General features: G+C 43.0%; 4 protein-coding genes across 4 annotated transcripts; 2 read left to right on the top strand and 2 right to left on the bottom strand.

Moving 5' to 3' along the window:
• Positions 1 to 430: 430 nt before the first annotated feature.
• LOC106600735 (uncharacterized) lies at positions 431 to 4957 on the bottom strand. The gene is made up of 3 exons (XM_014192320.1): positions 4661 to 4957; positions 1661 to 2139; positions 431 to 1153 (listed from the first exon to the last, which is right to left on the bottom strand). Exons 1-3 carry the CDS (start codon positions 4902 to 4904, stop codon positions 623 to 625), a joined length of 1254 nt encoding a protein of 417 aa, XP_014047795.1. The 5' UTR covers positions 4905 to 4957; the 3' UTR covers positions 431 to 622.
• A 651-nt stretch (positions 4958 to 5608) lies between these two features.
• Positions 5609 to 7122, top strand: LOC145850269 (heat shock 70 kDa protein-like). Its single transcript, XM_082973578.1, has 2 exons — positions 5609 to 6198; positions 6324 to 7122. Exon 2 carries the CDS (start codon positions 6388 to 6390, stop codon positions 6877 to 6879), a length of 492 nt encoding a protein of 163 aa, XP_082829704.1. The 5' UTR covers positions 5609 to 6198; positions 6324 to 6387; the 3' UTR covers positions 6880 to 7122.
• Positions 7123 to 9364: 2242 nt separating this feature from the next.
• rabep2 (rabaptin, RAB GTPase binding effector protein 2) lies at positions 9365 to 20617 on the top strand. The gene is given in 12 exon segments (NM_001173813.1): positions 9365 to 9522; positions 10247 to 10408; positions 10706 to 10788; positions 10877 to 11251; positions 13240 to 13335; positions 13446 to 13544; positions 13637 to 13756; positions 13879 to 13957; positions 14099 to 14110; positions 18914 to 19068; positions 19246 to 19362; positions 19585 to 20617. Coding segments are annotated over 12 exon segments (1440 nt in total). The 5' UTR covers positions 9365 to 9485; the 3' UTR covers positions 19690 to 20617.
• A 706-nt stretch (positions 20618 to 21323) lies between these two features.
• On the bottom strand, positions 21324 to 55601 carry atp2a1 (ATPase sarcoplasmic/endoplasmic reticulum Ca2+ transporting 1). Its single transcript, XM_014192319.3, has 25 exons — positions 55501 to 55601; positions 55145 to 55281; positions 53787 to 53804; positions 50430 to 50512; positions 47827 to 47931; positions 47271 to 47409; positions 44673 to 44753; positions 44085 to 44170; positions 43653 to 43808; positions 42468 to 42609; positions 42053 to 42219; positions 34190 to 34278; positions 33946 to 34048; positions 33278 to 33409; positions 32885 to 33010; positions 32489 to 32707; positions 32200 to 32311; positions 31767 to 31990; positions 31366 to 31586; positions 30884 to 31086; positions 27660 to 27745; positions 26640 to 26773; positions 25316 to 25433; positions 24572 to 24689; positions 21324 to 21677 (listed from the first exon to the last, which is right to left on the bottom strand). Exons 2-25 carry the CDS (start codon positions 55260 to 55262, stop codon positions 21640 to 21642), a joined length of 3018 nt encoding a protein of 1005 aa, XP_014047794.2. The 5' UTR covers positions 55263 to 55281; positions 55501 to 55601; the 3' UTR covers positions 21324 to 21639.
• Positions 55602 to 55848: the final 247 nt, after the last annotated feature.

The raw sequence follows: 55848 nt of genomic DNA, 5'->3' as shown, positions 1-55848 counted from the left end.
AAGGGCAAGGACAGATTTTCTGACCAGTAAGCCTTCCTACCATTGGGGCCCAGGATAGTGGAAGTGGCTTCTAGATTTATACCTGCCTCCATAAGGCTACTGAGTGAGTGCTGCACTGTCCTCCTAGTCACCCTGGCTGCCTATTTAGCAATTTATGGATACATTTATTAATAGGCTACACCTGCATGCACTGTGTTTTATTTGAATGTAATAATGCACTGTTGTGTGTTTTAAATTAGTGTGCTTGATGTATCTGACAGCACAAATTAAATTCCTTCTGGGAAAATAAAGTTAGCCACACATGTTTTGCTATGAAGTGAGAGAGTTTTGGCTAGCTATTGTCCAATTTAATGGCTCATCAAGGCGTGAACTGTGACCAGCCTCCATCACTACTGTAAGCCCAGTATTCTAATAAAAATATACTATATAGTACTTTTTCATCAACATCTTTGTTTTTATTAATAAAATATTTAAATCCATTTTTTATTTCAAAATGCAGATTTGTATTAAGATACTGTACAGTGTGACAACAGGACAATGAGTTACTGTAGGCAGCTGTTTGTAATCATCTCATCTAGGAAAGGAAGTGATTATGAGATCGGTCTGCAATATGCCTAATTCCTTAGATAAGCGAGAGCAGTCCATGTCCAGACTTCCTCGGTGACCTCAAGTACTCATTTACTCTGTCTTTTATGTTTTTTCGGGTTACATCACTCATGGAAGGAAACTTTTGAGACACAGTGGTCCTGATGAACATTCGGAGGTTCACTGGCAAGCCAAATTTTCCTCGTGATCCATCCCAGTTGGTATTCTGTTCCCACTCGCGGTATCTCTCTTCGCTTACGCATGCACGGAATAGCAGAACAGCATAGCGGTCCGGACGGCCCCCGCTGCGGTTGGTGAGCAGTTCGTCATATTCTGGCGTCAGATGAGGAATGGAAATGTCAGGATGTACCTTCGAGCGGTATACATTTGAGCGTTTTGGGTAAAGAGCGCCCTGCTGCTGGGCGTGTGCATATTCCTCCCCCTTCCTCTTTTGGCGCCATGCAATGGACCGGGGCACAGCTGGGCGGTGGAAAGGTGGTGAGGAAAGAGTGGGGTCCAGGGACTGGCTTGCTGTGGCCTGGCCTGTGGCAGCAGCGGGGCCTCGATCCTGCAGGGCAGACGCAGAATCAGAATACCTATAAGAATTCTACTTTAATCTATTCATATACCTTCTCACTGATGGCACTAAATACTCAAGTTACTTTCATGGGATTCCCTTTCATTTAACAGACCTGCTGCCATTTCATTGCTCCATTTTCCCTTATGTGAGTCTTCTGATGTTTTATGAGAGTACCCTTTACCTTACAGCAATCATCACAGACCTGGCACTGGAAAGATTTCTCATCATGAGTCTCCATGTGCAGGTTCAGATTATATTTGCAAGAGACATATGTGAAAAAAATATATACATTTCCATTTAATCAAATGTGTGTCAACGTTAGTTTCAAGATTATCTATTAAAAACTTTTTTTTAACTTAAAGCATTCTACGCACACACACCACAGACAGGTTCTCTCCCACTAGCATGCACTCTGATCATAACAGAAAACGTGGTGTGAACGGAATCCCCACATAACGTGCCACAATGAAGACCAGCAGTACCAATTTCACTGACCAGTGTGCTCTTTGATCCTGATGGAAGCTCTCCACTCGCCACACGATCTACACTGAGGTTTACTCTGTTTTCACGCTGAACAGCAGAATAGTGATTAAATGCAGAGAGGGGCTGAGGTTCCCTGGTTGGTTCTAATGACATGTAGCCCTCTCCATCGGGTTCTGTTTTGATCTGTTCCGTTGAAGTGCTTTGTATAGAGGCTCCCTGTTCATATTCCACACTTTGGGTTTGGTAAATATGTGAAGGCTCAGTTGAGACCTGATTCTGGCACAAGCTTTTGACACAAGCAATTGTGAATATAACATTAGGGTCTTTTGACTCCAGAGCATGAAGCTGCTCTCTCCCATGACTGGTCCTGAGCTCCTGCTCATTAATCTGTGTGGGCTCTGGGTCCTCCTGCCTCAGACTGGGGCTCAACTCCTGTTCACAGTGCTGCTGCTCAGGGGGAACCTTTTCAGAGACAGTGAGCTGCTGTAGGTCTGGAGGAAGGATGAGACGGATGACTAAGTGAATTCAGCTGACAACAATAATAAGCCAAGACAACATAATTGTGACCCCCCCCCCCCACACACCTGTGAAGCTATACATGTACTTGGTTATTTACTTAAAGGGTGTATATGAAACAAGTGGTCATGGAGAACAAAACCCTTCACCAGGCACCACAGCATTGTTTTTCTGTTTATTGATGAAAATGATATCCCTAAAAATGAATCAATAGGAATTTTAAACCAACGGTTTACAAAGTAGTTTTGAACGCTCGGGACGTTTGGCGTTCTGAAACAATGGACTTTGACGTTACTCGAGGAACCAGTCAAACAACTGCAGCATACTAACCAGAAAATGTATAAATATTTGGCATGAAATCTATAGCCCACTGCCTAGCACCAGAATTAAGATGGACCTGCCTATTCATTCATATAGGCATCTGATTCTAGAAATACAAATAAATCTATTTTGAGCATCCATATGCAACATGCCTATATGCTCAGTGGCTTGCGGTTCACATTTGCAGTGCTGATCATGCAATGCATGCTAGCAGCCCGGGAGCTACATTGGTGGACAACCTTACCTACTTCGGTGCATAATAATCACCGTAGAAAAATGCATCATGACCTCATTTAAGCCTACTGGAACATGACAGGCAGCCAAAAGTAGGCTACGTCTTTGAATTACTAGTTATTGATTCATTAAAATCACCGTAGCATTTCTGTTGTCAATACTGCGCCCACAATACAGTAGCCTAGTAACTACAGTAGCGTAGTTGAAAGGTGGCTGTAGCAGTGGAGACGAGGGAGCTCAAGTCTATTAGGTTCGTCCAGGTTTGGCCGGGGTAGGCCGTCATTGTGAATAAGAATTTGTTCTTAACTGACTTGCCTAGTTAAATAAAGGTAAAATAAAAAAATTATAAAAATATTACAAGCGGCACCTGGCCAATCAATCAGGCGGTTCATTTGAATTTAGAAAATGCTCCGTTAATAAAATGAGTAAGTCGTTTCGCTCCATGAAGTAACCCAATAATGTGTACACTGTCATCTTGTCTATTTCAAATCTTCTCTCATTGACAGATAGGTGGGTCCACCCAAAAGTGCCGCACGGCATGACGACACTCACCTGTCTCGATCAATGAGAGAAGATTTGAAATAGACAAAATGGCGGTGTACACATTGTTGGATTACTTCATGGCGTAAAACATTTATTTTAATAAATGGAGCATTTTCTAAATTCCAATGATCCAACTGCAACTGAACACAGACATTTTAGAAGATACACGTTTTGCCGAATCGAGAATGAAGAGTATCGCCGAGTTAAGGTTGGTCGAAAATTCTCTGTGCTAGCCAAACAGTACTATCCTGTAACGGGTCATGAGAATCACATTAGCCTGTTACAAATCTATTTACACTTAAAAATGATAAAATGCAACAAGTTAGTCCTGTGTTTCATGAGCTGAATTTTTTTTTCTCCTATAAATGTTCCATACACAAAATAATTTCTCTCAAATGTTGTGCACAAATTTGTTTACATCCCTCTTAGTGAGCATTTCTCCTTTGCCAAGATAATCCATCCAGTTGACGTGTGTGGCATATCAGAAACTGATTAAACAGCATGATCATTACACAGCTGCAACTTGTGCTGGGGACAGAAAACGTGCAGATTTGTCACACAACACAAATGCCACAGCTGTTTCAAGTTGAGGGAGCGTGCATAGACATGCTGACTGCAGGAATGTCCACCAGAACTGAACCAGAACTGTTCAACAAGAGAATGTAATGCTCATTTCTCTACCAACGTCTTTTTAGAGAATTTGGCAGCACATCTAACCTGGCTCACAACCGCAGAACACGTGTATGGCGTTGTGTGGACGAGCCGTTTGCTGATGTCAACGTTGTGAATAGAGTGCCCCATAATGGTGGTGCGGTTATGGTATGGGCAAACATAAGCGACGGACAACAAACCCAATTACATTTTATCTATGGCAATTTGAATGCACAAAAATACTGTCTACCATAAGGCGCATCAAACCTTGTTTTAGAAAATTTGGCAGGATGTCCAACTGGCCTCACAAACGCAGACCACGTGTAACCACACCCGCCCAGGACCTCCACATCCAGCTGAGGAGTATTTCTGTCTGTAATAAATCCCTTTTGTGGGTTAAACTCATTCTGATTGGATGGCCTGGCTCCCCAGTGGGTGGGTCTATGCCCTCCCATAGCTGCGCCCCTACCCAGTTGTGTGAAATTCATAGAGGGCCTGACTCAACTAAGTAAAATCGTTGAGTTTACCTTTTTTATTCATATGCCACCAGTTTAGCGACTGTTTTTCTGCAAATGCACGTAAAAAGTAGTTTGAAACAAAGTTTAACTTTTAAAATGAGGTGAAATTAGATTGCTATTGGTTGTGAATAGGCTACTGGATGGGTGGTTGCTGAGTTGTTTTCTAACCGTTGTTTTTCCTGCTAAAATGTTTCATATACACACATTTTAATCAATTAACGTTACTAACCCGATCTATGCAACTTTATATCTGGTTTAAGAACGATATCAAGCAGCCTCCGTAGCTTCTCGTTCTCCTCCTTTGAACGGTAGATTTCTTCCTGGTACTCTGCCACCGTTTTTTCAACAGCCCCAAATATCTCATCAGCAACTGCTGTTAATCGTTCATTGAGAAGCACTCTCAGCAACGATATTTGAGCCATTTTCGCAGAATGAAAGGCGTCGTTCTGTCCTATCCGAACAGAATTCCACATGTTCTCTCTTGCTACGGAACAGCACAAAACAATGAAGTGTGCGCATGCTCTGTTCCTCGTTTGTCCACTGAGCGGCTTGACAAAAGTTTCATTACCGCCACCTGCTGTGGAGTTTGTGTAATGGGTTATCTGATTCAACCGTGGTGTCCAAAAAGCGACTAGTAGCAAAGATTTGAAATGAATTGATCCATGAGTAATAATAATAATTGCCTTTAGATGTTATTCCACGTTGGACACTTAAGCAATAAGGCCCGTGGGGTTGTAGTATATGGCCAATATACGATGTATTATGGCTGTTCTTAAGTTACAACGCAACGCAGAGTGCCTGGATACAGCCCTAACTATGGTATATTGGCAATCTCCCACAAACTCCTGAGGTGCGTTATTGCTATTATTGCTATTATAAACTGTTTACCGATGCAATTAGGTATACAGTCTGATAGAACATGGCTTTCAGCCAATCAGCATTCAGGGCTCGAACCCCCCAGTTTATAATAGTAAATTATTAATTTGTCAAAGTTCATGGCACAAATATTCTTCCACAAGTACTTCTGGACAGGTCTCTGTGCTTCTGTAACCGAAAGACCACTGCACAGGAAGCTGCGCTCTCATTGGTCAGTATAGTAGAGCCCTGCAGTTGCATGAATTTTAAGCCAAGCCCTACCCATGTCTGCAACGTTCAGGTCTTACCCTACCCAGGCCCGATTGCTACTGCCAAATTTAAGGCCCGGCCCGGCCCTGCCCGAAACCCGATATCAGAAATAACTTACTCCATTAGTGAATCCATTAACTGCTCCTCTCTGTCTCACTCGCTCCCTGCAAGCTGCTTACTCTGCATACGCTCTGCTTATGGCAGCTCTGGGTCTGTGAGTATCCATAGCAACGTCGGCCCCCCGCTTGGGCTGCTTTGTTCCATAATGAGACGAGGGAGTAGTTAGCTGAGCTACTTTTCGTCACTCTAAACTCCGACAAAACTCAAGGAACATTATTATTTTCTGTGAAATAATCTCTCCTGTTTTTTATTTGATGATATTTAAGCACTTCTGACACCGTGTTATGGCCTTAGTCAGATATGACCGTACAGCGCTGTACAGGCTCGGGCCGGGTAGCAGAGCTCTACAGTGTAGTCAGAGAGTTGAGAAATGTCGAGAAATTAAAAGGGATGATATAAATTAATTCAGTTACAAACATCGACTCAATGAGAACACTAAAGAGAGAAGAAAGTAAGTAAAGAGAAGAGCGACCTTAAGCTACTGCCCTATACCTTTCAACGAGACTTCTACATTCACAAACTGTAAGTAACTTTCATTATTTTCATAAATGGCTGTAACAATTGTGCTATAGGCTTCATAGAAATAAAAAATGATGCAATTTTGATTGTGTAGACAAAGCCTTAGCTTTAACATTATGGTTTGTTAGAATATTTGGTTTGAGCTCTCTGGAATCCCCCCTGACCCACGAGGAATCCCTCAGCTTGAGGGGCATGACTTTTGACGTCGACGCCAATGGCATTCTGAACGTATCAGCGGTAGACAAGAGCAAGGGCAAAGAGAACAAGATCACCATCACCAACGACAAGGGGCGGCTCAGCAAAGAGGACATTGAGAGGATGTTGCATGATGCCGACGAAAACAAAGCTGAGGACGATGCACAGAGGGAGAAAATAGCAGCCAAGAACTCCCTGGAGTCGTACACCTTCAATATGAAGAGCAGCGTTGAGGACGACAATGTGAAAGGCAATATCAGCGAGGAGGACAAGAAGAAAGTGGTGGACAGGTGCATCCAGGCCATTTTCTGGTTGGAGGACGACAAAGAGGAGTACGAGCTTCAGCTGAAGGAGCTGGAGAAAGTGTGCCAGCCTATCATTATCAAGCTGTACCAGCAAGGAGGGATGCCTATAGGTAGCTGTGGAAATCAGGCACGGTCCAGTTCTGGTGCCAGCCCCCAAGGCCCAACCATTGAAGAGATTGACTGAAGTGAGGGACTTGTATAATGGACTTTTCAAAATACATTAGTACTGTAGCACTGAATATGTTTTGCTGTTCAGGAAATACTCATTTCTACTGTTTGACATTATAATGCCCTTTTATGGCTCAGAGCTATTCAGGAAGTGTTGATATGTATTAGTTGTACTGTAAAGAGACAGTGGATAAACCGGTTCTCTAAATGGGTGGAGAATAATCTTTTTTTAACATATTAAAAGAAGAAAGAAAACACACTGTTGATGTTATTATGTCATTTCATACCGTATCGCATTGCTGGACATTGAACATAAAATGTATTGAAATAAGTTTATTGGTATGTTGGCTGTTGCCTTCTCATCATAGCAGATTCAGTATTCACATATATTACTTTTTTTGGACACAATACCATGAAATATTGTAAACAAAACTTTGATCGACAGCTAAACCACCAGGAAGAGAAGAGCAGGTGAAGACACCTTAATAGCCACTGTTTATAAACTCTTTATTCTGCGCTAATATCTGATAGAATTACTATGGTCCTTCTTGGAAAAATAGGCACATTTCTGGTTATCCCAAAAGAAAAATCATTACATTTCTGGCACATATTGTGCCAATATAAAAACGAATACAGGTCACATTTTTCTTATTTTATGCTTAATGGTGTCAAGCTCAGAGAACCAAATATAATTGATTTGGAATATTTTAAATTCCTTGGGTCACTGAAGGAAAGTACCAGATGAAAACCGTAATTTTACTCTTAATGTACAGTACCAGTCAAAGGTTTGGACACACCTACTCATTCCAGGGGTTTTCTTTATTTTTACTATTTTCTGCATTGTAGAATAATAGTGAAGAAATCAAAACTATGAAATAACACATATGAAATCATGTAGTAACAAAGTGTTAAACAAATCTAAATATATTTTATATTTGAGATTCTTCAAAGTAGCCACCCTTTGCCTGATGACAGCTTTGCACACTCTTGGCGTTCTCTCAAGCAGCTTCCTGAGGTAGTCACCTGGAATGCATTTCAATTAACAGGTGTGCCTTGTTAAAAGTTAATTTGTGGAATTTCTTTCCTTCTTAATGCGTTTGAGCCAATCAGTTGTGTTGTGACAAGGTAGGGGTGGTATACAGAAGACAGCCCTTATGGTAAAAGACCAAGTCCATATTATGGCGAGAACAGCTCAAATAATCAAAGAGAAACGACAGTCCATCATTACTTTAAGACATGAAGGTCAGTCAATCCGGAAAATGTCAAGAACTTTTAAAGTTTCTTCAAGTGTAGTTGCAATATCCATCAAGCACTATGATGAAACTGGTTCTCATGAGGACCGCCACATGAAAGGAAGACTCAGAGCTACCTCTGCTGCAGAGGATAAGTTTATTACAGTTACCAGCCTCAGAAATTGCAGCCCAAATAAATGCTCCATAGAGTTCAAGTAACAGACACATCTCAACGTCAACTGTTCAGGGGAGACTGCGTGAATCAGGTCTTCATGGTCGAATTGCTGCAAAGAAACCACTACTAAAGGACACCAATAATAAGAAGAGACTTGCTTGTTCCAAGAAACATGAGCAATGGACATTAGACCGGTGGAAATCTGTCCTTTGGTCTGATGAGTCCAAATTTGAGATTTTTGGTTCCAACCGTTGTGTCTTTGTGAGATGCAGAGTAGGCAAACGGATGATCTCCGCATGTGTGGTTTCCACCGTGAATTATGGAGGAGGTGATTTATTTAGAATTCAAGGCACACTTAACCAACATGGCTAACATAACATTCTGCAGCGATAGATACGCCATCCCATCTGGTTTGCTCTTAGTGGGACTATAATTTTCTTTTCAACAGGACAATGACCCAACACACCTCCTGGCTGTGTAAGGGCTATTTAACCAAGAAGGAGAGTGATGGAGTGCTGCATCAGATGAGCTGCATCAGACTCAATTGAGATGGTTTGGGATGAGTTGGACCGCATAGCGAAGGAAAAGCAACCAACAGGTGCTCAGCATACGTGGGAACTTCTTCAGTACTGTTGGAAAAGCATTCCAGGTTAAGCTGATTGAGAGAATGCCAAGAGAGTGCAAAGCTGTCATCAAGGCAAATGGTGGCTACTTTGAATAATTTTTTTTTTTATTTTTTTTTTATTGAACCTTTATTTGTTGACCTTTTTTTTGGTTACTACATGATTCTATATGTGTTCTTTCATAGTGTTGATGTCTTCACTATTATTCAACAATGTAGAAAATAGTAAAAATAAAGAAAACCCCTTGAATGAGTAGGTGTGTCCAAACTTTTGACTGGTGTATGACTGTATGTCTGTATGTCTTTTCACATATTATTATTCGCTCATCCCATGACAATACGGTAGTTGGAACTGGGAAGAATAAGGAAAACATCTATGCAGTCGTCGGCATTAGGAAGGATGTTTACGTAATATCCGTAGGCTTAAACCGGGGAAAGTTATTTCCTGAAGTTGACCAGTAGTGAATAAGTCCTGCCTTGAGCTCTCACACCAACCCAACCCAACCCAACCCTAAACACACATACAGTAGATTATTTTCACGACTAAGACATTTGGTGCCATTACAGAACAGATCGGACACAAATGATTGATCATGGAACCGTCGGAGAAATATCAGAATGACGACACTGGTAAGAATGTCACTTAGCTAGTCATCAACAAGTGTTTTAGCTAGGCTAGCTTGATTGCTAGCTAACCAACCCTTCGTGATAACAAAATCTCACAAACGCGTGTGCATTTCGGAATGTAGCTACAGATCACTGAAAATGTACAAAAGGTTTCTATTGCTAGAGCTGCCACTTGCTAAGTGAACTCGTTTGACCTTTCTGTTACTGCCACAAAGTCAAAATTGGCTGTATCGTAAAAATGAATAAACGAAAATATATTTGTTGGTCTTAATTTAAGGTTAGTTAGGCATAAGTTTAGCAGTGTGGTTAGGTTTAAAATCTGATTTTAAATAGAGAAATTGTAGAAATAGGCGGGGGTTTAACCATAATAATAATGATTTTGTGGAGACGTCAGTCAACCTAATTAGAAGCTATGGCAGGTGTGTGCCAAGGATTGCCGTGTCTCCACTGATACACAGCCAAAACAATGTTATCTGTCACTTAGATTGTCAACAGGTGTTTTATTACATTCATGAATTGCTTTGCGTGTGGTGTTTTGTAATGTTATTGACATCGGAAGGAATAGCCTGTGTAGTAGGACTAAGTGCAATTGCTTGCATGATCATGCTTTTATGCAGCTCATAAGATACATTGAAGTCAGTGTTTAACTCTGTTCACAACCTTGTATTGTCCTATATTCACCATAAACAGATATCTTATGTTATCTCTCAATTTTCCTGCTTGTCAGATGCAATAGAAAGCTTGCAGGCCCAGCTAGCAGGTTGCCGAGCGCAGCTGGAGCACTGGCAGGGCGTGGCGACGATCTGCGAACAGAGCAAACAGGAGGAGCTGGGAGAGCTGCAGAAACAGTGTGACCAGGAGATGCAGTCTCTTCAGGAGGCCCTCAGAGGTCAGAGAGAGAGAGAGATATACACAGTGTGACCAGGAGATGCAGTCAGAGGTGGAAGACACCTTTTCTACATACCAGTGTTTCCCTACCATTGTATAGATGGGGCGGGCCCCCTCTCTCTTGTGAGAAAGGTCGCTCCATGCCTTCTATTCATCATGCGTTCCCAATGGGGGCTATGGTCAAAAGTATTGCACTAGATGGGGAATAGAGTCTCATTTGGGACGCAGATAATGTGTAGGACCCACCTAGATGACCTGTTATTGTCTGTCATCTCATTTCTCTCTCTTCTATTCTCAGAGACGGCTTCTCAGTATGAGGCTAGAATATCTACTCTGCAGTCTGAGCGTGCCCAGTGGAGGAGAGCCAGTGTGCAGTCTCAGGTGTGTGTGTGTTCACCTCAATGTTACTAAACCTATTTCCTTGTCTCTGACCTCTCTCTCTCTCTCTCTCTCTCTCTCTCTCTCTCAGGGCAGTGTAAAGAAGGACAGGTTGGAGGCAGGAGCTATGCAGTCCGAGAGACAGTCGACAGACTCTCCCACCAATACCCTCAGAGAACCAGGAACGGACGGATGGGATAGCCAACCAGCGGAGGCTGAGGGGCCGGGGGAGGGACCAGGGGAGGGTGAAGGGGCAGGGCTGGAGGGCTATTTCTCCCAGAACTGTGACTTCGCTTCTTTCTCCTCCTTCTCCTTGGACACGCCCTCACTGCCACGCCGCCCACCCCCCCAGGAAGACACTGCCTCCCTGGTCTCCACGGGAACCCTGGTGCCCGAGGCCATCTACCTGCCCCCGCCCGGCCACCGTCTGGTCACACACACCGAATGGGATTCGCTTAACACACAGGTGAACACACACACTTTGACATCAATTCACTAAGTAAACAAGTGAGCACTAGCCACAGAAACACACTCCAACTAGGACTTCTACTGAACAAAAATATAAACGCAACATGTAAAGTGTTGGTCCCATGTTTCATGAGCTGAAATAAAAGATCCCAGAAATGTTCCATACACACAAAAAGCTTATTTCTCTCGAATGTTGTGCACACATTTGTTTACATCCTTGTTAGTGAGCATTTCTCCTTTGCCAAGAGAATCCATCCACCTGACAGGTGTGGCATATTAAGAAGCTGATTAAACAGCATGATCATTTCACAGGTGCTGGGGACAATAAAAGGCCACTCTAAAATGTGCAGTTTTTTATTTATTTTACCAGGTAATTTGACTGAGAACACATTCTCATTTACAGCATCGACCTGGGGAATAATTTCAGGGGAGAGGGATGAATGAGCCAATTGTAAACTGGGGATGATTAGATGGCTGTGATGGTATGAGGGCCAGATTGGGAATTTAGCCAGGACACCGGGGTTAACACCCCTACACTTACGATTAGTGCCATGGGATCTTTAATGACCTCAGAGAGTCAGGACACCCGTTTAACATCCCGTCCGAAAGACTGCACCCTACACAGGGCAGTGGGATATTTTTTTTAGACCAGAGGAAAGAGTGCCTCCTACTGGCCCTCCAACACCACTTCCAGCAGCATCTGGTCTCCCATCCAGGGACTGACCAGGACCAATCCTGCTTAGCTTCAGAAGCAAGCCAGCAGTGGGATGCAGGGTGGTATGTCACAGATGTGCAATTGGCATACTGACTGCAAGAATGTCCACCAGAGCTGTTGCCAGAGAATTTAACGTTCATTTCTCTACCATAAGCCGCCTCCAACGTCGTTTTAGAGAATTTGGCAGTATGTCCAACCAGCCCCACAACCGCAGACCACGTGTAGCCACACCAGGCCAGGACCTCCACATCCGACTTCACCTGTGGGGTTGTCTGAGACAAGCCACCCAGACAGCTGATGAAACTGTAGGTTTGCACAAACTATGAATTTCAGCGCAAACTGTCTGAAACCGTCTTCGGGAAGCTCATCTGCTTGCTCGTCGTCCTCACCAAGGTCTTTGCCTGAATGCAGTTCGGCGTCGTAACCGACTTTAGTGGGCAAATGCTCACCTTCAATGACCACTGGCACGCTGGAGAAGTGTGCTTTTCACGGTTGAATCCCGGTTTCAACTGTACCGTGCAGATGGCAGACAGCGTTTATGGCGTTGTGTGGGCAAGCGGTTTGCTGATGTCAACATTGTGAACGGAGTGCCCCATGGTGGTGGTGGGGTTATGGTACTGCAGGCATAAGCTACGGACAATGAACACATTTGCATTTTATCGATGGTCATTTGAATGCACAGAGATACCGTGACGAGATCCCGAGGGCCGTTGTCGTGCCATTCATCCGCCAACATATATACGACAGAGTGTTCCAGTTCCCGCCAATATCCAGCAACTTTGCACAGCCATTGAAGAGTGGGACAACATTCCACAGGCTACAATCAACAGGCTGATAAACTCTACGAATGAGATGTGTCGCACTGCATGAGGCAAATGGTGGTCACACCAGATAGTGACTGGTTTTTAGAAGAAAAAAAATTAATACATTTTTTTTTAGGTTATCTCTGACCGACAGATGCACATCTGTATTCCCAGTCGTGTAAAATCCATAGGTTAGGGCCTAATGCATTTATTTAAATTGATTGATTTTGTTATTTGAGTTATTTTGCTATAACTCAGTAAAATGTTTGAAACAGTCAAACACCAGCGTTTCTATCAAACAGGTGAGCCAAACTGTACAGGTTTGGAGTGGACTCATGACGTCTGATGTGGTGTGGACTCATTATCTCTGATGTGGTCTGATGTGGACTCATGACGTCTGATGTGGTGTGGACTCATTATCTCTGATGTGGACTCATGGCGTCTGATGTGGTGTGGTCTGATGTGCAGGTTGAGGAGCTGAAGGGAGAGCTGAGTCGACTGAGGGACGAGAGGACAGAGCTGGAGAGCGAGCTGGACACACAGACTACTGAGACACACAAACACGTACTCCCACCTTTACACACATGGCATATATTGTATATTGAGAAGCGTCAGTTATCCACGGAATTGAATGTGAATGTTACTGTGTGTGTGTGTGTGTGTGTGTGTGTTAGGTCTCAGTTCTCCAGTCTCAGGTTCAGACCTCAGAGGCCCTCCTACAGGAGCTGCAGAAATCTTTCAACCAATCACAGAATGCCGTCCATAGCAGGCTGGTGAGTGACAGGCACCTGGTCCAACCAGGGAGGAGGGGGATGAGGTCCATGTAGTGTGTGTTTGAGGTGTTTTGTGTGTGTTGTGTTCCCAGGCGGAGCTTTCTCTCTCTCAGAGGAGGGTGTGTAGCGAGCTGTCCAGGCTAAAAGGGGAGGAGATCGAGGAGACTGATGGGGCAGGGGACGCCAACAGACCCCTTGGTCCTACACTACAGGTACGGTTTGTGTGTCTGTATATGCGTGCACGTTTGTGTGTGTGTATTCATACAGTCAAGAATCATTAAAATACATTGAAAACATACTATTACTGTATGCACTACTGTACTCCCACCTGTAGGGGGCACACAGTGAAGAGAGGCTGCTTATTGAGATCGTCAACCTAAAGGAACAACTGGAGACCCGCGTGGAGGAGAGCGGTCTGTTCATCTGCCTTTCGTTCGCTCTTTCTTTGTGTCTTTGTTTCTTTCTTTGTGTTGATAAGTGTAATAGAAACTGCCAGCTGTATGTTGGTTTTTAACCATTCTCTCTTTCTCTCTTCCCTGGTACTGCCTCAACAGAAGTTTTACAAGGTGAGTGGACATTGGTGTGTGTGTGCGCGAGAGCGAGCGAGAGAATTAGAAAATTGTGTGGTATAGAAGGCCATAGAAATGAATCCGTAATGCATTACACACAGGCAGTTGATAACAGGCGTTGACCGTAGTAAACTCATAGGGTGTGTTCGAGTAGTTAGGCTAATGAAGCCAACTTTAGACGAAGGTCGACGAATGAAGTCGGGGGAGGTCCATCTGCCACAGCCGAGTCGGACACTGTAGTGGTTTTCCAACCGCGAAGCTCAGATCAACATGGCGGTGTCAACATAGCTGCAAATGTTTATGAAAGGTCTAAATAAACTTTTCTTTACCCCTAATATCACACACTCAGAAACTGAAAACGTAACGTACTTTCTTTCTGAAGTGCCTTCAGAAAGTATTCACACCCCTTTACTTTTTCCACATATTGTTGTGTTACAGCCTAAATTTAAAATGTATACAATTTAGAATTATTTTCACTGGCCTATGCACAATACCCTGTAATGTCAAAGTGGAATTAGGTATTTAGAAATTTGTACAAATTAATACAAAATGTAAAGCTTAAATGTACCACCTGGATTCGGTCCTATGTAGCAACATTTACATTTTTTAAACATTTTTTTTTACGTTGGATAAGAGTAGAGACTCAGAGCAAGAACGTGGTGTATCATACACTGCAGTTCAGGAACAATGGGAAAGTAACCCCACGTTTGAGAAAATGGCACGTGAATGTTTTAGTACACCTGGAGAGCTCTTCTATGTCTACACCCATTCAGCATCGTTCACACCCGCTTAAGCCTTAGCCCCACCCATCTCTTTAAGGATTCACATGTGAGGCCATGTGCTAAAGCGAGTGAATATGGTAGTGTGGTAAACAACCCAAGCTTTCTAGATTAAAAGGGGTGAAAGTAGTAGCAAAAAGTAGTAGTAAAAATACACTATCTAGTCTTTGGTCTATATCCTAATCTGACTTTGGTGCAGGTCATGTTGTTCTTCACATTACCGTCTCTGGTAAACACACACTATATCAAATAAAATCTGTTTATTTGTCACTTGCACAGGATACAGAAGTTGTGAACGGTACAGTGAAATGGTTACTTGTATAGGAGAGTCTTTTGTTTAGACATGTAGCTAGCTAGGTAAACAAACGATGATCCCAACTCATACTACCATGCATGATTCTGCAAGTAGCTAAAGATAACCAACTAGGTTCAATGACATTGGGCTATAACTAACAATGCAAATGGCTTTCTGAGATACAAATATTATTACTACACAGATCATACATGTAACATTAGCTAGCCAGCCAGCCATCTATCTAGCTAACAGTACACTTTAACTTGCAATGAAAACAACTTTCTGACAAAATTAGAGACTTATAATATCTGAACATGTAGCTAGACTCTTACCCATATACATGGATGAACGCTTCTCCCTCTGTCATGAATGCCATGGTTGCCCTTAGTTTGAAGATGTAATCCGGAGACGGGTGTTTTATACAATAGCCTTTTCGACTCTCCGCATTTGGCAATCATCTCTCTGCTTCAACCGGGAATTCCACTGATTTCAAAGCTCGGTCAACGTGAGAACAACACTGTTGATCGCCGTTTCTTCCCCCATCATGGTCATCAGAAGACCACAATGTCTGGTTCAATGAAAAATGTTTTTACCTAAATCAGGGATTTTCTCAACCTCGGATCATTTTCAGCGTCAGAGAGAGTCGGAATGGCACGATCGTCCTCCGGAAAGTAGTCCATCACAACTTTTTCCCACTGATCTTAGTCGGTAGCGCTTTTAACTTCAGGGAAGCAATGCAACACTTTTTCAGTTCTTTCTGATATCTTAAAAAAAAGAAATCTGCTGTAGAAAGGATTATCCACACATTACTGAGCAGCTTATGTTATAGACAGAAGCATGCTACAATGGCAGACCAATCTGAACTCATCTCTTGGCATGTCCAGCCCATCTATCTCAGCAAATCATGGCTAGCGGGTAGGTTCCTGTATTTTTCTGTGGCTAAACCAACTAAGCTCGTAATTGAACAATTGTATTCTTATTTACAGATGGCATGCACGTTTGTATTAAGGCACATGAAAGTTCACATGTTCCAGAAGGTATTTCTGCCCCAAAATGCATTTTGATAAAAATTATTAAATGTTAATGCCTCTAATGTGAAGTAGTGACTTGCGACATGTGCCTAGCTTCTTGAAACGGGTCACAAAAGTCAATAAGTATTCAACCCCTTTGTTATGGCAAGCCTAAATAGTTCAGGAGTAAGAATTTGCTTAACAATAATAAGTTGCATGGACTCACTCTGTGCAATAATAGTGTTCAATAACCCCCTAGAGTCTATCTGCACCTCTGCGGAAATCTAGTTAGCATAAAAAACATCCCCAGCAAAATCCATCTGTTTAAGTTGGAGAGATGTTTTTTTTGTTGCATGGGCTGCATCTCAGTCCATCGCATCTGCCAATGGCGGCCTTCCGCATCTGGGGTGGAAGGTGGCCGAGCTACAGCGGTGTTTGTCAGACCATGAGACATCCCGAAAATGTGTCTTCTCACAAAAACATTTGTAGCGTCCGAACGGTTTGGCCTACATGAGACTTATGAACATGGTGTTCTCCGTTTTAGCTCTACTACCCCCCACAAGCGCCACAGGACACATATGAAGTCGGTACCGCTGATCTGCCAACTTCTGACTGTAGTGTCCTATCAGTTTGGTCGACACAGTAATATGACCCCTCCATGCAAAGGTGAGACTCACTCGAACACGTACAGTGCATTCAAAAAGTATTCAGACCCCTTGACTTTTTACACGTTTTGTTACATTACAGCCTTACAGCATCGCTGCACAGCTATTTTCAGGTCTCTCCAGTTATATTAGATCGGGTTCAAGTCCGGACTCTGGCTGGGCTACTCAAGGACATTTGTCAAGGACTTTCTCATTGTTTTATAGATTTATTATGAGGGGGAAAAAATCATTTTTTTAATCCATTTTAGAATAAGGCTGTAATGTAACAATGTGGAAAAAGTCAAGGGGTCTGAATACTTTCCGAATGCACCGTAGTTGTCGGTCGTTTTGATGCCCACAAGACTCGTCTGAAGCCCGGTACCAGTTAAAAATATTAATGGAAGTATATATGGAAGTAGTTAAGTGCCAAGTGTTTTGTTAAATTTGGGTCCCAATATTTTTTCTAAATTTCCTGATCTTTCATATCTTTCTCAGATATTGGACAGACACTTTAAAAAAAACGTCCTTTTTTCCCCCATGTATCAATCTGTTATTCAATGTGTTTTTATGGGCTAATAGCAGTAAGGCCATTAGCCCATTATTTTATCAAATAATATATATTCTTTATATCTAAAATTCTAAATCAAATAGCTAAATGGTGCTTGGTATGACCATCTTAAAACAATTCCACATGCTACCTATTTGACAGAGTTAAAAGAAGGAAGTGTAAAGAATAAAACAAATTAAAAACATGCATCCTGTTTGCATCAAGGCACAAAAGTAATACTGAAAAAAATGTGGAAAAGCAATTAACTTTTTGGCCTGAATACAAGGTCTTATGTTTGGGGCAAATCCAATAGAACACATTACTGAGTACCACTCTCCGTATTTTCAAGCATAGTGGTTGCTACATCATGTTATGTGTAGGCTTGTAATTGTTAAAGACTGGGACATTTTTCAGGATAAAAAATAAATGTAATGGAGCTAAGCACAGGCAAAATCTTAAAGGAAACCCTGGTTCAGTCTGCATTCCACCAGACATGTGGAGTGAATTCACCTTTCAGCAGGACAATAACCTAAAACACGAGGCCAAATCTACACTCGAGTTGCTTACCAAGAAGACAGTGAATGTTCCTGAATGGCTGAGTTACAGTTATGACGTAAATCTACTTGAAAATCTATGGCAAGACTTGAAAATTATTGGCTAACAATGATCAACAAACAATTTGACGTAATGGGCAAATATTGTACAATCTAGCTGTGCAAAGCGCTTAGAGCAGTGGTGTTTGTTTTATCCTTTCAATTAAGACCTAGACAACCAGATGAGGGAAGTTCCTTACTAATTAGTGACCTTAATTCATCAATCAAGTACAAGGGAGGAGCGAAAACACTAGGCCCCCCCCCCCCGCGGAATGAGTTAGACACGTGGCTTAGAGACTTACCCAGAAAGACTCACTGCTGTTATCGCTGCCAACATTGATTCTAACATGTATTGACTCGGGTGTGAATGCTTATGTAAATTAGATATTTCTGTATTTAATTTTCTATACATTTCCTAAATAAAATTTTAAAAAAGTTCACTTTTTCATTATGGGGTATTGTATGTAAATGGTTGAGAAAATTCATTTTGATTTCAGGCTGTAACAACAAGATGTGGAATAAATCAAGGGATATGAATACTTTCTGAAGCTATTGTATAAAGCATTTGTAGCTTCAGGCTGGTTCCTGTTTCAGTCACGTCTTTGGTCTTGTCCTCGTGGGTCAAACAAAAACACTGATTGGTTGACAAGTAGTGCCTACCAGTAGCCAGGCAATGGCTGTATGGTGCCATCGGTGAAAAGCAACTGCAGAAATTGAAAGAGACTATCAAAAACCGCATGACCTTAGATCACATGGTTTTTCATGCAGTTATCCACATCATGCATATTGAAAGGCGGTGACTTGACAAAACGTATCCGCTCCAACAAGCCCATTGTCTTTCCCTTGTGAAATAGGTCGTCTGACCTCAATGGGACTTCCTTGATAAATAAACGTTCAGTAAAAATAGTCCTGTTGACCTTTGCCCTCTGCAGTGCAGCTGTCCAGTCTGAAGACCGAGATGGAGCGGGTCCAGTGTCAGAAAGAGAAGCTGCAGTTGGAGCTACAGACCTGTCGCACCGAGCTACAAGGCCTCAGGGTGGCGCTCTCACACCTACAGGGAGACAGCAAGACTCTCACCCATGACAAGGTACTGTACAGGGAGACCAGGGATAGAGTTGTGTGTGCGTCCGTCTGTCCGTGTTATACCTTTTGTGTACTTATCTTTCCTACTTTGGGAACACTAACATGTTACTATAGCTCTCTCTCTTTTATCTCTCTCTTACCCTCACCATTCTCACTCCCTTTCGATCTATCTCCCTCCCAGGCGTCCCTTCAGCAACAGTGTTTGGAGCTGCGTAGCCAGATCATCAGTATGCGTTCTCAGGTGGACACCAGCCAAACGGTGCAGAGGGACTTTGTCCAGCTTTCACAGTCACTGCAGGTACAGTACACTGATTCAGGACCAGCCCACTCAGGGTGTATTCACAATGAGTTGGTTTATGTTCGTTTACAGCACTGATCTAGGACCAGTCCAGCTGGATTCCATTTTCATTTTTGGTTCATAGTCAAATGGTCTCTCTCTCTCGCTTTCTCTTCTCTTACTCCACTTCTACCCCCTCCCTCTCTCTACACCCCCTTCTCTCCCTCCATCCCTTTCTTCTAGGTGAAGCTGGAGTTGATCCGTCAGGCTGAAACTCTGGACCAGGTCAGGGACATCTTGGAGGAGGGGCTTCCTGAAGAGGGTGCCCCACCCGCTGGTGCCACGTGAGTCTATCAGAGCAGCACAACAGAGCCAAAGCGACGGGAGAAACAAGAAATATTCCAAGGGTGACCAATAAGAACGAGGCTGGACATGAAGTGTAACAGTAACCACAGAGAATGACTTGACCACTATCATGATTATCCCCGTGTTGAAGAGGAGTGGGCTGAGCAAGGAGCTGTGCATAATCACTGATATACAAATCAGCTTTCATTCCAGGCAACTCCTAATGAGAACCAGATCTGTGCTGGCCTTGCTCAGGCCAGTCCTCTCCAACATTGGGAATCACCACCTCTGCTTGTAATGTGACTTGGAATATTTGTACTTTGGAGCTGTTCAATGATGTTCTGATTTTTTTGTTGTCGGTTGCACCTCGACTCATGTTGCTTGAGCACCCTCCATCTTTAGGAATTTTTTTAAATGTATTTTCTCATGTTCAATGACCAAACACTCATTCTATGACCAAACTTAACCCCCCTTTTTTAAACTGGACTCATTGAGATAACTTGAATATTTTGTATTGGAGTTTCTGACTCGACATTCCCGCAGGTCAGATGTGATGAGAAACATTCCATTACTGCTTTAGTGGAAGTCACTAAAAGGCAATATGTTGAGAAAAAAAAGGCCAGTATCTACTGGAAGTTCCACCGTATTATGATACTTCTGATGCATGTAAATACACATAAGCACACACCTCTCAGGACGTACGACCATTGATCTAATAGCACTGCCCTTGTTGATACCAGCTATTAACACTAACAACCCTGTTCCAAACCAATCCAGTGACACGATTACCATCTTTACCTTTTTTAGACTTCACAATGTTTTCTAAATGAAGAGTAAGAGATGAGAAACCTGTAAAATAATGTGAATGATTTTGGCATTCTCTCTTGTTGATACTAATTGCCGTAATATATAAATATACATTGAAAGACTACTCATTGCAGGATCGTGTTCTTCTTGTGTGATTGTTTGCGGAGAGAGCGGTGTCTGTGTGTCCACCCTGTTAAACAGCTGTGAAGCATGGATCCCTTAGCACATGAAAACCCCGGAGGCCTTCCACATAAAGTGCCTCCAGAAGATTCTCTTTGTTACCTGGCAGGACAGAATACCCCACACCAAGGTACTGAAACGGGCTGGCAGTGGTAGCATGCAGTCCACCTTAAACAATCACCAACTAAGATGGCTTGGTCATGTCATCCGCATGCCAGAGGGCCGACTGCCGCAGAAAGTGCTCAACGGTCACATGAAGGCCAACGCTCTGCTGTTGGCCAGAAGAAGCGGATGCAGGACCGAATTAAAACCACTCTGAAGAGGTGCAAGATCAATCCATCCAGTATAGAGGACCTAGCCACCTGCCGAACATTCTGGCGCTCTCATTGTGCAATGGGCATCAGGAGTATGGAGGACGAATGCACACAACATCTGGAGGCAAAGCGTGCAGAGGCATGCTAACAGGGCTATTCCTGCCCCCTCCAACCAAGCCTTTGCATGCCCAGTCTGCAGCCACAGCTGTAAAACCATGATTGATCTCCACAGCCACCAAAGGACGGTAAAGGAGAAGATGCTTCTCATCGACCGTAAGTATGTGAGATACTGGGAATCAAACCAAAACCAATAACAATTAACCAGCCACTCTCACATTCTCTTTTAATACAGTTTTATTTTTTAAGAATAGTCAGAATAATTTGAATATATTGTTCATGTTCATAACGCTTACCTATATATTAACTTTATTTCAATACATACACAGAAAGGGAAAAAAAAGTGTTTATTTGCAAGTTTTTGTTTTTGTTTATTTTTATAAATTTTTTTCAGGTGGCTTTTATGTTTCATTCTTTGAGCTTGTCAAAAAAAAAAAATCTCACTTCTAGTGACGGTCTGCGCTCTCGTTTCTGGGAAGCGCTTCCACCGTTTCTCTTCTCGTTCTTTTCTCTCCTTTATACTCCTCGTGTTCTTTTAGTCCCACTTCTTGCTTACTAGATTGTCATCAGCAACTGCATGGGAAAGAAAATGGCTGTCATTTTCAGGGTATTGGCAACCGGATGAGGTAGGACTAGACTCAAGTCCCAATTTGAGCACTAGCCCCCAGGGATCAATTTGGAGGATAGGTATAAGCAATATGGGGAACATTCCAATCCAGCCAAAAAAAATGACCATATTTTTAATACAACCCTTTTAGATCTACATGAAGTACTATTGATTGATGTGGAGTTGGGCATCTATTATTATTGCATCTATTATTCTGGCCATTTAGTTATATTTTAGTACTGCACAATTTATGTTATCCACCTATATACTCAACACCAAATATCGCTGGTTCTGTGTAGCCCAGTTGGTAGAGCATAGCGCTTCCAACGGCAGGATTGTGAATTCCCAGGGGCCACCCACATAAAATGGATGCACGCATGACCAAGTTGTTTTGGATAAAAATGTCTGCTAAATGATACCAATATTTTTACTATGTTCATTAAAAAAAATGGACTTTTCCATACAATCATAAGTATGTTGACCATAGTTAAATGTTCATGTTGGAAATGTTTTATATTAACAAATTAAAACTGCAATGGCTAACCTTGTCCCCAAGTATGATCTTGCTGGTGGAAGAGTCTACAAAGGCAATTACTACCTAAATGTGACATTATAGCCATAAAATTAGACAAACTTTAAGAAGTATGGGGATACATAGAAACCTGTAGGAAAACACTCACACAGACTTGAGTGAATACATGTAAGAGTGGGTATTGTGTAAATTCAGTGTTGACACCATCTGGACACAAAATACAAAACCATTGATTCATAAACAAAGTGAAAACAGGATGGAAGGGGGGAGTAGCCAAGGCAGTGGCAGGTATCGGTAAAGTGGGGGAGAGGGCGATGAAGAGATATGAAGACACTTGATAGAAAGGTAAATCATATTAATCATTATTATTATGAAAGACTTTGCAATTAAATAGATTCATATTTAGAACTGAAGCAAGTATGAAAGTCTGGATCAATGTTCACTCTAAGCTGTTTGCGTGCGCGGCCACGCACCACCTCCAGGACTGCTGTGCAGAAGAAATGCCAGCCCGCACAGAGATGCAAGACGTTGAACTTCACTATCAGCCACTTTCAATGCAACAAACCAAAACAAATCTAAGATTGAGTCTGTGGTTTTGTTGTAGGCAGAACCACAGCTAGCCTAGGCAGCCAGTAGTGGGCTCTAGATCGTTTCCTCAGCTACAGTACAGTGGTGGAAAAAGTACCCAATTTGTCATACTTGAGTAAAAGTAAAGATGCCTTCATAGAAAATTACTCAAGTAAAAGTCACCCAGTAAAATACTACTTGAGTAAAAGTCAAAGTATTTGGTTTTAAATATACTTAAGTATCAAAGGTAAATCTATAAATTATATATAATTCCTTAAGCAAACCAGATGGCACCATTTTCTTGTTTTTTAAAAACAAATTACAGATAGCCAGGGGCACGCTCCAACCCTCAGACATAATTTACAAATGAAGCCTGTGTTTAGTGAGTCTGCCAGATCAGAGGCAGTAGGGATGACCAGGGATGTTCTCTTGATAAGTGTGAACTAGACCATTTTCCTGTCCTGCTTAAGCATTCAAAATTTACTTTTGGGTGTCTGGGAAAATGTATGGAGTAAAAATGTACATTTTCTTTAGGAATGTAGTGAAGTAAAAGTATAACGTTGTCAAAAATATAAATAATAAAGTACAGATACCAACAAAAAAACTACTTAAGTAGTACTTTAATGTATCTTTACATCACTGCTACAGTACACATTTCTCCAGGTTTTTTCGGACGGCCCGCCATCAAAGCTAGTTAAGGAAAATTATGCCTTTGCAGCATGAATGGAGGATGCTTTATGTACGAGCCGGCCCACAGGGGACACAAATGTATTACTGACTGGGCACATCAAATCCTAAAAAATAGTACAGATCAAGTGGCCACTATCGGCTGCCGAGGCTAAGCCAAAGTGCATCCGAGAATAATTCTATTGACGGGTAGCGCACGTGTGGTGTGCGCATTTGATATTCTTTGCTAGTTAGCGAGTTATTAGGCCAGTTTTAGGTAAGTATTGGTGTTACAAAGCCTCATGGCAGCAACCAGGTTTTCCCTCTACTCTGGCCATGCTCCTGTCTAATTACCGCACCTGTTCCCACTGAACTAATTGACATTCCTGCACTAAGCTGCAATTTTCCCCCTAGCTTTCAGTTGTGCTGGTGATTTAAATCGGGTGGCCATCTTGCTTTTGTCTTTCTTTGTTGTGCGTGACTGACCAAAAACCACAACAATTCCAAAACCTCCAAACAACCCAGTGTGCTTTGTGTGTGCAATAAACTCAAGTATTGGATTCCTGCCCCATCTCCTCATTCCTCTAACATCCTGACCAATGTACAATAGCGGTAGCAACCGTCCTAAACCTAATTTACAGTCCACCCTAGCGCCTTTTCTTCAATTGGTCAGCAATGCGGTGTTACTGCTTCCTACAAGAGCATCATGTAAAAAAGTTTTTTAAAAGACTGCATTGAACACCCCATATAGGCTACTGTAGGCTATATCATAGACATCAAAATTGTGAAAATGTTACGGGATTTCCATAATTGGTTTTGTTGGTAGGCCACGCTGATAGGCATACATTATGCTCAAATAGCCACGATATCCTATTGGCTGCTGTCTAAAATTGTAATGGTACAGCCTCAGTGTTCACTGTAAATGCACGCCGGAAGTTGCACAGAATTCTCACAACATTCAAGTTTCCACTCGCAAGACCTGAAATTTGCCCAGTGCCCAAAATAGAGGGAACATTTCTGTGGATATTACAGGATATTATTACAAGGAATATTATAGATTTAATCGATAACAGAAATGTGTGTGTGTGTCCTTACCCTCCAGGTAATTGCGGGCCACAAACTTGAGGACCTCGTCAATGAGGATGACAGGGAAGGAGAGCTTGAGCACCACCATCCATTTCTCCACGTTCAAGTGGGTCAACTTAAAGATCATCTGCAGCGGAGAGGGCAGGCACATTTCAGACACGTATCACATACTACTACTTAGTTATCACATACTATTTAGTTATCACATACTCTTGGCTAGATCCAATCCGATCGGCCCTTTTCGGCTATGCACCTTTTTTAAAAGCAATGTTTCCGCAGACCACTCACTGTAAATCCTGCACATGTCGGATCAATCGGGGAATTACCTTTTAAATGTCAATCGCACTATAACGGCCCAGATTGAATCTAGGCCTTACTCAGTTCTCAAATACTCTTACTCAGTTATCACTCTTAGGGCTCTATTCAATCTGTATCGCTGATTCATTACAGATTATGTGATAGAAATGTTCAGGTAATTTACGATTGCGCCGACATATGTAGCGTTTACCGTGAATCCGCCGCTAACGCGGGGACATTGCCTTTAAATTTCACTCACGCTCTAACGCTGAATATCACAGTAAAGGGGAGTGTATAACAATAATGTCTGTATAACAATAATGTTTGACTGGGAGAGAGAGCGAGAAGCAGACAGAAGGCGAGATCGAGAGAGTAAGACAAAGAGAGGTGGATGTAGGATCAAAACTAGTGGTCCTTTGAGCCGGAGGGTTGTGGTGCGAGGTAAGGCAGACTTACGGGCATGGGGTCGACGTAAATGATCACGAAGTGGAGTGACATGGAGAGGGACATGGCTCCAACCAGCCACAGGTTGCTCCAGGGAGGCATGCGCAGCAGGGACTGGTTCTCAGACAAGCTGGGGGGGGATGGGGCGGAGGGGTTACGTAATCCACGCTGGCTAAACACTGTGTGTGTGTGTGTGTGTGTGTGTGTGTGTGCTGAGATGTTTGGATCCTTCTTGAAATGTAAATTTGATTTGTGGATCCAAATAAAGTATTTAAAATGTGTGTGTTTATACACTGTTATCCACAGAGGTGTGTGCCAAGAGGTGTGCAGAAGCATGTGGGGATCTGAGATTACATGGTGAGGGATGGAGGATAATGTTTGTTCTGCACGTTTAATCTAAAGTTACTCTTCCAATTTCTTTGGGGTTACACTACACTTTCAATGTAATAGCTACTTCTGAGATTAGGCTTTCATATCATACTCTTGATACTCTGTGTTTTAGAAACACACTGTTATAGAAGTGCTATAATTTATAAACATAAACAAGTGTTTTATATAATTTTACTGTTCATGTTCTACCTCTAAGTTGATATACTGTGTGTATCAAGAATTACAGTGCTACCAAACTACCAACGTTTGTCACGTCCTGACCAGTATAAGGTTAATTGGTATTGTAGTTTGGTCAGGACGTGGCAGAGGGTATTCGTTTTATGTGGTTCGGGGTGGTGTGTTTTGTTGAAGGGGCATTTGGTTTAAGTATTCCGGGGGTTTTTGGGCACTGTTTGGTTTTCAGGTATTCTATGATTTTGTCTAGTATGTCTGTTTCTATGTTTGGTTAATTGGGGTTGGGACTCTCAGTTGAAGGCAGGTGTTGTCTATCTGCCTTTGATTGAGAGTCCCATATATGAGGGTGTGTTTGTGTTTGTTATTTGTGGGTGATTATTCTGTGTTTAGCCTTGTGCCTTACCAGACTGTTTTTTGTCGTTCGTTCTTTGTTATTTTGGTGTTCATTTTGTATTTATTAAAAAGCAAGATGAGCATATACATACCTGCTGCGTTTTGGTCCTCCTTAACCGACGACAACCGTGACAACGTTGCAAGTTTTGAGGACCCAGATTAAACCTACTCCTGTCCTGCACTACAAAGCATGTCAAATGGATAATCTCCATTGAAAGTGCTTTTTTAGTCAAGGGGTAGGCTTAATCTGGGACTGGGAAACAGGCCCTTCATGTTATGCCTAATTGAATCTTGCATTTCTACCATGAATCTTCAAACATTGCTTTATATTGAAACAGGCAGGAACTAAAGTTGCTTCTAGCTCTAGTTGCAGTCTGACCTGTTGAGGGCATTGCACATCTCGATGGTGACCAACACAGACAGGGCCATGGTCATGGGCGGAGCGGCCTCAAACACCTCACAGTGGACGTCGACAAAGTCCTCGTTTTCCTCGTGGCACTGCATGAAGTGGGACTGAGGAGAAAAATCCGAAATTAGGATAGAACCATTTCCTGGGTTATCACAATCATTCACTGTACATTTTTTTAAGTAAGAAGTTTAAATGTAGATCCTAGGTAGACCCTACACCTAAGATGCAATATCTCCAAGATTGATGATCATCATGATGAAGGTCTTTGACCATTAATGTATTTTAAATGAGGATCTCTTGACGATAATTATGGTTTTAGACCAATGACGCAACATATATGAATTTGGAACTGCAGTGGCACTTTTGTACTTTGTATGGTTTCTTTAATTATTTGGTGAAGCCAAAGACAAATCTCTACATTGTGTTGAGTTTTTCAAATTCTAAAAAACAATAGTTGATTAGTATCTGATACAGGTGTGTTGGTGCTGGGCTGGGACAAAAGCCTGCACACCCAGTAAAGGTGGAGACCACTCCTTGTTCTACAGAGTCTTGTACATCCCAAACGGCACCCTATTTCTTACAGTGCACTACTTTTAACCAGAGCCTATGGGCCCTATATAGGGAGGCAACCTCTACTCACCAGACTACGTTTTTGCTCAATAACTAATTTAAATGTAAGTCCTAGGTAGCCCGTACCCCCAGGATTGTATAGGATTTAAAAAAAATAAAGATATATATATATATATATATATATATATATTCAGATCTACATGGAGAGCAATGAGCTATGCCTCGGGTTCCGATCGGTGATGCTACCAAAGATGTTGGATTTTAAGATGAAATGCTCAAGCCGTTTACCATTGTCTGCTTAAGGGGGTACCTCTCCCATAGACACCAATGAGATAACAGTCTGCTTAGTTCATTGACTTCCATTGAAAGAAAAATGTGGGAGGTCTTGCTTCCTCTTCCGTATCTGATGCTGCTACTCACCAACTGATAGAAAGACACACCAGGGCCGTCCTCACTGTAGAGGAACCACCAGGCGGCAGCAGCAACGGTGGCAGCACCAACGTAGCCTGGAACACACACCACAGGAAGTCAGGTAACATTGATCTCAATTATAATTGGTCCTATTTGATTTCCTTTTTCTGTTGGACGTATCGAGATGAGATGATGACATACTTTGTTGTTTACTTGTGTGAAAATTTGTTTTGCATAACTTTTAATTTGATTTTTTTAATCTACTGTGTTCCTTTATCACGAGGATGTACAGAAACAATATAACATTAATTTGATTATTGCTTTGGCTTCAGTTTGTGTCCCACCACCATGCCAATAAAGCACTGCTCAATTTGTATGTGGTGTTGTAGAGAGGGGGGGGTGTCTACGCTGTACGCCAGTGGAGGCTCCTCAGAGGAGGAAGGGGTGTTTTTTGTTGTTGTTGTGAAACAGTTATCCTTTTTAGATAAAACTATACTAAATCTACACGACACCAAATAATGGATTAAAGGTCTACAGTAGCCCAACGGTACTCTGTAGAGCAGCACCATGGTGTAGCTGGAGGACAGCTAGTTTCCGCCGTCCTCTGGCATGTTTTCCACCCAATCAAAGGATCAGAGAATGACTCTAGTACTGAAAGCATAAGCTACAGCTAGCTAGCACTGCAGTGCATAAAATGTGGTGAGTAGTTAACTCAGAGAGAGAATAACAATAGTTGAACATTTTTGAAGCGAGAGAGAGAGAGAGAGCTAGCAATATTTCATAGGATTTTTTTCCCACTTACTTAGCTAGTGAATGCAGCTAGCTAGTTTAGCCTACTCAAACACCCGGCTCAAACAGAAAGGAATGCTATGTTGAATTTCATAAAAATTTAAAATAGTGAAATATAAAAAAACCTATCCTCTTTAGATAAAAACTACTAAATATATTCACGTCACCAAATAATTTATTAAAATACACTGTTTTCAATGAAGGTCTACAATAGACTCAACAGTACTCTGTAGGGTAGCACCATGGTGTAGTTGGAGGACAGCTAGTTTCCGTCCTCTGGTTACATTGACTTCGATACAAAACCTAGGAGGCTCATGTTTCTCACCCCTTTCCATAGAATTACTTACACAGTAATTATGACAACTTCTGGAGAACGTCCTCCAACCTATCAGAGCTCCTGCAGCATGAACTGACATGTTGTCCACCCAATCAAAGCATCAGAGAATTAATCTAGTACTGAAAGCATAAGCTACAGCTAACCAGCACTGCAGTGCATAAAGTGTGGTGAGTAGCTGACTCAAAGAGAAAGAACGACAATAGATGAACAGTTTTTAACAAATTAATTTCTTCAAAAATGAAGGCGAAGCGAGAGAGAGAAAGCTAGCTATATTTCGTTGCATATTTTTTTTCAATTCCACTTACTTCGCTAGTGAATGCAGCTAATTACTTTAGCCTACTCAAACACTCGGGTCAAACAGAGAGGGATGCTATGTTAGCTAGCCAGCTTTGGGTATCCAACACTGGAACTCTTCTAAGTCAAGGTAAGCTTTTGGTTTTATAAATGTATTGCCACTGGAGCCCCCACCAGTGTAACTGCTAAACTGCTTGCTGACTGTACTGTGTGATTGTAGCGGGTTTACTAATGCGTTAGTTCTAGTAGCTATGTTGACTATGACATTAGATAATATGGTGACAACGATGTAGGCTGTGTGTAGCGGTTATGATATGAAGATTTGGCTTGGAAAGTATTTTTTCGCCTGGTCACAGACAGCTGATGTGTTGTGCACTGAAGTCCACAAGCGAAGGGAACTGTGAAAGGAGGTTGATCACGTAGATGCGAGAAGGATATATACTACAAGAAAAGTAATCATGCTGTTTGTATGTGGCTGCTATGAAAGTGAACTGTGTTTGTGTGTGATCAGGGGTATATTCATTCCGCCGATTCTGTTAAAACGTTTCTTAAACAGAAGCAAACGGAAACAAAATGGGGACAAACGTACCTGAATTTGTCCAATAGAAACTCTTATTTGTAACTGTTGGATTAATGATTACACCGTAGATCAGCTAGATGTAGGCAAGAGTGTGCAAGGCGGTATTGAATGTGTCACTGTCACCTTGATTACTCAAATTTCTCTCGACCTCTGCACCTACATTGTAAACTTTCATTCATAGGCTAGGTTGTAGAAATCTAATGATGCGTATAGGGAAAATGTAAGTATCATGTAGTAGCCTAAACCTATCGATGTTACATTGAGCTGAGGGAATGGAATATAAATTAAAGTTATCCAATATGCTGTAATAGAAATAAAGCCATGCTCATAAAAAAAATATATTGTCCTCCCTCATCTTAATTAACTGGCACCGACCACAACTGCTGTACGCCCATTGTTGGGCAAAGCAGCAGTCGGTGAGGGTTGAAAGCTCTAAGCGTTTGACGTTTGGTCAGGGTTGTATTTAGATTTACGACTGAGCCAGGGATAGTTCAGGGTTGGAGAGTCAGACATAGCTTCATGAGATAGAATTAGGTCAGAGATGGATAGTGAGCATAGCGTCTATGTTGAACCTGGAACATGACTCTGTTCCAATATCCACGCTAGCGTACTACATAAGCCCCATTTATAACTACTGCTAACAGGTCCCATGTGGCTCAGTTGGCAGAGCATGGCGCCTTGCAACGCCAAGGTTGTGGGTTTGATTCCCACGGGGGACAGGTATGAAAAATACGTTTCTCTGGTTAAGAGCATATGCTAAATTACTCAATTTTGTTCATGTAAAATATGTGTTATTTGACCTGATCTTGTTTGTTTACACTTGGAAGATCTGATTACAATCAGATCACAAGGAGTCTTTTAGTTGTCTACACCTGTCTAAAAATGTGGGCACAATTAGAATGTGAACAAAGGATGCATGTTAGCACCAGGTATAGATGGGGCTTTAGACACAATATCCACCATAGCATACTATTTAGAAACAACATCCACACTAGCAAACTACTTCGAATGAGGCAATGTATTGGTCATGCATTCACAATGGTATTCTAGTGACCCCAACGGTTGTTGAAGGAAAATGAGAGGAGGAAAGCATAATGGCCAGTGCATTTGTAATTGTTTTGTTATGTATTTAGTGTTTTTGATGTGTTCCTGACTTCCCAGAATACATTTCCATGCAAATGGACAATAAAAGTGTTGTCACATTATATGGTATGGTATCTTATCCTATCGTACCTCCGATGGCGAGGTATCTGAAGAACAGCCATCCAGAGATGAGGGGCTCCTTGGGGGAGCGGGGCAGCTTGCCCATGATGTCCAGGTCAGGGGGGTTGAAGCCCAGGGCAGTGGCAGGGAGACCATCAGTCACCAGGTTGACCCACAGCAGCTGGACAGGGATCAGAGCCTCGGGCAGACCCAGGGCAGCGGTCAGGAAGATACTGAGAGAGATGGAGGGATGGATGAGGGGAGCGAGAGAAAGAAAGAGAGAACAAAGAAAGGAGAAGAGTAAGTTTTGACTAGAACTGTGTGTGGCAGTCATATTGATGTTCTTGCTCGCGGTGGTGTCTTGACAGCCAATGCAGGAGCGTGACCAAGTATTTATGCTGCAACTACAGTGAATCTCTGGATTGGCGTTCGACCATGGTTATGTCTGTCGCGATGTGGTCACGATGTGGTCACGATGTGGTCACTTCAACCCACCCCCCCCGAACACTCACCAGACGACCTCACCAACGTTGGAGGAGATTAGGTAACGGATGAACTGCTTCATGTTGTTGTAAATGGCTCTGCCCTCCTCGACAGCTGCCACGATGGAAGAGAAGTTGTCATCAGCCAGGACCATCTCAGAGGCAGACTTGGCAACGGCAGTGCCAGAGCCCATGGCGATGCCGATCTCGGCCTTCTTCAGGGCGGGGGCATCGTTCACTCCATCTCCGGTCTGGTGGAGGAAGGAAGAAAAGAGAAGGTAGAGAAGGAGGATGACTGTTAGTGATTTGTTCTGCATGATATGAATCGTATTTCCGCAAATATTCTGTTTTTTTGTCAATTGGATGGTTGTACGGTAAGCTTTTGAGTTTTGAATAGGAGTGTCTCCTCTGTTCCTGTTCCCTCCCCTCACCATGGCGGTGATCTCGTCGAAGCCTTGCAGGAACTCGACGATCTTGGACTTGTGAGAGGGCTCAACGCGGGCATAGCAGCAGGCCTTGCGGACTGCTTTTTTTTGCTCGTGGAGGGGCAGATCGTCAAACTCACGGCCAGTGAAGGCTCGGCCAGTAGTGTCCTCATCCTCGGTGAAGATGCCAATACGACGGCAGATAGCCACGGCTGTTCCCTTGTTGTCACCTGGGAGGAAGGGAGGGAGGGAAGTTTTGTTTTCTTTTTTCTCAATTTATTTCAGTCCTCTCTGAGACCACCAGAGTGAAATATAATGGAGGAAAGACAACCAACGGAGAAGAGGCAGATGGATGGAAACAGTGGGAGTGATAAAGGTTTTCCAGAAATCCTGGTTGGAGGATTCTTGGAAAAGCACCAGATTTTTGCAGCATACTGACCAGTAATCATGATGACGCGGATGCCAGCAGCCCTGCACAGCTCGATAGCTCCAATGACCTCCTTACGAGGGGGGTCTAGCATGCCCACGCAGCCCACGAAGGTAAGATCAGTCTGAGGACCACAGACAGAGACAGAGAGAGAGAGAGAGAGAGGAGACATAGGGTAAGTGCTTCGGATGGATTTAGAAATTCCAGTAGTACTGTTTGTATTTACCTAGTAACTCAGGAACCCCTTTATTTACCTGGAAATGAATACAGTAGGTACTTAAATCCCCCTCTCCTTTCTCACCTCGTAGTCGCCGAACTTGGTGGCGTCTTCGAGGTTCATCTCTTCCATGCGGAGGGGTGTGTCGCGGGTGGCCAGTGCCAGGCAACGCAGAGTGTCACGGCCGGTACCCCACTCCTTGATCACAGCCATGATCTTGTTCTTGACAGGCTCGGACAGGGGCACACGGGTAGTGCCAACACGCACATATGCACACCTCTCAATAACACCCTCGGGAGCGCCCTAGGGAGAGGGTGACGGAGGGAGGGAGAGCGAGCGAGAACGGTCAGGACTCAAGGAGCATTTTGGAACTTTAGAAACAATCACTGCAAGATTGCTATAGAGATTATCGATATGACAACGTCACTGGGACCTTTACTCTGAGCATTTCCATAGAAACTGTTGCCGGTGTTCTCTCACCTTGACGAACATCTTGTTGCCGACAGCGGCCTTAGAGGACTTGGCTGGGGAGCAGAACACTGACATGGACTTCCTGTCTCTGGAGAACTCCAGGGTGAACTCCTTCTTCATCAGCTGCTTGATCACCTGGGAGAGAGACGGAGAGGCCATGGGTTAGAGAGGGAGGGAGGAGAGGGTTTAGAAAAGGCGGCAGGCGTTAGAGAGGGAGAAATGGGAGGTAGGCTGGAGAGGGGAGGGAGGAACGAGAGGGACGAGAGGGGTGTAGGGGAGAGGGGAGCCAGATGGAAAAGAGGGAGGTGAAAGAGGGTGGACTGGAGAGAGGGCAGAAAGGGGGAGGAAAGGAGGGATAGAGGAAAGGTGGAGGGAGGGAGGGAGGGAGGAAGGAAGACTTACAGAGCAACAGGCGTTGGCTCTGTCGGGCTTGGACAGGCCGCGCACTTCAGTGTTGAACACGTTCATCTTCTCAACCAGGCAGCACAGAGCGGTCTCAGTGGCCTCGCCCACCTTCTCATAGATGCCCTTAGACTACAGGAGAGAGGGAGAGGAGAAAGACACTATCATATCTGGGCTAGACTAATACACATATCAGATCTGGGCTAGACTAATATACGTATCAGATCTGGGCTAGACTAATATACGTATCAGATCTGGGCTAGACTAATACACATATCAGATCTGGGCTAGACTAATACACATGTCAGATCTGGGCTAGACTAATATACGTATCAGATCTGGGCTAGACTAATACACATATCAGATCTGGGCTAGACTAATACACATATCAGATCTGGGCTAGACTAATACACATATCAGATCTGGGCTAGACTAATACACATATCAGATCTGGGTTAGACTAATACCCATATCAGATCTGGGCTAGACTAATACACATATCAGATCTGGGCTAGACTAATACAGATATCAGATCTGGGCTAGACCAATACACGTATCAGATCCATAAAATAACAGCTACACATATACAGATACTGAGTGCTGACACAGTACCATGCACACACATGCACGCACCCAAACTCACAAACACATAGAAAGCTTCTCCTTACATCGTTGTAGTCCAGAGAGGAGTCATTGCACAGAGCACAGATGGTGGACAGCTCCACCAAGCCATCATACTGGCCACACTTCACTAACGCACCGTTCTTAGTACTGAGAGAGAGATGGAGAAGACAGTAAGCAGGTGTGTGTGTGTGTGTGTGTGTGTGTGTGTGTGTGTGTGTGTGTGGGGGGGGGGGGGGGGGGGGGGGGGGGGGGGGGGGGGGGGGGGGGGCCATGTCCAGCTATACTCACACTTCTCCCTCGGGGGTGTACTTGGAACCGGAGATGTCGAAAGAACCCAGAGAAACGCTGTCTCCCTCCACTTTGTCAATAATGAACATCTGGAACCACATCACAGACACAACACACACTACTTAACTATGCACTTTAAAAAAGCCAACTGAACCAATTTCTTAATCAGCGTTATTTTATGAGTTGGGTGGACTTAAATTGATCTAATGTGTGTATGAGTAATTTTTGGAGTAAAATGACAAATTAATGTTTGCCTTTGGAAGGCAGCAATGTATGTTGGGTCTGTTGCAGTATGTGCCAAATGTTGAGCATACTCACAATCCTATTGCAGTTGGCTGCCTTACAATTGTACGTTGAATCAACAGACTATGCTTGAGGTGAGCTGAATTTAAACAAGCTTGATGAGTAAAATTACAAAATGTATGTTTGCTCAAAACCACTGAAAACGAGAGCCATCATTATCCTATTTTCCAGCATGCTTTATTGCAGTTTGAATTTTTCAATACCTGTGTTTTTGCTTTCATCAAGTATTCATACCCCTTGACTTATTCCACCTTTTCTTGTTACAGCCTGAATTCAAAATGGATTAAATTGATTTATTTTCTACACAGAATACCCCATAATGACAAAGTGAAAACATGTTTTTAGACATTTTTGTTTTCGTCAATATCGCACTAGCATTTTCCAGCCCTAACGCCATGTTCTAACATCAGCTCACTGGCGTTGTAGGGGAGGGGTGGCCATATTTGAGGTGTGTCCTTAAAAACACGTGCAAAAGTGACAATTTCATGCAGTGCTAATGGGAAGATTTAAGACTCACAAAAAGCAGGTCTTCGCAGTAATGCAGTTGATAATTGCATGGATTTTGAGAGCAGAAGTGCAGCCTATCCAGCCATGATGCACAGTGAGTGCCCATGGAAGAGAGATGTGATTTTATGCTGCTGAATCTAGTATTTAGAAACATAAACTATTGGTTTCTCTCCATTTCGTTTAATTAAGAACCAAGCATAGCCTACCCTTCCCTTAATCAAGGCTGGTTAAGCACCATCACATAGGTGCATCTTTTTATCCTGGCCATTAGCCAACTAGCCTATGAATAACATTTATATTTTTTACATTTTATTCATTTAGCAGGCGCTCTTATCCAGAGCGACTTACAGTAGTGGATGCATACATTTCATTTCATGCCTTTTTGTTGTTGTTGGTACTGGCCCCCGTGGGAATCGAACCCACAACCCTGGCGTTGCACACACCCAAAGAGCGCTCATCACCCAAATAACGTTACCAAAGACACCCGCGCTCCTTCAAACTATTCAACCCTCCTATAATGCCATATCAATGCTGTATTTTTTTCAGAATCTCCCTAGGACGTAGGCAACGATACAATTGACAGGAGTCTAGTTTGTATGTAGACGTGCGAATGTTACGCGTAAAGTCATTTAGGCGTACCTGTGCATACATGCCAAGGAATGAGATACGCGATTTATGATATCAAGCTTCTGACCCAATCCTTTTTAGAAATGTTGTTGTTGGTTTAAAAAGCAGGTTGATTGTTTTTCGTTTAATTTGATTGAAAAACAAACTTATTAGAAATATTCACATCCGTGGGTTTATGGTGATGAAGTAAGCTGCAACATGGCTCAAATGCAATGCAAATTTCATCTGCTATTTCCGGAGTGCAAATATGACCTGTAAGATGGTTCCAGAATGTTTATAAACATTACATTTGCCAGTAGTATAATGGTGTGGACATTTCCCCTTTCTCTTTATATTGGATATTTATCCAGCACCTGTGAAAAGTTTGGATGTGCATAAAACCCTCCATAGTCTAAGATGTATGTATTATGCCCACAGGGAGCAATTATGGTTCCTGTAACTGTATTTAGACATAGCTTATTTAAAAGAAGTCGTCGTTTAGTTTTTATTGGAATTTGATTAAAAGTATACACTGTATTTTTAGGCCTTATCAATAGCCTAGTGAATTTAACCTATTTAATCCCATCAGTCACAATAGTGACCGTAAAAAAAAAACGTTTTCAGTTATAAGGCTCTAAAAATGTTTCTGAAGGATGTATCAATGCATTTCCAGCAAATATTGAAATAATAAAGGGTCTCAATGAAATATGTGCAGTGTCACATGTTTAGTGTAAATTGTCACGTGACCAGAGCTGTTTACTTCCTGGTTGCGCCATGAGAAGGCGATGGCTGCATTGAAGCTCCCAAACAAAGGGTTAGTAAAGTTCGTTAACATTCAGATAGGACAAAGATTTTTGGTACACGTCATCTTTAAGGTCTCTAGTATTGATATATGCATGTGCAATTACTCAATTACTACTTTGTTCAGTGTGGTCATAGAATGAGTAAACATGTTGACGGCAACAATAGTGACCGGCGGGATAACACAGTGCGTCTAGCTATACACATACATAGTTCTTGTTCTACCTAACCTTCTACTCTGTTCTTTCTTTTAGTTTCACTTTGAGTGAAGTTCTGATATGTTGGATCTAGGTGACTGCTCAGACAAGGCGTGCAACGTTGCAGTTATCCCTCAGTGATTGTGATAGCGATTGGTCAGATATGGACTATGAGGGGGAGACTGACCATTTGCCAGCCAGGCTGTTGAATGTATATGCTGAACCTATGCAAACAGATCATGACAGGAACAACGTTATCAGTGATGATGACCTACCCCTCACCACCCCACACTCTCCTCCCTGAGACTGGGTTGGGTCATGGACCCAGTGTCGTTCTTGGTATTGCAGAGCAATCTCGGGCGCCTCAAGGTTGCAAGATCCTTCATGACAACCTCTTCACTTCGCTTGCACTCCTCGATGAAATGACAAAAAGAGGATATGGGAGCTCTGGAACGATGAGGCAAAATCGTCTGTTTGATGTCCCATTCAAGCCACAGAAGGAGTTCATGAAGTTACCCCGGGGAAACCTCTGAGGTTCTGACCCAAGGAGACAAGTTGCTGGTCCGTTAGAAAGACAATAACATTGTCACAGTGGCATCAAACATGGAGGAGAAATACAGTGAGACCTCTGTCGAGAGATGGATAAAGGAGCGACGTGCCTTTTGACAAAGTCCCACAACCAAAATGCATCAACCGATACAATGAGCACATGGGTGGTGTTGAACTTCACGACCTACTGGTTTCAAGATACCATATCTCCATCAGGTCTAAGAAGTGGTGGTGGCCCATCTTTGCAGGGTCTCTCAACAGTGCACTCGTAAACAGCCATTTATTTTACAGAGATGTCATGGGAGGGACCATCAACCTGCTCACCTTTACATGGATAGTGGCACAGTCTCTTATGAAAAAGTTTGGCACGAAACCACTGAGCCACGGAAGGAGATCTCTACTGGCTGCTACTATTGAAGATCGGGCAAGATATGACAAAGCTTCTCATTGGCCAATCAACACGATGCACCGGTTCCATAGATCTCTTCATTGTGACAAACGCACTACCTACGCATGTGAGAACTGCAAAGCGCCACTGTACATTGAGTGCTTCAAGATATACCATGGACAGTAGAAAAGGAGATAAGAGCGAATGAAAAAGGGCTGAAAAAGCCAATGAAAGAAAAATAGAAAAGTCAATAAAGGGTGAGGAGAAGCAGTACAACGGACTCTAGGAAGAACAGAAAAGTCGACGAAAAACGGAAAAAGAATCAAAATGACTGAAATGTTTTTGGAAAAGAGGATCAATTGATTCTAGACATACTGTATTACAGCATCTGACTGATCGTAGTTCAAAATAGTGATGCACAAACTAATCGTGCACTTGGTTCTGAAGCCTACCTCTATTTATTTATTTATTTATTTATTTATTTATTTATATATACACTGCTCAAAAAAATAAAGGGAACACTTAAAGATCACATCCTAGATCTGAATGAAAGAAATAATCTTATAAAATACTGTTTTCTTTACATAGTTGAATGTGCTGACAACAAAATCACACAAAAATAATCAATGGAAATTCAATTGATCAACCCATGGAGGTCTGGATTTGGAGTCACACTCAAAATTAAAGTGGAAAACCACACTACAGGCTGATCCAACTTTGATGTAATGTCCTTAAAACAAGTCAAAATGAGGCTCAGTAGTGTGTGTGGCCTCCATGTGCCTGTATGACCTCCCTACAACGCCTGGGCATGCTCCTGATGAGGTGGCGGATGGTCTCCTGAGGGATCTCCTCCCAGACCTGGACTAAAGCATCCGCCAACTCCTGGACAGTCTGTGGTGCAACGTGGCGTTGGTGGATGGAGCGAGACATGATGTCCCAGATGTGCTCAATTGGATTCAGGTCTGGGGAACGGGCGGGCCAGTCCATAGCATCAATGCCTTCCTCTTGCAGGAACTGCTGACACACTCCAGCCACATGAGGTCTAGCATTGTCTTGCATTAGGAGGAACCCAGGGCCAACCGCACCAGCATATGGTCTCACAAGGGGTCTGAGGATCTCATCTCGGTACCTAATGGCAGTCAGGCTACCTCTGGCGAGTACATGGAGGGCTGTGCGGCCCCCCAAAGAAATGCCACCCCACACCATGACTGACCCACCGCCAAACCGGTCATGCTGGAGGATGTTGCAGGCAGCAGAACGTTCTCCACGGCGTCTCCAGACTCTGTCACGTCTGTCACATGTGCTCAGTGTGAACCTGCTTTCATCTGTGAAGAGCACAGAGCGCCAGTGGCGAATTTGCCAATCTTGTTGTTCTCTGGCAAATGCCAAACGTCCTGCACGGTGTTGGGCTGTAAGCACAACCCCCACCTGTGGACGTTGGGCCCTCATACCACCCTCATGGAGTCTGTTTCTGATCATTTGAGCAGACACATGCACATTTGTGGCCTGCTGGAGGTCATTTTGCAGGGCTCTGGCAGTGCTCCTCCTGCTCCTCCTTGCACAAAGGCGGAGGTAGCGGTCCTGCTGCTGGGTTGTTGCCCTCCTACGGCCTCCTCCACGTCTCCTGATGTACTGGCCTGTCTCCTGGTAGCGCCTCCATGCTCTGGACACTACGCTGACAGACACAGCAAACCTTCTTGCCACAGCTCGCATTGATGTGCCATCCTGGATGAGCTGCACTACCTGAGCCACTTGTGTGGGTTGTAGACTCCGTCTCATGCTACCACTAGAGTGAAAGCACCGCCAGCATTCAAAAGTGACCAAAACATCAGCCAGGAAGCATAGGAACTGAGAAGTGGTCTGTGGTCTCCACCTGCAGAACCACTCCTTTATTGGGGGTGTCTTGCTTATTGCCTATAATTTCCACCTGTTGTCTATTCCATTTGCACAACAGCATGTGAAATTTATTGTCAATCAGTGTTGCTTCATAAGTGGACAGTTTGATTTCACAGAAGTGTGATTGACTTGGAGTTACATTGTGTTGTTTAATTGTTCCCTTTATTTTTTTGAGCAGTGTATATATATATATATATATGTGTGTGTGTGTGTATAATATATATTTTTTATTTATTTCTTATTGTGTTCATTGTAGGCCTCTACTTGAATGCATGTTCTACAGGCTACCTCTATCCTAAATGTTACCTTTAGGTTCAATGTGAATGAATGACACGACTGCTATACAGTTTAGTGAATGTTGCGCTAAAATGTCACAATGACAATGTTACAATGAATATTGCACTAAAGTACAAGTTAAAATGTTACAATATTAATGTTTCAATACATGTTGCACTAAAGTAACAATGTTGAAATACGTTGATGGTTGTTGATTTTTGTTTTTGCTCTCGGTATTCATATCGGTGTTGTATAAGGGTTTTTGATATGTAAAATAGTCACACTAGAATGTGATGGGGCATTCTAGTGGCAATGCTGTGGACTGTCAGTGACAGAGTTTTAAATGTGTTAATAACTGGGCTGGGATGTATAAGCATTTTCATGACTGCATAGGAGAAATATGTTGATTCAGTATACATAACATTATCCCACCAGTCACAATTGTGACCGACCATAAAACACTTTTTTTACCTACTTTTCCATGAAAACTTCAAAAAATGATGATTGATTATTTCAAAGGCTTACTAATGACACAAGATTTGGATATTTTCATGTCTGGGAAAAAATTGGGATTAAAATGTAATGTAAATGTAAATCTTGCTTATGACTACATTTGGCATGTCCAGACAGCAATTTATAGTAGGCCTAGAGCCCCTATATCAGTGCAAATGCTATAGCCTATTTAACAATGTATTTCCATACTAATGCAATGCTTATATAAACAGTTCGACTGCAAACATGTTCAAAATATGTTGCAAATATGGGGCAGGCTACTTAACAAAATAGGTGATAACAGAGTAACATTCGAATTGGAGTTGATAACAACGCACTACACAAAAGACACAACTTGATGCGACCACATATTAGGCATGGATCACGTTCTGATTGGCCAGCAAGCCTCGACACACCCACAACTGGTTTATTTATCAAAACCCAGCCCTTTTGCGCCACCTCCAGCAACTGTGCCTATAATTATGGGGGTGAAAATAGCACAAATATTTCTGACACACCCCTGAAGCTATAGTGCTACTGTCAGTGCTTAGATTTACCACTGCGTTTAGATTTGTTGAAATAGAGCCCATCAACTCAATTTAATGTATTTTTAAATTCAGGCTGTAACACAACAAAAAATGTGGAAACAATCAAGGGGTATGAATACTTTCTTAAGGCACTTATTGGTTGATTACATTGGTTGATTGGCTGATTACACAAATAATGAGAAACATGAGAAACACCTTCCTAATATTTAGTTGCACCCCCTTTTGCCCTCAGAACAGCCTCAATGTATTGGGGCAAGGACTCTACAAGGTGTCGAAAGCATTCAACAGGGATGCTGGCCCATGTTGACTCCATTGCTTCCCACAGTTGTGTCAAGTTGGCTGTACAGTATGTGGGTGGTGGATCATGCTTGATACACAGGGAAACTGTTGAGGGTGAAAAAAACAGCAGCGTTGCAGTTCTTGACACACTCAAACAGGTGCGCCTGGCACCTACTACCATACCCCGTTCAAAGGCACTAAAATCTTTAGTCTTGCCCATTCACCCTCTGAATGGCACATATACACAATCCATGTCTCAATTGTCTCGAGGCTTAAAAATCCTTCTTCAACCTGTCTCCTCCCCTTCATCTACACTGATTAAAGTGGATTTAACAGGTGACATCAGTAAGGGATCATAGCTTTCACCAGGATTCACCTTGTCAGTGTTCCTAATGTTTTGAACACTCATAAACTAATCCAATCTGTTAGTAGACGTACGTTTTGCACCCGTTACTGAGATGTCTTTTCCAGTGTATATGATTTAGGTAGTCTCATTCATCAGTCTTCCTACCCCGGCAGTCATTCTCAATGCAGGTTGCAGGTGAAAAGTTCCAATTGCAGGATATCCTCACTCTGGATTCCAATAGGAATTAAACATCACTTTGCAAGCCAGCATTGAGGTTTGAATCAACGTACAATTGTAAGGCAACCAGCTACAATAGGATTGTGAGTGTTCTGCAATAGGATAGTAGTTAAATAAAGGTTAAATAAATAAAAAATAATAACTAAAATAATAATGGCATTGAGGGTGATTCAACGTACAATTATAAGGCAACCAGCTGCAATAGGATTGTGTGTTTCCTCAACATTTGATCAACAAAAGTCCACATATTTGTTTTACAGTGTGTTGGATCTCTGATGTATGTGTGTGTGTTTGAACGGACAGCGCACATGTGCATTTGTGTGTGTGTGTTTGTGTTTCTACGACGTGTGTGTGTGTGTGTTTGTACGGCGTGTGTGTGTGTTTGTAGGGCGTATGTTTGTGTGTGTGTGTGTTTGTACGGCGTGTTTGTGTACCCACCTTGGTGACACACATCTGGTTAGTGGTGAGGGTGCCAGTCTTGTCGGAGCAGATGACGGAGGTGCAGCCCAGGGTCTCCACAGAGGGCAGGGAGCGGACGATGGCGTTCTTCTTGGCCATACGGCGGGTACCAAGAGCCAGGCAGGTGGTGATCACAGCGGGCAGACCTGGGAGGGGCAGAGAGGGGGGAGAAGGGGGACAGATGGTAGAGAGAGAGGGGAAAATAGTGCTATTAGTTATGCAGTAAACCCTGTTCGTGTTCTTGTGAATTGAAACCTCTCTTGAGACCTGAAGACTCGCAGACCAGGTTAACACAGTCTTGAGGGTGATTGGTTGATTGACTTTTGTCCACTTTACTTTGACCCATCTAGACTTTTTAGATTAGATTAGTGCTAGTCCAGTATCAGTTGCTCACCCTCAGGAATGGCAGCCACAGCCAGGGCCACAGCGATCTTGAAGTAGTAGACGGCCCCGCGGATCCAGGAGCCTCCATGGACAGGGTCGTTGAAGTGGCCAATGTTGATCATCCACACGGCAACACAGATCAGGGAGATGACCTGTTATGGAATAGACAACCGCAGGTTGTCAGATAAAGCCTGGTTTAAAATATATATATATAATACAATTGTCATCATTACACTATTGGTTTCCTTACATTCTAAGTCTATGGACAAGGTATGACTTGGTTTTATTTCCCTGTCACTGTTTCCAAATGCTTACGTTTTACCGTTTGTGGCACAAATCCCACTGTCATTTTGTAATCTGGGTGAAATATCCCTTTAAGATGTATCAAATTAAAACTGGCAAAAATTGGCTACTTGACCATTTTAAGGGCGTGGGGAAACTCATCTTGTCAAGTTGCAACAACTAAAGTAGTGTAGTGTAGTAGAATTGTAGTAGTGTAGCAGCAGTAGTAGTGTATTAATAGTAGTGGAGTAGTAGTAGTGTAGCAGCTGTAGGAGCAGCAGTAGTAGTAGTGTATTAATAGTAGTGGAGTAGTAGTAGTGTAGCAGCTGTAGTAGTAGTAGTAGTGGAGTAGTAGTAGTAATGTAGCAGCTGTAGTAGTGTAGTAGTAGTGTAGCAGCTGTAGTAGTGTAGTAGTAGTGTAGCAGCAGTAGTAGTAGTGTAGTAGTAATAGTGTAGTAGTAGTAGTAGTAGTAGTGTAGCAGCAGTAGTAGTAATGTAGCAGCAGTAGCAGCAGTAGTAGTAGTGTAGTAGTATTAGTAGTAGTGTAGCAGCAGTAGCAGCAGTAGTAGCAGTGTAGTAGTAGTAATAGTGTAGCAGCAGTAGTAGTAGTAGTGTAGCAGCAGTAGTAGTAGTATAGTAGTAGTAGTAGTGTAGCAGCTGTAGTAGCAGTGTAGTAGTAGTAGTATAGTAGTAGTGTAGCAGCAGTAGTAGCAGTGTTGTAGTAGTAGTAGTAGTAGTAGTAGTAGTAGTAGTAGTAGTAGTGGTAGCGGCAGTAGTAGTAGTGTAGCGGCAGCAGTAGTAGTAGTAGTGTAGTAGTAGTAGTAGTAGTATAGTAGTAGTGTAGCAGCAGTAGTAGTAGTTTAGTAGTAGTATAGTAGCAGTGTAGTAGTATAGTAGTAGCTGTCTGTCTCACCTTGGAGAGCTGCTCTCCGAACTCGTCCAGTTTGGCCTGCAGGGGGGTCTTCTCCTGCTCTGTCGCAGCCATCTGGTCGCGGATCTTCCCAATCTCTGTAGAGACACCAGTTGCCACGGCTACGCCGATAGCCTTGCCTGAAGCGATGTTGGTGCCCTTGAGGGAGAGAGAGGGGGGAGAGGGAGCGAGGTAAAGGGAGGGAGAGAGGGGGAGAAGGAGAGACAGAAAGAGAGAGGGGAGAAGGAGATAGTGGAAAGAGTGAGAGCGAGAGGGGAAAAGAGGGAGCGGTCAATGAATGGCTGTAAGGGTGGAGGAGATGGAGAGTAGAAGAGGGCAGGAGTGTGGAAAATGACAGTTAGATTGATGGAAAGATTCCGAGATGGAGGAATAGAAAGATAGATAGATGGATAAATATATAGGAGAGTCCCTCACAGAGAAAAGCATGTTCTTCTTGTCCTGATTGACAGCTCTCATGTCTGGGACGGCATCGGTGTGTTTGATCACACTGACAGACTCACCTGAGCGAGGTGGGAGACAGAGAGGCAGATAGAGTGAGAGAGTTTTACATCAAAAACGTTTTACATGTATTTATAATAGGGCTGTCAAAAGATGAAAAACATTTAATCAAGTTAACTCTCAGGATTTTATTGCAAATTCCAAATGTAATTAAAAAAAATTCATACAAAAAACATTTCAAGAATATTGACGTTGTGATTTTGTCTAAAATAATTGTTAGCCAAATAGATTTATTTTATTTTGGCCAAATTGAGAAAGCGCACTTTACTGAACCTCAATGTCAACTTGTTTATACATGACATTGTAGATTTTTAGCTGTATATATTATGTACTTTGGATGTTTTCAGTGTATTTTCAGACAATGCGGGAAAAAAGAGTGCACTAAAAAATGACAAAAAGTCAACTCGAGTTAACTGATTAACTCTTGTCAGCCCTCATTTATATCCATTGTGATCTTGTAAAGAGGGTTAAGACTGACAGACAAGAGTTGATCATATCACTCACCGGTGAGGATGGACTGGTCAACCCGCAGAGTAGTAGAGTTTATTTTGACGAGTCTGATGTCGGCGGGGACTTTGTCACCAACTGGGAAAGAAAGAACAAAAATACACAATGTTAGCTCAAAGTAGCTGCCTCAACTTCATGCATATACACACAAACTCCACTCCACTTCAGAGTTCATTTCACGTATGTTCAAACATAATTACTACATTGGAATTCACAGTCTTTATCACAATCAAGGTTTTCCCTGGTTAACGTTGTGCTTAGTCTGACTTTTTAAAGTGTATTCTGTCCAACACACTGCTTTTTAGCACTGTCGAAATATCACCATTTGACATCTTGACTCTTCAGTATTGCAAAATAGAGAGAGAGAGAGGGTGTGAAAGAGAGAAGGAGAGAGAGAGAATTGATCATGGAGAAAAGTCCCCTCATCCAACTAGTCTTGACTCTCGAGGCTAAGTTTATTAACCACTACCAACCCAACAAAGCCTCAGGACAGCACTCAGACAGTCTGGTCCAACCACATCATAACCAAACAAAAATACAATGATATTACCTATTCGGAAAAGATTTGTACTATTTACTCATTGTAACAACACTGTACATAGTTAATAATATAACACAAACTTTTGTGTGTTTCATTTGAACTGTTTATTTGTGATTGCCAAAGCAAGTGACATAAACAATGTAAAACATTGCTTCCCATGCCAATAAAGCCCCAAATGAATTGAAAGTACATGCCAATAAAGAGAGTGAAGAGAGAGAGAGCCAATAATGAGAGCGAGAAGGAGTGAGCGAGCCTGACGTGACTGACTAGTTTTAGAACTGTGGATGAATAGCAACACTGAAAGCTGACCCCACAGACAGACAGAACGAGAGGGAGAGAAAGACAGAGGGCGAGACACCGTGATATGGAGAGAACAGGGGTATGGGAGAGGGAGAGAGAGAGAGAGGGTGTAAGAGAGTGAGATAGATAGACAGGTGTGAGTAATAAGCACACACGTTATCGCTCTCTCAAAATCAAATTCAGATTGCTTTATTGGCATGAAATACAATTTGTAGGTATTGCCAAAGCAGTATAGTGGTACAGCATTTCAGTACAATGAAATGAGGATAACGAAATACAGTTCATTTCAGTAGTAATAATAACAGTACGTCTAATCATGTATACAGGTACAACACTACTGCTGTCGTATTGTGGAATCTTCGGTCAATTTTTTAAAAATTAAATAAAAATAGGATTATAAAAAATAAAAAAATACAAATGGCTAATAAATAAAGAACAAAATGTATGGATGATGGTTACACTGTTCTACTGTCAACTACAGTATATACAATGTATATAACTTCCTCTCTCTTGTTCTCTCTCTCATTCTCTCTATACCTCCCTCTCTCTCTTACCCTCTGATTGCCTTAAAAGGACCCACTGTCTCAAGGACACAAGGACAGCCACCCTCCCTCCCTTCTTCACACAATGACACTTAGTCATTGTCATACACTCTCTATCCCTCTCTCTCTTTCTTACCCTCTCAAATACACACGGACACACACACACACACACATGTCCAAGCCACACATCTAGTACATTGGTGCAGGTCCCGTGTGGCTCAGTTGGTAGAGCATGGCACTTGCAACACCAGGGTTGTGGGTTCGAAATAAAAAATGTATGCACTCACTACTGTAAGACTCTTTGGATAAGAGCATCTGTAAAATGACTCAAATGTCAAATATAAATGTAATGCATTAATTATAGTGATTGTTCTTAGATCACCTGCTAAGTTTGGAAATTGTGCCTGCAAATGAATAACACGCATTAAACATTAAAATGCGCCCTTATTAGTCAAATCTGTCCCTTTATCTATACTTGGATCAGATTAGCCAACCCTAAACCTAACCTTAACCATTAGAGGGATAAACTAATCTGACCCAGGACCAGCTGCTGGTATACATCCCATCCTGCATCAGTGGTTCCCGACCTTTTTCAGTTATTGTACCACCAACTGAATTTTGCTCTGCCCTGAGTACCCCTGAAGTACCCGCTCATGTGCATTTTACCAGTAGCCCTATGGTGTCGTGAGTCTTCTCAAGTACACTCTGTGGATAAGCCAAGTACCCTCAGGGGTCCTGGGGCCTACAGTACATAGTGCACTACTTTTGACCAGAGCTCAATGGCTATAAAGTGAATGGAGTGCCCTTTGCGATGTTGTCTGTCAACCAGTAGACTGATAATATTCACTATGGGTATTAGGCCTTGTTTGTTTATTTATTTATTTTTTGTTGGGGGGGGGGGGGGGGGAATAATAGCAAACCCTAAAGACGTGATGTCCATCTGAGAGGATTTGACAGATTCAAGCACTTTGACATATTTTGTGAGAAATTGTACACTTTGTGATTAAAGTTGTTGTAAAAAGGGCTATATGCTTTAATCTCCATACCTTCACCTCCGATAGGCAAGGTAGATTTTCTCTCGATTACATCAGATCTACATTCATTTTTAGTGGCTTGTGGGTATTGGGGCTAAAGGGTCGACTTGGACCTGGGCCTACAACTCTTGGTCCGGTTGGGGTAGAAGTTGCCCTTGGGCACAGATCTGAATCTTACCGGACACCTCCACCACATCTCCAGGGACGATCTCCCTGGCCTTGATCATCTGGACGTTCTTCCTGTCTGACCGGTAAACCTTCCCCATCTCAGGTTCATACTCCTTCAGAGCCTCGATGGCGCTCTCTGCATTGCGCTCCTACAGGGCAACAATAACCCCACAGAAGATCAGTTCCTCCTATTCCTCCTGACCTCCCTCCCAGAAGTGTAAAGCCTGACTTATGCCAATATGCCCACCCCCTACACCCGTCACACCCACCCCCTTCCTGCTCCCTCGTCCCATAACCCCCTATGTGTGAATCCTTGTACATAGTTTCCAAATGACCACCACAAGGCCAATATGGACCCGCTGCTTGTGGCTTGCGGTAACCCGATCGTCCCTCTGTATTTTTGCTGTGGGTTTGGGGGCTGCTGCATTTCCCCTTATAACACCCCTCCCCCCAGCCCGCGGTTAACACATTCTGACCCTGAGCGGGTAAACTAATGCATGTGATGTATTATGTGTGTGTGTGTGGTGTTTGTGCGCGCGTGTGTGTGTGTGTTTCCACTAACTGACCTGCCAGACTCCAACGATGGCATTGGCGATGAGAATGAGGAGGATGACTAAGGGTTCCACGAAGGCTGTGACTGTTTCCTCACCTTCCTCAAACAAGGCCAGCACCTGAAAGCGAGAGATAGACAGAGAGGGAGAGAAAAAGAGGGAGAGAGAGAATTTATGTTTATTGATAATGGAATGGAATGCATTTTTATGACACTTGGCTGTATGCACCTATATCAAAACACTTTTTTCCACTCTATGCCAGACTTTTTTTGTCTGCGTGTCCGTGCACATGTGCGATAGAGGGAGGTTTTTTGTGTGTGTTTCTACACGTGTGTGTATGCGCTTGCGTGTATGTGAGTGTAACGAGTTGTTGTCACTGGTCTGTTTAGGAAAGGGGCTGTGTTGACATGGACACAGATCAGTTCTGATCCACTGAAGCAGAGTGAGAAGCAATCTAACCCACAGAGAGAGACAGATATCCCTCCATCCCTCCATTATTGTATACATCCATCCATTATTCGTTATTCCCTATTCCCTTTGTCCAAACCATCCTCTGTTGTTCCTTAGTGCAGACTTCATTCTTCCATCGCCTCTCCCTTCTCTACTCTGTTGTTCCTTAGTGCAGACTTCATTCTTCCATCGCCTCTCCCTTCTCTACTCTGTTGTTCCTTAGTGCAGACTTCATTCTTCCATCGCCTCTCCCTTCTCTACTCTGTTGTTCCTTAGTGCAGACGTCATTCTTCCATCGCCTCTCCCTTCTCTACTCTGTTGTTCCTTAGTGCAGACTTCATTCTTCCATCGCCTCTCTCTCTCTCTCTCTCTCTCTCTCTCTCTCTCTATCTCTCTCTCTCTCTCTCTACCTCTCTCTCTACATCTCTCTCTCTCTCTCTCTACCTCTCTCTCTCTCTCTCTCTCTCGTCTCTCTCTCTCTCTCCCTCTCTCTCTCTACCTCTCTCTCTCTCTCTCTCTCTCTCTCTCTACCTCTCTCTCTCTCTCTCTCTCTCTCTACTCTCTCTCTCTCTCTCTCTCTCTCTCTCTCTCTCTCTCTCTCTCTCTACCTCTCTCTCTCTCTCTCTCTCTCTCTCTCTCTCTACCCCTCTCTCTCTCTCTCTCTCTCTCTCTCTCTCTCTCTCTCTCTCTCTCTCTCTCTCTCTCTCTCTCCTCTCTCTCTCTCTCTCTCTCTCTCTCTCTCTCTCTCTCTCTTTCTTCTCTTTTTTCTTTGGCTTGTTTCTTTCTTTCTTTTCTTGTTTCTATCCATTTATTCTCTTATTCCCTCTCTTTTAAGATTTCTACATCGTTCATCCTCTCTGTCTCTCTATTCTAAAAGATGCCGCATTGAAATCCATTGTAGCCTCCTCACACGTACCATGCTATCGTAGAACCCTTCCATTCCAAGCAAAACTTAATTTGAAAGTACATGAAAAACATTACAACAATATTGCCAATGCATTTATATATTTACACAGTATATTAACTTTATATTATGCGTTTATGAATTACATTTTATTATCATTACAGTGTCTTCCTCAACCATATACTGTACATACCTATCACCTATCGGTTTGTTTGTCTTTGCAACAATCAATGCCATTGTGCAATACTATCTCGCTCTTGCGCTCTCGCCGGCAATCCTTCGTTCCTTTCATCCCTGACCTTTGTGGAAGGATACAGTTTCTCGGCCTGGCTTGAGACTTTCTTAAAATAACGCGGCCTCTCTCCCCTCGCGCCCTCTTGTCACACACATACACGAACGCACGTACGCACACACACACCATGCACCCACACACACACTATATCATACACACACACCATTCTTTCTAAGGCCATAATGACAGCTGGTCAGGGACAGAGTGTTAAGGGTTGGGGGGGTTAAAACATTGTGTCACCCCCCCTACCCCAAAACAGATTTGAAAAGAGAGAGCGAGACAGGAGGGTGGAGGGGAGACAACAGTGAAATGAAATAGTGAGAGAGAGGGACGGGGGAGGGATTCCTAGAGTGAGTGAGCAAGTGTGTGCGTGAGTGAGTGAGTAAGCGAGGGAGGGAGAGAGGGAGGACATCAATCCATATGAAATATAACCTGACGGGTCACAGCATGTGTTCTGGGTGTGTGTACGCACAGCATAATTGACCTATGTGTGTACAGTATGTGTCTTTCATTGTGCAGGTATGTAACCTTGTGTGTGTGTCTGTGTGTGTTAGCTGTCAGTGTCCTCTCAGGGCCTCTGCCACCATGCACAGCTGCTACGCTGAAACATTTACCCATCCTGCGCTGGGGTAAGGAGAGGACGTGGAAGGAGGAAATTGACAGGAAGTGACTTCACAGTGACCTTACAGGTGCTAACACCAACAAACACATACATACACCCAAACCTATCAACCTGTATAGACCCTACCCCACTTGTGGAGATCTGAGAAGACTCAATAGGTATTATCAATACATGAACATCTTCCCCTTGCTCTAATTACACCAATCATTGAGGAGCAGACCAGATGACCTCACTTTGTCTTATACCAATGAAGCTAGGAACAGAACATCTAAAGTCATTCACCATTCTAACGCAGCAATGAATCTAGCGACTAGGAGGTCAAAATCAGTGACAACATTTTGTCTACTTACAAAAGAGATGCAGGCAGCCAGCAGCAGGATTCTGACCAACAGATCCTCAAACTGCTCTACGACCAACTCCCAGATGGTCTTACCTGAGAGAGAGAGAGAGAGAGAGAGAGAGAGAGAGAGAGAGAGAGAGAGAGAGAGGAGAGAGAGAGAGAGAGAGAGAGAGAGAGAGAGAGAGAGAGAGAGAGAGAGAGAGAGAGAGAGAGAGAGAGAGAGAGAGAGAGAGAGAGAGAAGAGAGAGAGAGAGAGAGAGAGAGAGAGAGAGAGAGAGAGAGAGAGAGAGAGAGAGAGAGAGAGAGAGAGAGAGAGAGAGAGAGAGAGAGAGAGAGAGAGGCAGTAGAGGAGGGAATGAGAATAATGTCAGTGTGTGTGTGTGGATCTGTGTGTGTTGGCAGGAGTGTATTATCACTAAACTGCCAAATGAAATCGCAGTACTATTATCTCACGATTGTTTTGTGTGGTTACACATGCAGACAAATCTTCAAGACACTTGCCAACATCATGCAATGTGGAAACCAACAGAAATGTGCCCTAGCAACGTGCATGCCCGACCGACCACCTGAGGATCTGTCTTTTTCAGAACCTTGTCACTTAAATCTCACTCGATTGATTGTTTTCATTTTACTCCTGCGACTCTTTCATACTCTTGCTTGTGCCTGTCCTTTTTTTCCCCCCGTTATGACCGCAGATACATTGGCTTTCCGTTGAATCTACAAGAACGCTAAAGCTTCGTCTCGACACTTACAGTACCAGTCAAAAGTTTGGTCACACCTGCTCATTCAAGGGTTTTTCTTTATTTTTACTATTGTAGAATAATAGTGAAGACATCCAAACTATGAAATAACACATATGGAATCATGTAGTAAGCAAAAAAGTGTTAAACAAATCTAAATATATTTTATATTTGAGTTTCTTCAAAGTAGCCACCCTTTGCCTTGATGACAGCTTTGCACACTCTTGGCAAAGCTGCCATCAAGCCTAAGATCACCATGCCAATGCCAAGTGTCGACTGGAGTGGTGTAAAGCTCGCCGCTATTGGACTCTGGAGCCATGGAAACTCATTCTCTGGAGTGATGAATCACGCTTCACCATCTGGCAGTCCAACTGATGAATCTGGCTTTGGCGGATACCAGGAGAATGCTACTTACCCAAATGCATAGTGCCAGCTATAAAGTTTGGTGGAGGAAGAATAATAGTCTTGGCTGTTTTTCATGGTTTGGGCTAGGCCCCTTAGTTCCAGTGAAGGGAATTCTTAACGCTACAGCATACAATGACATTTTAGACAATTCTGTGCTTCCAACTTTGTGGCAACAGTTTGGGGAAGGCCTTTTCCTGTTTCAGCATGATAATGCCCCTTTGCACAAAGTGAGGTCCATACAGAAATGGTTTGTTGAGATCGGTGTGGAAGAACTTGACTGGCCTGCATAGAGCCCTGACCTCAACTCCATCGAACACTTTTGGGATGAATTGGAACACCCACTGCGAGCCAGGCCTAATCGCCCAACATCAGTGCCCAACCTCACTAACACTCTTGTGGCTGAATGGAAGCAAGTCCCCGCAGCAATGTTCCAACACCTAGTGGAAAGCCTTCCCAGAAGAGTGAAGGCTGTTATAGCAGCAAATAGGGGACCAACTTCATATTAATGCCCATGATTTTGAGTGTCCACATACTTTTGATCATGTAGTGTATGTCTGGTCTCGCAAACAACGTAAAGCAGGTGTAATCTAGAGCCAAGCATGTTGATTTATAATCCAAGGGTATCCTGCTATTTTGATACACTTGTTGATTTATGCAAAATAAAGTGACAACAACAGTAATTAATGAAGCAGTCTAGACAGCGCAGGTGAGCGCAAATAGGGTAGACAGAGCAAGTGTTTGGTTGTTGCAGCCCTGTCTCTCCCCTTTATGTTAATGTCTAATATATGCAAATTCACCCATTGTATTTATGCAATTTAGGCACATAAACATTCCCTTATTTTAACACACAAAAAAATTGCTGATATAATAAGAAAATGTATACATGAGTGCATACCCACCCGCCCCCCAAAAATTGGGACATTCTACAATAAATTGAACACCTAAATCCCCACCTAAATCCCTGGACTCCATTCATTATTTGTCCGTGCCAGTAAAATGTTTTATGAGCTATAATTCAGTCAATATCTGATGGACTATAAAAATTCTAAAAGTTTGCAGTGTCTTCATCCATTGTCCAACTGTTGCATTTATTAGAATTGTTTTTAAAACTTTTGAACAATTTCGATGACCGTTGCTAATGTCTCTATTGCATCATGATGATATAGTACTGTCAGATGTGAGAATCATAACTGTTACAGGGAGGAATAGTCAGTGTGATAATAAACTCTCATGGGTAGACACACAACACAACTGGAAGGTTCCCACTAGATAAGACAGCCACAAAGTCAAAATTGGGTATATCATAAAAATGTATCAAAGCAAAAACGACCTTTTTGGTCTTAATTTAAGGTTAGGATTAGGCATAAAGTTAGAAGTGTGGTTAAGATTAATGTTAAGTTTAGAGTTAGGTTTAAAACACAGGAGGCCGCTGAGGGGAGGAAGGCTCATAATAATGGCTGGAATGGAGTGAATGAAATGGTATCAAAAACATGGAAACGGTGTGCTTGATGTGTTCAATACCATTGCATTTATTCTGTCCCAGCCATCACTCTGAGGCGGTTTTCCCCAATTGAGGTGCTACTGGCCGCCTCGGGTTTAAAATCAGATTTTTTGAAAATAAATTGTAGAAATAGGTGGTGGGTTTTATGACTTTGTGACTGTGTTAACTAGTGATAACCCAATTTAAGTTTTTACTTCTGGGTTTTTTAGGTTTTGTGTGACAGATGTGATGGGTAAGTGAGGACACAGATCTGTGCATAGGAAGATCCTCTTCTTTCAGGGTTATGACAAGTTTGACAAGAAGAGCAATCCTGTTCACATCCTCCCCTTCCTTCTCTCTGAAGTGTGTAGCCACTCCCTGTCAAGCATCGGATTGGATAAAAAAATATGGCTACTCTACACCAACCAATCCAATGATTTTAAACCCTAGAGGGGGCGTATACAGAGATAAATGGGCGAATCGGAATGTCTGGAGGGTTTGTGATGACAGATGTCACGATAGCACGACTGACAGGAAGTCCACTATCCCAGGCAGGAAGCAGAACAACAGGTGTGTACGTGTGAGTGCATATGCGTGTGTGTGACATGGTGGCAAGAAATAAAGAGGTAGTGTGACTGATGGGATGTGTAACCTCCCGGACACTGGGACGGAAATAGGAGTGTGTGTGCAGACAGACCGCAGACAGGTGTGTGAGGGGCAAAGATAAACGTTGGGAACTCACCAATCTCAGCTGGCAGCTCTGTAAAAGGGGAAAGCAAGAGATGGGAGATTATTACCATAGCATTGCTATTTGCTACTAACATCGCTAATTGAGATCAGCATTAGGCCTACTACCTCTAACTTTGATAGCAGAAAGGCTAATTATACACTGATTAAACGTAAAGGACCAGATTTACTAAGCCTTTGTTTCCACCTGTTTAAAATGGTCAGATCAGGTCATTGAAAATACAGGTGCAAACCTTTGCACTTGATACAAATGCCTATAGTTAATTACCTAAAAACCTTTACTTAGCTCATGTCATCCACCTTTTGATTGATAACTTACGTCAGGACTGAAATCTCTCTGAACTAATTTCAAATCTTCAAATTATGCAAAAACTAAAACGTGAACAAACCAAAGAATTGGTATTGCACAACTGTGTTTCTACTTTATTTCTAAAGGATCAAACTAAGTGGTTTTCTTTAGCAAACGTTTGCAAACAAGTGTTAGGGCCTTGGTTTGTCCCGGTTCGGCCCTACAGTAGCCATAGCAAACCTCTGTCCTTCTCACTGACCTCTGATTGGTTAGCCAATCAGAGCCTTGAGTCTGTCATTGCTTTTCATTGGCTGGATGAGACAATGACTATACCAATGCTTCATATTATGATTTAAGCATGGATGACCAAGAAGAAACATTTTTGTAAAAAATATTATCATAAACCTCATAACTTTACTTTTGCCTCTGTATATAAAGTATGATGCTTAGCCACTCAATGTTATTATCAAGTGTGCTAACTGCAAATACACTAAAATAAAAGGACTGATACAACAGTTATTCAAGTTGAAGTGGTCATGAACTTCTGGAATCCAACCAACCACAATAGAGAGCCTGTACTGGACTGATCACAAACTACACTACCCAAGCATCCCTTGGTGCAGCTGACCTTCAAATGGCATCTGCCGCACCATCACAAGGTCACGTGAACCATGTTGGTTGCCGTGCGCCAATGTGTCAGTCAGCCAGCCAACAGCCAATCACAAAGAGTCAACATCCGACCTTCCCCTCTTCATAGCCAAAACAAAGACTAACTATTGTCCAAGCCAGTGGAACACCTGTTGCTGTCTGTCTGTATGTATGTCTGTCTGTCCCTCCATCGCATTCATCCCTTCCACAGCATTTAGCACCAATGAACCCCATTTTGGGTCTGAACCTCTACACCCAACCAGATTCTCCTCCCTTTTTCTCCTCCTCTTCCTCCTCGCCATCATCTTTCCAACAAGCCCTATCCCTCCTCTTATCTACCTCCATGTCCCTCTGTCCATCCCTTGGTTTCTCTATCCTTTTCCATCCATCCATCCATCTCAGTCTCTCTTTCTCACCGTTGTGACCATATCTGGCCAGGTTCTTCTTGAACTGTTCTGGTGTGAGGCCGGTGGTCTGGTCGACACCAAAGTATGACACGACCTCTTCCGGCTCTTTTGCGTGTGCATTCTCCATCCTCACCAAACAGGAGACGCTTCAGAAGAAGAGAACAAAACAAAGACACGTTTAGGACACATCTATCCGGTAATGCGTGGCTTGGTGCAGTAGGTAGGTAGTTCTCCAGTTATGAGGTTTTACAACCAGAGAAATGATTTGTTACCCATCACTTTATAAAAGTGTGGGATTGGGATAAAAACTGTCAACCCCCTTTGTTCTCTCTCTCCCCCCTCTCTCTCTCTCACAACTCTCTCACCTCTCCGGCAAACTGGAGCCCTGGACTGACAGAAAGTGCAACCTGGCACAGGCTCCTGAAAAGTTTTATACAGACACAAAAGTGGGGCGATTGGTGCTCTCTCACCATGCGCCTGCACCTCATTGGCTGAGGGGAGCAAAGGTGGGTGGGCCGGGAGGGTCCTATGGGGGGGGGGGGGGGGGGGGGGGGGGGGGGGTCACGCGTGGAAGAATTGGGCACCAACTGCAGAGGGGGTCCGCTGTCTGCCGTCAAACTGAAAATAAAATATGTTTTTGGATGGAGCATGGACAGTAGAACAGGGAGGGGTAGATGAGGGCAGGGGTGCTTTGAATGAGAGGTAGGCGGCAT

The sequence above is a fragment of the Salmo salar genome, chromosome 03, assembly GCF_965601325.2.
Source record: "Salmo salar chromosome 03, fSalSal1, whole genome shotgun sequence".
Taxonomy (NCBI): Eukaryota; Metazoa; Chordata; class Actinopteri; order Salmoniformes; family Salmonidae; genus Salmo; species Salmo salar.
Note: the sequence above shows the minus strand (reverse complement) of the source record. Positions and strands in the feature narration are given on the sequence as shown.

What these genes read in the sequence shown, in the direction of transcription:
- LOC106600735 (XM_014192320.1), bottom strand. Translation starts at nt 4,904, where the DNA reads ATGTGGAATTCTGTTCGGATAGGACAGAACGACGCCTTTCATTCTGCG. An exon ending in TATAAAGTTGCATAGATCGG is followed by an intron (nt 2,140 to 4,660) that starts GTTAGTAACGTT and finishes TCCTTCCTCCAG; the next exon opens with ACCTACAGCAGCTCACTGTC. An exon ending in CAGGATCAAAGAGCACACTG is followed by an intron (nt 1,154 to 1,660) that starts GTCAGTGAAATT and finishes TCTGCCCTGCAG; the next exon opens with GATCGAGGCCCCGCTGCTGC.
- atp2a1 (XM_014192319.3), bottom strand. Translation starts at nt 55,262, where the DNA reads ATGGAGAATGCACACGCAAAAGAGCCGGAAGAGGTCGTGTCATACTTT. An exon ending in TGGCTGCCTGCATCTCTTTT is followed by an intron (nt 47,932 to 50,429) that starts GTAAGTAGACAA and finishes TCTCGCTTTCAG; the next exon opens with GTGCTGGCCTTGTTTGAGGA. An exon ending in AGAAGAACATGCTTTTCTCT is followed by an intron (nt 43,809 to 44,084) that starts GTGAGGGACTCT and finishes CTCTCCCTCAAG; the next exon opens with GGCACCAACATCGCTTCAGG.
- LOC145850269 (XM_082973578.1), top strand. Translation starts at nt 6,388, where the DNA reads ATGACTTTTGACGTCGACGCCAATGGCATTCTGAACGTATCAGCGGTA.